The following is a 69,330-nucleotide window of genomic DNA, read 5'->3' as shown; positions in this document are numbered from 1 at the left end:
CTCTGGTTAGATGAGACTAAAATTGAGCTTTTTGGCCATCAAGGGAAACATTGTCTGGCGCAAACACAACACCACCTATCACCCCAAGAACACTATCCCCACAGTGAAGCATGGTGGTGGCAGCATCATGCTGTGGGGGTGCTTTTCATCTGCAGGTACTGGGAAACTGGTCAGAATTGAAGGAATGATGGATGGCACTAAATACAGGGAAATTCTTGAGGAAACCTGTGTCAGTAGTCCAGAGATTTGAGACTGGGATGGGGGTTCACCTTCCAGCAGGACAATGACCCTACACATATTGCTAAAACAACACTTGAGTGGTTTAAGATGAAACGTTTAAAAATCTTGAAATGGCCTAGTCAAAGCCCAGACCTCAATCCAATTGAGAATCTGTGGTATGATTTAAAGACTGCTGTACACCAACGGATCCCCTCCAACTTGAAGGAGCTGGAGCAGTTTTTTTTTTGGAGGGGGGGGTGAACTTGCATGTTCAAGTTCAGTTTTTTTGTCTTATTTCTTGTTTGTTTCACAAGAAAAAATATTTTCATCTTCAAAGTGGTAGGCATGTTGTGTAAATCTAATGATACAAACCCCAAAATAAATTTTAATTCCAGGTTTGTAAGGCAACAAAATAGAAAAATGCCAAGGAGGTGAATAATTTCACAAGCCGCTGTAGGAAGTGAAACAGACATGTCACACAAGTAGGTGTTCTAGGAGAGCAGGTAGCCTACAGTGGGTGGGCCAGGGAGGAAACCTGACTTGTTGGGCTGGCCAGAGCAAACAGGAAGTTGGCAAATACATCAGGTTGAACTGTGAGTATTGGAGCAAGAAGGGAGAGGTGTAAACAGGGAGATAGAGTACTTAGGAAAATAAGCGTGTGTCTGCATGTTATGACACAGGGAGGCCCTCACAATGAGCTGATAAAGCACATTTTCTCAGGAGACAGATCAATGTGAGAGCTATGCATATCAGCACTTACGCACAGGGAATTAATAAGACACTGGAATAATTGAAACCATTGGGCTAATTCCTGTGATACATTGTGTCTTGCTTTACAGCCACTAGATAAACACCTTTTGACAAAGTGAGATGGTATTTTTTTAAATATGTCAACTGGAGGGAATGGTGTTTTCTATTTTAATTGCTAAACATAATTGATGTATGTACTTGTTCTGCTAGGCTAGCTACATGATCAGTTTTGCTCGGACTCCAGACACCTTCACCTCTCAGTTCTGTGTCATTTTGTCAACTTGAGCCATCTACTGTTCTTTTGTGGAACTTTTTCGAACAAATTATTTTTTTTATTCCAAAAAGCATGCTAAAGGTTTTCGAAACATACACAACATAACGCCCACAAATGATATCTACAATACCGCTCGCTCTGTTTTGAGCAACATACAGGCGAGCAAACAACAAAGACAGTACAGTATGAAGATAGGCAGAAACTGCTTCTCCAATATATACCTGATCACGCTTGTAGGCGATGTCATGGCGACGTTGGCTAGCTGGTGCCGCGTCCAAGTGCTTGTCGGGACTCGGAAACTCGGAAATGTCCAACCTCCTAACTTGTTATAGTTATACACGTGCAGCGTTCAACGAATGTTGGAAATATCGGAGTTTCCTAGTTCCAAATAGCACGTGACCGCGGCAACTGCTCATGCGCAAAAACACGTAATCGGGTGTAACGGTTGCCTCGCGCCAAGCTGCGCATGTGCAATAACTAAAAACGTGTCAGTTTGTCACTTTCACGAGGTTGGAGTAATAACATGTTCAAATACTTAGTACATTGTCTCGAATCTAGGTTGTGCCTTAAGATTTCGATAAAATTAACAACCAAGGAAGAATTTGTCACTTCTCAAACACCAAACCCCGGCCTAGTCTGCTTCGCAAGCGTTCCGGAAGTCTCGCGATGTTGCGTGCGTCTCTGGGTTTAGAAACTCTGTGACAACAACAAATGAAATACTGTCATCTGTTGCCATGACAATGTTCTTAATACGGAGGCTCACCCGGATGGTTTATGGAGCTAAAACGCGAAAGTCAAGCTTGCTAACAGGAGGCCAGGGTTTGTTGACGTGAGCTAAAAACTAAAATCTTAAGTTTGAAGGTGAAAGTCTCGATTGCTAGTGTGCTAACTGCAGAGTATCGGTTAGACAAACCAAAATGAGTCTGGATAAAGCAAAGCTATGCGATTCGTTACTAAATTGGGTAAGTTTTACAAAGTTAAATATGATTGCCAAGTTGGGTAACTGGGATATCTTGCTAGCCAGACTGAGTCGTCATCCAAAGCGACCTCTCGCTAGCAGTGAAATGTGGCGAAATGAAATTATTTACAATTAAATGTAGCTAGGCATTTTATCGTTAATAGTGCCTTGAACCATTTCAAATAAAAAAAGAACATCATTAACTAGCTGTCACTGTCAAATAAAGCTAACTAGCTAGCTAAATTATTTTGATGGTCTACTGTCGACATCAGAAATGTACTTGTTGGACAAGCTCAAGTTTCCAGCCAGCAACTGAGTTAGCCACCATCTTATGCAATCAGTACAAAGGTCTAGCCAAGCCCCAGGAAGCCAGTGTCACTCTCCTAGCTAGCCTCTGAGTACCATTGAGATGGCTGAGTTTTTCAACGATGTACCATGGAACAACAATATAGGTTGTTTAGGCTATATTAAAATTGTCTAGAAATGTGGAATGATCTCTTAACTTGCATTACAAACAACTTGCCAGCTAAGTAGCTAGCTGAGGTCTATCATTTAGTGGTTAGCAAACACTTTAGCTGTACAGTACATAAGTAGAATGGCTTTCCAGCACTTCTAGACGGTACAATCAATCAAATGTATTTTTTTAAAGCTCGTTTTTTATCAATAGTTGTCACAAAGTGCTTAATAGATACCCATCCTAAAACAGCAAGCAATTTGCCCAACGTGTTGGCAGTAGCATTTGCATGGTTCCTCTTCTCGATCAGTTGATTTCTAATTGATTGTCATGTGAAGTAGAATAAATGACACACTAACACATTTTCTTCTCATTTCTCATGTCCAACCCTTCCAGCTACAGACATTTCAGGTGCCCTCATGCACCAGTAAGCAGGACCTGACGAGCGGAGTGGCTATTGCACACGTTCTACACAGGATGTAAGGGCACAACATTTTTTTGTGTGTTTTGAAGTTGGTGGTGGGTTAACTGGGAGATTTATGCCGCCTTCACATGCTAGTCGGAACTAGGAAACTCAGAAATGTCCGACTTGCTGATTCGATGAACGTGGCACGTGTATAACTGTAACCAGTTAGCACGTTGGACATTTCTGAATTTCCTAGTTCTGACTAGCATGTCAACGTGGCAAAAGGTCCTTACTTGCAGATCCCATTACCCTGTCACATTGGCAATTGGCAATAGTAAGAGATTTGTGGAGTCGTTCAATCCCAGTCATTTGCAATTCACAGACTGATTTGCTTATCAGTTGCACACTGACATTTTGTTTTGGGCCTTTAACTACTTTGAATAGAGCCTGATTAGAGCAAATTCAATCATCTATTCAAAAGCCTTTTTGTAAAGTTAGAGGGTGGGCTGTTAGTCTGTTTTTATTTATATTCATACGCTTGATAAGGAATAGGTCTGTATTTCTGGATCTGGCAGATTGTGCCCAGGTGGGATTTTGTGCAAGGGCCTGTCCATTTTAGGGTACTGTCTGTCCAAGCCAAATTACCTTCATACCTCATCTGCTGTAGTATTTGTGTGCCTTTCTGTCCACTCGCACATGCAGAAATGTATCTATTTTTGTGTCGAACTGGAAACATGCATTGCTTTTATCTAAAGGTTAGTTGAATTGGGTAATGGCAATTCTATGTCTGTTTTTTATATGATAACTCAAGCAAGTTTCCAATGATTGATTGCTTGTTGTGACATTCATTGAGTGTCACATATTAGAGTTTCCAGTTTAGAAATACTCTGCCCTGTGGCTTCCTGTGTATTGTATGTCCCTAGAATATGTCTTGTTAAGTGTTTCATCTCATTAACAGAGACCCCTCCTGGTTTAATGAGGCATGGCTGAGCAGGATCAAGGAGGAGAGTGAGGCCAACTGGCGCCTCAAGGTGCAGTATGAGACAGAAGGATATGACACAGTGCCTCTAGGTTGTCACCTAGGCAACCTAGAGTGACCACTGGCCTCACTGTTTATAGATAGTGTATTTTCACCAAGGCAAAGATGCCTGTATTCTCCAGCTCAGATTTATTTAATTTTCCTCCAGGTCAGCAACCTGAAGAAGATTCTTCAAAGCATGCTTGAGTATTACCATGATGTGAGTAAAGGCTTTTCTTCATTAAAGATCAAAAGGAAGGAAGGGATGGATGGTATATGCATGTTTCCTGCATTTCTTTTAAGAGCTCAATCTCCTCTAGTTGTTCCTCAGTGGTTGTACATGTCTTAGTCCATTTGAAATGTCATTGCTCAATACATACAGTTGAAGTCGGAAGTTTACATACACTTAGGTTGGAGCCATTAACTTGTTTTTCAACCACTCCACACATTTATTGTTAAACAAACTATAGATTTGGCAAGTCGGTTAGGACATCTACTCATTTTTCCAATAATTATTTACAGACAGATTATCTCACTTTTAATTCACTGTATCGCAATTTCAGTGGGTCAGAAGTTTACATGCACTAAGTTGACTGTGCCTTTAAACAGCTTGGAAAATTCCAGAAAATTATGTCATGGCTTTAGAAGCTTCTGATAGTCTAATTGACGTAATTTGAGTCCATTGGAGGTGTACCCGTGGATGTATTTCAAGACCTGCCTTCAAACTCAGTGCCTCTTTCAAACATCATGGGAAAATAAAAAGAAATCAGCCACAATTGTACACCTCCACAAGTCTGGTTCATCCTTGGGAGCCATTTCCAAACACCTGAAGGTACCACGTGTAGTATTGTTTGTACAGATGAACAAGTATAAACACCATGGGACCACACAGCCGTCATACCCCTCAGGAAGGAGACAAGTTCTGTCTCCTAGAGATGAATGTACTTTGGCGCGAGAAGTGCAAATCAATCCCAGAACAACACAAATATTACTGTTTGGCCATAATGACCATCGTTATGTTTGGAGAAAAAAGGGGGAGGCTTGCAAGCCGAAGAACACCATCCCAACCGTGAAGCATGGGGGTGGCAGCATCATGTTGTGGGGGTGCTTTGCTGCAGGAGGGACTGGTGCACTTCACAAAATAGATGGCATCATGAGGCAGGAAAATGATGTGGATATATTGAAGCAACATCTCAAGACAGTCAGGAAGTTAAAGCTTGGTCGCAAATGGGTCTTCCAAATGGACAATGACCCCAAGCATGATTCCAAAGTTGTGGCAAAATGGCTTAAGGACAACAAAGTCAAGGTTTTTGAGTGGCCAACACAAAGCCCCGACCTCAATCCTATAGAATATTTGTGGGCAGAACTGAAAAAGTGTGTGGGCAGAACTGAAAAAGTGTGTGTGCAAGGAGGCCTACAAACCTGACTCAGTTATACCAGCTCTGTCAATAGGAATAGGCCAAAATTCACCCAACTTATTGTAGGAAGCTCGTGGAAGGCTACCCCAAACTTTTACCCATGTTAAACAATTTAAAGGCAATGCTACCAAATACTAATGGAGTGTATGTAAACTTCTGACCCACTGGGAATGTGATGAAAGGTATAAAAGCTTAAATAAATAATTCTCTACTATTGTTCTGACATTTCACATTCTTAAAATAAAGTGATGATCTTAACTGACCCAAGACAGGGACTTTTTACTGGGATTAAATGTCAAGAATTGTGAAACTGAGTTTAAATGAACTTGGCTAAAGTGTATGTAAAATTCTGACTTCAACTTTGTATTTTCTCACAATCCCCCGTTGTCTCCATCCCTCCATGAACAGGTGCTTGGCCACCAGGTAGCAGACGAGCACCTGCCAGACATCAATCTGATTGGGGAGTTTGGAGATGTGACTGAACTTGGGAAGCTGGTGCAGTTGGTGCTTGGCTGTGCTGTCAGCTGTGAGAAGAAGCAAGGTGAGCTAGCTGGGCTAGAGGAGGTCATGCTGGGTAACAGGAAATCACCTATGGAGAAAATGCAGGATTAATGCAATGACCTGATTATCATGAGTTGATAAACTGAGCATTCACTGGTTCATTCCTACAAAGCCTAAACCATGTACTGTATACAGATTATGATAAAACAGGGTTTTAAAAGACAATGTGATCTTCAGATGAACAAGCTAGTGGGTTTGATGTGAATGCAGGAGAAACTCTTGCACTGTGTGTAAAGCAGTGTGCTTGAAGTGTCTGAGTGTGGCTGTCAGATGTGGATGTGATATTCAATGGACGACGACTCCATGTTTTTTTCATAGAGCACATCCAGCAGATAATGACCCTGGAGGAGTCTGTCCAGCATGTTGTCATGACAGCCATACAGGAGGTGAGATCAGTATTTTGGATTTTATCCTCTTTGTCCTCTTGTGAGATTGCACCTACAAGCACAATTCTTTGCTGCCTGAAACCTTTATCTATTTAACACCAATATACACTATAAAACAGGCAATAGCTGACTTGTCCTGATTACCTCTATATTGACAATGGGTTTCGCCGTGCGATCTGTCTTTCTGGAGTTTGAACCAGCAATTGAATCTGTTGTTGTGGTGTAGCTCCTGGCTAAAGAGACAACTGTTCCAGGAAGTCCTGAGACCTACGGGGACTTTGACTACCAGGTGGGACCCGCTCTCTTCTTACTCTGCTTCTCTGAATAGTTTTGAACTTTCACTCCCCTGCAAGTTGTTTTTATCGCTATTCTTCAATTGCTGTCTCATTTACTTGTCTTTCATGGTATCTCTCTCGTTCGCTACCTCCCACTGTGCTGTCTATAACCTCCCTTGTGCCTCTCTCTGTGTCTGCAGTCCAGGAAGTATTATTTTCTCAGTGAGGAGGTGGAGGCGAAGGAGGATCTGGGCCAGCGCTGTCGGGACCTGGAGCACCAGGTGGGCAGAGGGGACTGTTTGTTAGTTAGCATGTTGAGTGTGTATCTGCAGCTCTTTGCCATGAGTGAAGTGACCCTATTTATTCGCTTGGCTGAGGATTGTTGTCCAGTCTGACTGATTCCCCCTGATGGTTTGTTGTGTAAATGGTACATAGAGAGTGATAGAGGACTCTTCTTTGTATCTGTCCCATTATGGCTTCTGTGAGTGCACGGGCAGCGCCATTGAGGCCATCTCCATCTTGATCATTGTAGGCTGGTGGGAGGTGCTATAGGAGGACAGGCTCATTGTAATGGCTGTTATGGAATTAAAGGAACAGCGTCAAACATGTGGTTTCCATAAGTTTGATACCGTTCTATTTATTCCATTACAACGAACCTGTCCTCCTATAGCACCTCCCACCAGCCTCCACTCATTTTGAAGTAGTACATTTTCTTCTATTACTTCTGAGTTGGTAAACAAATTGAAAGGGTGCATACTGCCACCTGGAGTGTGTTGTATACAGGTATAAAGCCAAGGTTGGCAATGTACTGCCACCTGCAATTATGGAATGTTTGCTCACAAATAATTTATTGGCTGATCCTTCCTGATGTCCTGGATGGAATTTTGTGATATTTCCTTAACCTATAAGAAGCCCCACCCAGTTGACTACTTCAAAATGGTAAACGTTTTCAATGGCGCTGCACATGCTAAAATGGGCTTTTGGGTACTAGAAATCCTCTATTATTCTCTATGAAACAGTGCTAACTGTGCTGCTAATGCTGCCTCTGATTAGGCAATGTCATTGGGTACAGAGACTTAGATCATTGATCCCCAATAATTACATTGTATAGTATTTAGGATTAGAAGGAAATTACCACTGTTATGTATTCAGGATATTTCTTAGTATGTAAACATTCAACACATTAAGAAATTCTCAGTAGTTTATGTAGTTCTTTACTTTCTCCCTGGTATGATGCTAAAGCAAGCCATTTGTCCTTAAAGTTCAGTGTAGAGTTTTGCTGTGCTCAAACTGGAAAGATGTCCAACCGGTAAGTAATAGACGCCCCCTTTTAATATTGGCATGCCTGCTTGCCTAACCCACAAACATATTCAGGGTGGACGTACCCTAAACCACCAACCAACATTCTTGTCCATGATAACCCCAAGGATAGTTCATCTTTCATCAAGCCTCACTAGCTTCGATCCTTAATCAACATCCCTTTCTGAGCTCACTCTCCAGTCTCCCCACTTTGTAACTGTTAGTCAGACTGACTCAGACACCTGTTTTTCTATTCCCCTCCTTGAGGGGTAATGCTAACAACTGCTCCATTGAGAAAGTGGCCCACCCGACTGAGAGCATAGCAGACCAGCTGACTAACTGCTTTGATGTTTGTGCATGTGAAGTTACCACCAACCCTCATGGAAAAACATTGCATGTTTTGCAAGCAATGTACAGTGTCTGTTGCTGGATATGTGAGTGTGGCTCTTTTTTCTTTAGCACTTGTGGAGTGTCTTATTTGTGTTCAACATTTTCATGAGTAAATGTGTTTTTTGGCGGTGTTCTGCGTTTTGAAGTGTGTGTCCTTTTTCTGTGCTCAGCACTTTCTATGACTCAATGTGTAACTGTTTGTTCATTTGTCTCTAGGTCTCCTCCCTCTCTAGCCTTTGTTACATGTCACTCTGTCTGGTTCTCTCTCTGCCTCTCCACCCCTGACTCTGTCTGTGTGTGTGTGTTTGGGCCTCAGTTGGCAGCCGTCCTGGAGGAGAAGTCATCCCTGCAGGTGGAGACACAGTCCCTGAGGGAGAAGCTCAGCCTCAGTAACCCACAGGATGCTTCTACCACCATCACTGGCAAGAAGCTGCTGCTGCTGCAGAGCCAGATGGAGCAGCTACAGGAGGAGAACTACAGGTCAGAGTCATATCCTCAACACAGACTTCCAAACTAAATGCATTCTACTCTGTGTCTACTCTTTTGATACAATTAATTTATAATTTTCTGTTTTCCCCCTGTTTGTGACACAGACTAGAGAACAGCCGAGATGACATGCGTGTGCGAGGGGAGATTCTGGAGCGTGACGTTTTGGACCTCACTCACCGTAACGATGAACTGACCAGCCTCGCCCAGGAGGCCCAGACTCTCAAAGATGAGATGGACATCCTCCGGTGAGCCCAGGGGGAGAGCAGCCTCTCAGCAGTCTGTGGCCTCCTATCCTTCTCTCCTTTCTTTCTTGCCCCGTCCTCAAAACGCTTCCCCATCTCACCCTCTCCCCTCCCTCAGGCATTCGTCTGACCGGGTGAGCCGGCTGGAGGCACTGGTGGAGACATACAAGCGTAAGCTGGAGGACCTGGGGGACCTGCGCAGACAGGTGCGTCTGCTGGAGGAGCGCAACACTGTCTACATGCAGCGCACATGTGAGCTGGAGGAGGAGCTACGCAGGGCCAACTCAGTCCGCACCCAGCTGGACACCTACAAGAGACAGGTGGGCAGAGAGGGCTAGAGAATTGGGAGGGTTAACAAAGTTGTGGAGATGGATGTGTGTATGACACATGATGGTATGAACTCTCTTCAGACCCTGAATGTGTTTGCCTCCCTGCTGTCAGGTCCATGAGCTTCACACCAAGCATTCGTCAGAGGCACTGAAGGCTGAGAAGTGGCAGTTTGAGTACAAGAACCTTCAAGACAAGTATGACGCCCTGCTTAAGGAGAAAGAGGTGAGAGAGGATGGCTGGAGACAACTCCTCTCCAGACTAAGATGTATTACTTAAAAGGGCATGATGTCAAAGTAGATGTGTATTTAAAATCTCTGAAATTCTTAGGCAGTCACTTTGAACACTTCTAGTAGGATCAGATTGAGTGCAGTCTAATCCCCACGTTATCCCAATGTGTTTTCCAGCGTTTGATCTCAGAGCGAGACACACTGCGGGAAACCAATGATGAGCTCAGGTGTGCACAGGTCCAACAGAAGGGCCTCAGTCAACCAGGTGAGTCCAATGGATACAACTAACATCTCAGTTTTTCTAAATGACAAGATGGTAGAGGGGGGTTGTTTGACTTTTTGTGGCAGTTGATAAGATGACTGTTAAAACAAATGTGATATATTTTCCCCTGACCTCTTGGCGCTCTCTCTCCCCTTCAGGTGGATTATGTGAGGACTCTGGCACAGTGGGAAACCTGGCCTCTGAGATGATGCCCACAGAGTTCAAGTATGTATGTGTGTGAAAGCTCACTCTGTTAGATAACACCTATCAATAGACATACAGTGGTGTCAGAATTCAATTGCTCATTTTCAACTGTAGGCTTGGGCGGTACCGGGGTATTTAGAAATTGTTTTGTTTTTTTCAACTACAATTCAGTTGAGCCAGTCACATGGTATATTTGTTTACTAAGAGCATGTGACGTCCACTGTCGAGCAGTGCAAGAGCTGATCAAGTTGCACTTGAAATTCACTACTAATGTTTGCCAGCTAAATAAGTGAACTATCTTAATGCCAAATACATTTTCTCCAGCTATGCATTTGGTTTGCTAACTTGCTAGCTATAGGTGGCTAGCTTGCAAGATCAAGCTTCTTGGTTACAGCAGAGACAATCAATCCCCTCCTATATTAAGTGTGAGTAGCCTTTTGAGATAGTTCTATAACTTTATGAGCTGGGTTCTGTCTTTGCTTTTCGTTTATGTTCGCTTGCGCTTGTTAGCATTCAGCTAACGTCCGCTATGGGAATTCGCTAATACTTTGTTAGCATTTGTAAGTGTTTGAACAGAAATCATGCCCTTTGTGTGCACTGCCGTAAACCCGGTGTGGTTCAGGAATGATATGGAAATCTGAATCCGCCCAAACATAAGTGTTCAGCTGTGATAAATGGCAAAGGTCTTATTCCTCAGCCACACTATTTTTAGAACCAGAATGTGCCATTGGCTCCATGAATAGAATGGCTCCCAGTCAGATGGCACCGCTGTTAAATTGGCTGAGGTGGCGTTGAATACTTCTGTTGGTGCATAGTGTACAGACCTGTGCCTCTCTGCCCCACTTCCCTGCCTTCTCTCTTTGACCTCATCCCTTCTGCTTCCTCCACAGGGAGACGGTGGTGCGTCTGCAGAGTGAGAACAAGATGCTGTGTGTCCAGGAGGAGAGCTACAGACAGAGACTCGTGGAGGTACAGGGTCAGCTGGAGGAGTCTCAACGCAGCCAGAACACCCTGGAGACACAAAACAGGTGTGTGTGTGTGTAGGCATGTGTAAAATAAAAGGTATGTTCTATACGAATACCACTGCAGTGTTTTTAGTTATGCACATTGTGATTTGATTGTATGTATCAAGGTCAGTCAGTGACGATCTTAGTCACAGTATATATTGCCAGAGTTTCTGTTTGAGTTTCACATTTGGCTAAACGGAGGAGTGATCTAGCTAAATGTCAGCTCACCCTCTGGTCTGTGTGAGTTGTTGTGTGGGCCGGAGCGGAGGATGGACAGCAATGAGCCAGATTGTCCCCCGGCTGTCCGTACAGAGTGTGTGCGTGTGTGTGTGTGTGTGTGTGTGTGTGTGTGTGTGTGTGGGCGGTTTATCTGAGTGGATCGTGTGTGTGGCGATGGGTCCAGAGTGTGGGAGGCAGGCAGCCATCTTCAGCAGCAGGAGGAGAGCATCCTGAGCTGTGGAATATGGCTGAAGTGGCTCAGTCTTTCCCTAATGAACCACAACACACAGAGAGGGGAGTGGGTGGGCGGGACACCGCTAGAATGGACTAATGCAGAGGCTGATGTGACATTGTATGCATCGCCAGCCTCTCCCACTCACTCATCAAAACCAGCTTAATCAAATTTCCTCATTCTTTCTTCCTTTCCCCTTCTCTCCCTCTTACTTTTCTTATTTGTTCCGTCTCTCTCCTCCTTCCAGGTTGAACCAGCAGCAGATCTCTGAGCTGCGGTCCCAGGTGGAGGATCTCCAGAAGGCTCTACAGGAGCAGGGCAGCAAGGCAGAGGATGTGAGTGGAGAGACCCTCCTCATTCACCCCTCCTCCTCTAACATCCTCTTACTCCTGTTACCTTGTCCATACCAATCACTGAGTGGACCCAGTCTTCTCCAATCAGAGACAGTATACTGAAAATGTATAGGAATCAAGAATGGAAAGAACCAATCTCTCTTAATCGGTTGACCATCTTAGTTCAAATGTTTGTTAGTAGTCATTATAACTGGAAAGAGACCTAGACCTCAGTATAGTCCTTGAGGACTCTCCCCTCCGTTGACTGCCTGCTTGTGACTGCTCTCTGAGATTTTGAGTGCGAACTTTAACCCTTGTTTGCTGTGTTGATTCACCATTAACGCCTACCCCTCTGTCTCTCCGCCTGCCCCCACCGACCGACATTCGGCCAATCAGGCCATTGTAAGTACGGCCCATCCCTGCCTGGGCTCTGATTTGACTTTGACTTCTTCAGTTGTATATTATGCTTATTATTTGTGTCTCTGTCTGACAGAAGTCTGTTTCTCAGTAGTTTGAGTGTTGACCGACTTTCTTCCTCCCTGTTCAGTCCTCCCTGCTGAAGAAGAAGCTTGAGGAGCACCTGTGAGTACTATTATCACTGATGCTTGCACACTGCACCTGTGAAGGGAGTATTATTACCGCTCTGTAGATTCTTGCACGTCCGGCTCCTCCATGCTTTTCCTCTGTCCTCGTCCCAGGGAGAAGCTCCATGAGGCCCACTCAGACCTGCAGAAGAAGAGAGAGGTCATTGATGACCTGGAGCCCAAAGCGGACGGCAACAGTAAGCAGCCTCTTATTTCCTGCCCTTGGGAGCAGTGCTATCAAATAGTATCAATCTAAGAGAGCTTTTAAGCTCTGAAAATGCCGTTAATATTTCCTCTTCAACCTCCCTCCTGTCAGTGGCGAAGAAGATCGATGAGCTGCAGGAGATCCTGAAGAAGAAGGATGAGGACATGAAGCTGATGGAGGAACGCTACAAGCGCTATGTGGAGAAGGCCAGGACGGTCAGTCAACACTGCCTGACACTAAACTCATCCATACAGCGTCACAGTGTTTGGCCGCCGCCTTAAATCTGAGTTGCAGATATAGTCAAAGATTGTCATGCACATCGTGACATAGTTGAGAATTTCCGCACCAAGTATGTTTGTGTTCATTGTGCAGGTGATCAAGACTCTGGACCCCAAGCAGCCGCCTCTGACTGTGTCTCCTGATGTTCAGGCCCTCAAGAACCAGTTGACTGAGAGAGACCGGAAGATCCAGCACCTGGAGGTAAGAGCCACTCTACATTGACTGACGAGATGCAGATGAGTGGTGCATTTCTGACCCTCCATATGCATAAACAACTCCTCTGTGTGCAGCATGACTATGAGAAGAGCAGGTCCAGACATGACCAGGAGGAGAAACTCATCATAAGTGCTTGGTACAATATGGTGAGTAAGCAAACCTCTCCGTATTTGCCTAATCTACATAGTATTAGAGCAGTTGGCATGATGGGTGCTGCAATGACTTGTATAATGGTCTTGTTTTTTTTGTTAGTAAGACATTTACCTGTCTTATGGCTCTATTTCTCTCTCTCCCTCCCCAGGGTATGGCCCTGCATCAGAAGGTGGTGGGAGAGCGGTCGGGTCCGTCCAACCAGGCCCAGTCCTTTTTGGCCCAGCAGAGGCAGTCCACTCACGCCAGGAGAGGTCTTGCAGCCCGCCACCAGCCCAGATAAGACACATCAACTCTGGGGGAGGATGTGGAGATGAGGCAAAACATTATCGATATCTTAGTGTTCACTACTTCCGTACCCCTACTCTCACTGCTCTGATGCCTTTACTTCTCCTCTTGGTGTTTTGTGAAGATTGCTGCTGCTGCCCTCTGCTGGGCATCTCTGTTACAGGATTTTCTGGAGCGTCGGTGATGCAGAGCTACTTACTGCACCTTCAAGTGCATTCAAAGCTGCCAAGACTCACTTAAACAAAGATGAGAGAAATGGGTCTAAATGAGAGCTGGAATGAAGTAGATAGAAAGAAGCTGAGTGACTAGTCCTTTGACATGGAATTCTTAGACAATGTTTCCCATTCAGTCCCTCCATTTCTTTCAAGCCCTCTTTTTAGCTATAATGTTTTTGATGTTTTCTTAAGGTTTAGATTAGGACATTATGAGAATCAATGCTTTGGAATGATGACCGAGATGGAAAGGGATGATTTCTGCTCTCAATAGGGCAGGGGTCTTTACCTTCCCCCTACTACTACTATATATTTTCACCCTTTATTATCCAGCCCACTGCCAGGCTAAATAGATATTATCCTCTTACTCTTACATGGAAACAATAAGAGACACCTATGGGTTGAGATCATGGTGAATTTGTGTGATTTTTCTATTCATTTGTGCCCAAGTCATTTGGAGATTCTGGCTTGTGCTGTGTTTCTGAGACTTTTAAATGTACATGGTGAGAGAAACTGGTGAAGCGCTAGAACGGGTGTCATCCGGATCCAGATATTTTGCGGGGGGGGGGCTAACTCGACACACTTTTACAATGACGAAAATCAAGTTTGAAACTAGAAATGCCAATGGACCTACATTCATACAGTTTATTGACTGTGTCCAGCTCACTAATAATAATTTTGATGGCGAGGAAATGTTGTTGAAGACTGAATGTGGCCCCCGGGGCAAAATGAGTTTGGCACCCCTCATCTCGAAGAGCTCAATGTCTTTGATATGAGAGGAACACATGAGTTTGGCACCCCTCATCTCGAAGATCACAGAGATTTCTGTGAATGTGTTTTAGACTTTTCTTTCAAGCTGTATCATCTATTTGTTTTCTCCTTTGTTATGAGTTGTTTTGTTATAGTTTGAAGAGCAGGAAGAATAGCTTTCTAACCTCAGAGTTTTATGTAGTTGTGTTGGTCTGTATAATAATGTTCAGCAAGGGTACACAGTGTAAAGAAAAGCACTCCCTCCCTTTTGATAATGGTTCATTTCCTTGTGAAAGACTAGAAAAATGTCCCGGACTCTACTTTTGTATCAAATTCCTGTTAGGAGTATGGTGTTCACATGTAATGGCAGGCGCTCCGAAAGACTAGCAGATATGGGGTCCTCTTCTGTCAGGACCGTTTGACTGGTAGTATTCACACAGACTATTGAACAAGCTTTTGTTTCAAGCTGTAATATGGGAATTTACTTTATGAATGATTGGTTAGACTTCCTGATGGACTACATTTTTGTTCTTTTTCACTTGAATTTATCCCCAGGGTGTTTTAAGAGTTATGATTGGTTGCACACACCACTTTAGACTGATCTGAATGTAGGAAACGCTGGTGCTTGTGAGAACCAGAGTGTGGGGGTATTGATTCACAGTTAATTGATGTGGGGGGGGGGGACTGGAACTGGCCACACTGGAGGTTGTTACTGTGTAATGCTGGAGGGAAGTAAGGTTTCAAGATGGCAATCTATGTAGCTTTTCTCTCATTCTCAGCAGAAGCAATCAACTATAGATGCTTCTGTTCGCTGACACTGGAACTTACCTAGCTAATGAACATTGTGTACTCTTTTTGTCATATTTACAACTGAATTTATGTACATTTTTACCTATAATTTTCTCAAGATGAACCTGTGAAGGACAACACTATTGTTGAACACTACATCTATCTGATTACTTTGACAGTATCTGTGTAAACATGGAACTTCTCTTTGGTAGCCAAACTGCTCTCTGTGACTTGTACCTAACCCTCTTAAGTGTGTAACTATCTGTGCAATGTTATTTACCAGGCTATGAAACCACAACTGTGTGTACATTTAACTTCACTTAGTGTTTTACTCCTTTAAGTAGATGTGTTTATTTGGTATTGAATCAGGAAGTCAGGCTTTTAATTTCAAAGTAGTAAATCAACATTCCAACTGAACTGCTATGTCCTAGCACAGATATGGCCTGTACAATTCAACCTGTCCTTTTTGTGACTGGAAATCCCTCAAATGTATTGTCAATGTACTGTCCAATTGCAGTATAACTTGTTTACACTGTCCATTAGCAATATATTACAATTGACATTTACCATCACAAATTGAACATGCAGTTAAAGGACTTAAACTCTACTGAACAAAAATATAAATCGAACATGTGAAGTGTTGGTTTTATGAGCTGAAATAAAATATCCCATAAATGGTCTCTACACACAAAAAGCATATCTCTCATGTTGTGCACAAATTTGTTTGCATTTTTGTTAGTAAATATTTCTTCTTTGCCAAGACAATCCATATACCTGACAGGTGTGGCATTACAAATGTGCACCTTGTCCTGGGGACAAGAAAAGGCAACTAAAATGTACAGTTTTGTGACAACACAATGCCATTGCTGTCTCAAGTTTTGAGGGAGCGCGCAATTTGGCATGCTTACTGCAGGAATGTCCTACAGAGCTTTTGCCAGAGAATTGAATATTCATTTTTCGACCAATGTTGTTTTAGACAATTTGGCATTATGTTCAACAGGCCTCACAACCGGTGTCATGTAGGTCAGCGGTTTACTGATGTCAATGTTGTGAACAGAGTTCCCTGTGGTGGGGTTATGGTATGGGCAGGCATAAGCTATGGACCATGAACATAATTACATTTTATCGATGGCAATTTGAATGCACAGAGATACCGTGACGAGATCCTGAGGCCCATTGTCGTGCCATTCATCCACTGCCATCACCTCATGTTTCAGCATGATAATGCACAGCCCCATGTTGCAAGGATCTGTACACAATTCCTGGAAGCTGAACATGTCCCAGTTCTTCCATGGCCTGCATACTCACCAAACATGTAACCCATTGAGCATGTTTGGATGCTCTGGATCGATGTGTACGACAGTGTGTTCCAGTTCCCGCCAATATCCAGCAACGTCACACATGTCCATTAGCAATATACAGTACGAGTTAAACAGTGTTTCCTCTCCCTCACACTTAGGTGGTCATTTCATTCCGTCCATTTCTTGATGGTAAATCCCTATTCAAATATATTTGCAATGGACACTGGACACTGCAATGGACACAATGGACACTGTCCAATTGCAGTATATTGAAACTGGCAATATATGTGTAATGGACATATCACAATGGGCATTTACCATCACTAATTGGACATGCTGTTACATTGCTGAAACGCAGACTCGTTGAACTCAGGACGGCCTAGCAGTGCTCGTGATTCCTCTCCCTCGCTTGTTGGTGTTGATTTTAGCCTGTCAATTTGGTGATGGTAAATCACTGCTTAAATATATTGGAAATGAACAGTGTCTGTTAGACATATGATATGACAGTACCAACATTTGCAGTATGAAATGTTGGCACTGGCAATATACACTACATGACAAACTGGACGCCTGCTCGTCAAACATCTCATTACAAAATCATGGGCATTAATATGGACTTGGTCCCCCTTTTGCTATAACAGCCTCTACTCTTCTAGGAAGGCTTTCCACTAGATGTTGGAACATTTGCTGCATGGCTTCCGTTCAGCCACGAGCATTAGTGAGGTTGGGCGATTCGTTGTGAAACAGAGAAGACTGTCTATCCTGCTGAGTTTTGATGCAGTCTTGCTTCGATAAAGTCAAGTTAGGATGTGTCAGTTATTCTGTGAGCGCTTTTGTCCCAAAACCATTGCGGTGTTTTAGATGCCAAGTTTATCGTCATGTTGCAGCAGTGTGTAGGAAGGAGACGTGAGAAGTGTGCAGAAGGGCATGAGACAAAGGAATATGTAGTATTGGTGGAAAAAGCTGTGTGTCTAAATTCGCCTGCAGGCTGCCAGTTGGGGAACCCTGCTGTAGACTTGTCATTTCTTCAAACAGTCGATCTTTATTTGATATCGATTAATTATTGCAATAATTGAACAATTTTAAAGGGAGAGATAGGGACACCCCATCCTCTCCTAAAGGGGAAAATAAAAATGTAAATCTCAATCTGTCCAAACAATTCAAAATTTGAATTCTTATTTTTCTTTCCAATTAACTTCCCATTTCCTTTTTTCCCACTTTCTTTATTACTTTCACTGGTCTACATATCTGTTTACTTGAACTCAGAAGCCCTCTCAATCACCATCACCCAGTACATTTCTCTTCCACTCAAATACTTGTTCCCCTCTACAGTCTCTTCGTCTAACGTTACTTTACCAGGTGAACAAAGTGTTAAATTATAGACAAAACAAAACACGATAACTTCTGTTAACAGGGAGGCCACTGTCCTCCCTCCACTCTTATAATCATTTGTGTTTTTATCCACTCCAACATTTACTGTATATACTATAACCAATCTCTGTTGGATATTCACAATTCGCTTCAGACCCATTAAATGTCTATTATTTTAAGATGAACATGTAATGCGCCGAATTTATAAACTACATCGGCCAGTTTCAGAAGTGAAAATATAAACTTTGGAGGAGCTTACTTTATAAAGTAGCTCTCGAGACTAGATTTCTTTAATATAATAATATAATAATATATGCCATTTAGCTGACGCTTTTATCCAAAGCGACTTACAGTCATGTGTGCATACATTCTACGTATGGGTGGTCCCGGGAATCGAACCCACTACCCTGGCGTTACAAGCGCCATGCTCTACCAACTGAGCCACAGAAGGACCACTTTTCTGATTATAACTTTCACTATAACATGCCTGGCACTATCCACCAGTCTCCTGTAGATAGCGCTCTCTGTCCATAATAGGTCTGGCACCTGAGATGGGTAGACAGGAAATCGGACACTTTCCATTTTGCCTACTCACAAATTGGTTTAGAACGTCAAACTTTGGAATATCAACAAAAACTAAATCGGGACTACAATACATTATAGCCTTAAATTTAAAAACAAATCTCTACATGTTCAACATTTCAATGGTTCTATTTGACAGGGCATAGGTTTTGTTTCAAAATGTATTACCAGGACGGAGGGCATCCCATAAGTATTTATAGTTTTATTGGTTAGGGGTAAATCAATTCCCCGTACTTTTACCAAAAGTGGACATACGCCAATATTTTTCTGAGACTATTTCCCAGACCCTGTGTAGACAGTCATGTCATCTTTTAAACTTCTCTATCGAATGATCCATTTTTGTAATTTTGTTTAACCTTTATTTAATTAGGCAAGTCAGTTAATAACTAATTATTATTTACAATGAAGGCCTACCAAAAGGCAAAAATCCTCCTGCAGGGACGGGGCTTGGATTATAAAAAATTCTAATAAATAGAAATATAGGACAAAACACACATCAAGACAAGAGAGACACCACAACACAACACTACATAAAGAGAGACCGAAGACAACAACATAGCAAGAGCAGCAACATATGGCAACACAGCATGGTAGCAACACAACATGGTAGTAGCACAAAACATGGTACAAACATGAATTGGGCACAGACAACAGCACAAAGGACAAGAAGGTAGAGAAACAATACATCACACATATCAGCCATAACTATCAGTAAGAGTGTCCATGATTGAGTCTTTGAATGAAGAGATTGAGATAAAACTGTCCAGTTTGAGTGTTTGTTGCAGCTCGTTCCTGTCGCTAGCTGCAGCGAACTGAAAATACGAGCGATCCATGGATGTGTGTGCTTTGGGGACCTTTAACAGTATGTAACTGGCAGAACGGGTGTTGTATGTGGAGGATGAGGGCTGCAGTAGATATCTCAGATGGGGGGAGTGAGGCCTAAGAGGGTTTTATGAATAAGCATCAACCAGTGGGTCTTGCGACTGGAATACAGAGATGACTAGTTTACAGAGGAGTATAGAGTGCAGTGATGTGTCCCATAAGGAGCATTGGTGGCAAATCTGATGGCCGAATGGTAAAGCACATCCAGCCGCTGGAGAGCACCCTTACCTGCCGATCTATAAATGATGTCTCCGTAATCTAGCATGGGTAGGATGGTCATCTGAATCAGGGTTAGTTTGGCAGCTGGGGTGAAAGAGGAGAGATTACGACAGAGGAAACCAAGTCTAGATTTAACTTTAACCTGCATCTTTGATATGTGCTGAGAGAAGGACAGTGTAACCATAGTCCCAAGTACTTGTATGAGGTGACTACCTCAAGCTCTAAACCCTCAGAGGTGGTAATCATACATGTGGAGTGAGTGGCATTCTTCTTACCAAACCACATGACTTTGTTTTGGAAGTGTTCAGAACAAGGTTAAGGGTAGAGAAAGCATGTTGGACACTAAAAAAGCTTTGTTGTAGAGCATTTAACACAAAATCTGGGGAGAGGTCAGTTGAGTATTAGACTGTATCATCTGCATATAAATGGATGAGAGAGCTTCCTACTGCCTGAGCTATGTTGTTTATATAAATTGAGAAGTGCATGGAGTCTAGGATTGAGCCTTGGGGTACTCCCTTGGTGACAGGCAGTGGCAGAGACAGCAGATGTTCTGACTTTATACAGTCCATAAAGCGACCAACTCAGGATACTTTTTTCACCCCTTACGTAAGTCTATGTTTGGGTGTGCAAGTTAGTATATTATTATTATTATATGTCACGTTCTGACCTTAGTTCTTTTGATATGTCGTTGTTTTAGTATGGTCAGGGCATGAGTTGGGTGGATTGTCTAGGTTAGTTTTTCTATGATTTCCTATTTCTGTGTTTGGCCTGGTATGGTTCTCAATCAGAGGCAGCTGTCAATTGTTGTCCCTGATTGAGAACCATATATAGGGAGCCTGTTTTCTATTGTGTTTCGTGGGTGATTGTTTCCTGTTGTGTGTCTGCACCAGCCAGAACTGTTTTCGGTCGTTTCTCTTTGTTATTCTTGTTATTTCCGTGTTTATTTGAATAAATATGGACACATACCACGCTGCACCTTGGTCCTCACCATCTTCCACCAACAACGGCCGTTACATTATATCCATTATTACTTAAACAAATCTCCAGTAATCGATTATACACACATACAATCTCTCTTTTTTTTCATATCTTCACAGAATCCATATATAACATTATAAATCTTAGTTACTCACATCAACACCACTCCATGTGCATTTCCCAATGACTCTCCACTGCTCCAAAGCCTATTGCAACCATACTTCCACCAGAACTGCCCGGCTAGTCATTGGAATAATGCGCCACATGTATCTTGTGATATTACTATGATGGGCAGTGATGGACGGAACCCCTAGATAATCATTTATATCCAAATGTATTTTCCAAATTTCAATAAACTTATTATGCAAATGTCAAGCTCTTATTTTTACAAAATTAGAATTTTCTCATATCACATTCGTACTGTTCGAAAAAAAACACTCACCAATTAGTTGTTTTGTATAATATTTTTGTTATAACCTGCAAGAATATTGTCTAGTTTCTATCTCGAGATTAGTTCCTGGGAAACCGTAACTCATACATTTACATCTTACTATTATTACTTACCCATGACATTACCTCTTTAAATACTTATGTTACACACTACTGATTTCACTAGTGATGGACTGTTCCCCTTCAGGACCACATACCCAAGGCTTTTAATCAGTCACTAGGTTCACTAGTCATAGAGTTCTCATGGAACTTCCACACCCTAGTCTTTCACCTAGGCCTAATTTCGCTAGTCACAAATCTCTAAAAGAACATGTCCATCCTAGGCTTTTAGTTAGTTCCCACTAGTGTCACTGGTCATAACAGTCCTTATTCAAAGGACATCACATCCCAGGCTTTTAACCAGTACCTACCAAATCAAATTTTATTTGTCACATACACATGGTTAGCAGATGTTAATGCGAGTGTAGCGAAATGCTTGTGCTTCTAGTTCCGACAATGCAGTAATAACCAACGAGTAATCTAGCTAACAATTCCAAAACTACTACCTTATACACACAAGTGTAAAGGGATAAAGAATATGTACATAAAGATATATGAATGAGTGATGGTACAGAGCGGCATAGGCAAGATGCAGTAGATGGTATCGAGTACAGTATATACATATGAGATGAGTATGTAAACAAAGTGGCATAGTTTAAAGTGGCTTAATACATGTATTACATAAAGATGCAGTAGATGATATAGAGTACAGTATATAGGGAATACATATGAGATAAATAATGTAGGGTATGTAAACATTATATTAAGTAGCATTGTTTAAAGTGGCTAGTGATATATTTTACATCAATTCCCATTATTAAAGTGGCTGGAGTTGAGTCAGTGTGTTGGCAGCAGCCACTCAATGTTAGTGGTGGCTGTTTAACAGTCTGATGGCCTTGAGATAGAAGCTGTTTTTCAGTCTCTCGGTCCCAGCTTTGATGCACCTGTACTGATTTCGCCTTCTGGATGATAGCGGGGTGAACAGGCATTGGCTCGGGTGGTTGTTGTCCTTGATGATCTTTATGGCCTTCCTGTGACATCGGGTGGTGTAGGTGTCCTGGAGGGCAGGTAGTTTGCCCCCGGTGATGTGTTGTGCAGACCTCACTACCCTCTGGAGAGCCTTACGGTTGTGGGCGGAGCAGTTGCCGTACCAGGCGGTGATACAGCCCGACAGGATGCTCTCGATTGTGCATCTGTAGAAGTTTGTGAGTGCTTTTGGTGACAAGCCGAATTTCTTCAGCCTCCTGAGGTTGAAGAGGCGCTGCTGCGCCTTCTTCACGATGCTGTCTGTGTGGGTGTACCAATTCAGTTTGTCTGTGATGTGTACGCCGAGGAACTTACCTTACTACCCTCTCCACTACTGTTCCATCGATGTGGATAGGGGGGTGTTCCCTCTGCTGTTTCCTGAAGTCCACAATCATCTCCTTAGTTTTGTTGATGTTGAGTGTGAGGTTATTTTCCCGACACCATACTCCGAGGGCCCTCACCTCCTCCCTGTAGGCCGTCTCGTCATTGTTGGTAATCAAGCCTACCACTGTTGTGTCGTCCGCAGACTTGATGATTGAGTTGGAGGCGTGCGTTGCCACGCAGTCGTGGGTGAACAGGGAGTACAGGAGAGGGCTCAGAACGCACCCTTGTGGGGCCCCAGTGTTGATGATCAGCGGGGTGGAGATGTTGTTACCTACCCTCACCACCTGGGGGCGGCCCGTCAGGAAGTCCAGTACCCAGTTGCACAGGGCGGGGTCGAGACCCAGGGTCTCGAGCTTGATGACGAGTTTGGAGGGTACTATGGTGTTAAATGCTGAGCTGTAGTCGATGAACAGCATTCTCACATAGGTATTCCTCTTGTCCAGATGGGTTAGGGCAGTGTGCAGTGTGGTTGAGATTGCATCGTCTGTGGACCTATTTGGGCGGTAAGCAAATTGGAGTGGGTCTAGGGTGTCAGGTAGGGTGGAGGTGTCATTGTTGTCCTTTTTACAGAACCCCACCACCTAGTCTTTTGATCTGGTAGAGACCCCATGGGACTTACTTAATCATTGTTTCCAAGAAACTTCAGTCTCACCGTTTATTTAACTATGTTCGAGATCCCGTATTTACCCACCAACTCTCTCCTCTTGGATCTTAGGCAGGTCCCAGCTGAGTGTGGGCTTCCCTGAGTCTCCTAATTTAGGTGACTCCTGTGCACAGTTTAACCCAGGTCCTCAGGAGCCAGTCAGCAGGTGAAGGTTGGGATCCCATCCTCATCGCCAAGAATGAGACGCAGATCTGAAAGAAAGACGAATGAGGTCAGTGGCGGTAATGCACCTAATTTTTTAAAAGTTGCCAATCGCTATATAAAGTCAAGAGAAGAAAAAGCCTGGAAGGAGGAGAGGTGACTAGAAACGATTCAGTTGACTGTTTTAAGTGTGGATTAATTGGCGGAGTAAAGGACCTTGTGCATTTCAGGTAAAATAACAACTCGATGTTTATATCCCAGGAAAAATTAGCTAGCAACAGCAAGCTAGCTAAATATGACAAATTAGCTAGCAAGTGCAAGCTAGCTAGCTAAATTGCCATTAATGTCTAATGCTTTCAGAGTTTGTTTTGATATTTTAATCTGCGTGTCGAGATCGCGTTTGCTGTGGTGGGGACAAAATACATTTTGGCATGATGGCAAAAAAAATTGCGCAAGCAATTGTCTGGTCTGGTCAGCATGTTAGACAGTGCTACAGGGAGACAGGATGGACAGCTGATCATCCTTGCAGTGGCAGACCACATGTAACAACACCTGCACAGGATCGGTACATCCGAACATCACACCTGCGGGACAGGTACAGGATGGCAACAACAACTGCCCGAGTTACACCAGGAATGCACAATCCCTCCATCAGTGCTCAGACACTCCGCAATAGGCAGAGAGAGGCTGGACTGAGGGCTTGTAAGCCTGTTGTAAGGCAGGGCCTCACCAAGCATCACCGGCAACAACGTTGCCTATGGGCACAAACCCATCGTCGCTGGACCAGACAGAACTGGCAAAAAGTGCTCTTCCCTGACGTGTTGCGGTTTTGTCTCACCAGGGGTGATGGTTGGATTCGCGCTTATTGTCGAAGGGATGAGCGTTACACCGAGGCCTGTACTCTGGAGCGGGATCGATTTGGAGGTGGAGGGTCCGTCATGGTCTGGGGCAATGTGTCACAGCATCATCGGACTGAGCTTTTTGTCATTGCAGGCAGTTTAACGCTGTGCGTTACAGGGAAGACATCCTCCTCCCTCATGTGGTACTCTTCCTGCAGGCTCATCCTGACATGACCCTCCAGCATGACAATGCCACCAGCCATACTGCTCGTTCTGTGCGTGATTTCCTGCAAGACAGGAATGCCAGTGTTCTGCCATGGCCAGTGAAGAGCCCAGATCTCAATCCCATTGAGCATGTCTGGGACCTGTTGGATTGTAGGGTGAGGGCTAGGGCCATTCCCCCCAGAAATATCAGGGAACCTGCCTTGGTGGAAGAGTGGGGTAACATCTCACAGCAAGTACTGGCAAATCTGGTGCAGTCCATAAGGAAGAGATGCACTGCAGTCCTTAATGCAGCTGGTGGCGGCACCAGATACTGACTGTTACGATTTCCCTATAAATAATCTTATTTACATGATACATCTGAAATCAGGCTACCTGATGTGATTTTGATAAATGCACAAAATCGCCAATTACAATAAATGCTCTACTACAGTGACCATATTATTTTGGGGAAGCCTATTTGATTTTATGTTCAGACATTCACTCTGGAAATTCCTTTGGTTTCTACTGAGTTTGGTAAATCGGCATTCTTGTACTGTTCCACAAATAAATCTTAAAATTGTTCTTAAATTTTATGTTTTGGTCTCTCTAGGGCAGGTATTCACACTTTGTTTTCTTCCCTAACTGTTTTTTTCTTCACATTTTCAAACAGTACATTTATATTTTCCAACGGGGCTATACATTTGGGTGACGTTTTTTCTTTCTTTTTTCGCCTGAGTAGCCTCGTCTCACTACCAAAAATAAAATGAAACCTTCTAGTGTTCAGCGAAATAACAATACAATGTCAAGCCTCGTCAAATCATTAACATCCAATCACATTAACCGTTGCTCTCTCGCGGGAATTCCAATAACGGTCCGTATGCAGCCAAACGTAGCTGCTGCTCATTCCATTTGCTCGAAAATTGATAAATGTTTTTTTTTAAGCCCATAGAGACACATACCAGCTCTACTGGTAGTACTGCTACTACCAGCAGTACTCCACCTGCATTTGTCAACGAAACAAGTTGTTCTGCTTCTACGAGCACATCCAATGCTAGCATCAGTAATTCTACATTTGTTGTTAGCCCAGCAAGCATGGACACTGACAGTTGTGAATCTGATGCAGCCGAAAAGCTACTGCCCCCTTACCCGGGAAAGCACTGAGACAGGGACTTTGGACCATCGAAGAGGCGCAAATATGATGAAAGCTACATTGATTTGGGGTTCACTTATATTGGGAGTAGTGCCTTTCCTCAGCCACAGTGTGTTATATGTGCAAAAGGACTATCTCACAACTGGAAACCTTCACTCTTGCGCAGATATTTAGAAACAAAACATGCCAATTTGAAGAATAAGCCAATAGTTTTTTGAGGGGGAATTATAAGACTTTCGCGTTGTAAGACATATATATATAAAAGCAACAGATACCATTAATAAGAAAGGGCTAAAAGTGTCTTATATGGTGAGCTACTGAGTGGCTAGGACATGCAAGCCCCATACTATTGTGGAGTACTTCATTCTTCCTGCTGCCGCGGATATGGCTGGGACAATGCTGGGGGAAAAGGCCCAAAAAAAACTATACAGACAATGACTTCATCAAACAACACTGTTTCACAACGCATCAGTGACATGGCAGGAGATGTTTTGAAACAATTACTGCTTTGCATACAAGCCAGTGAATTCTATGCATTACAGCGGAATGAGTCAACAGATGTGGCTGGCACAGCTCCTGGTATATGGCCATTATGTTTATGGGGTGTCAATTAAGGAAGACATCCTCTTCTGAAACCACTGGAAACCAGGACAAATGTTTTAAGTACTGGACAGCTTTGTGACATCAAATGGACTTTGGAGGTCAAGATGTGTTGGTATCTGTACTGATGGCGCAAACGCCATGACAGGGAAACATAGTGGAGTGGTAACAAGTAGTTGCTCCCGACCCCACTTGTGTACACTGCAGCATCCACCGAGAGGCTCTTGCTGCCAAGAGAATGCCTGACAGCTTGAAAGAAGTTTTGGACATTAAAGTGAAAATGGTTAACTTTGTGAAAGCAAGGCCCCTGAACTCTCGTGTATTTTCTGCACTATGCAATGATATGGGCAGCGACCATGTAAGGCTTTTACAACATACAGAAAGAAGCTGGTTATCAAGGGGCAAAGTATTGACATGTTTTTTTTTGTTAATTGAGAGACGAGCTTAAAGTTTTCTTTACTGTCCATAAGTTTTACTTGTCTAACTGCTTGCATGATGATGAGTTTCTCACACGACTGGCCTATCTGGGTGATGTTTCTTCTCACCTGAATGATCTGAACCTAGGATTCAGCAACTATATTCAATGTGCGGGACAAAATTGAGGCTATGATTAAGAAGTTAGAGCTCTTTGTCTGCATTAACAAGGACAACACACAGGTTTTTACATCATTGTATGATTTTTTTGTGTGCAAATTAACTCAAGCTTACGGACAATGTCAAATGTGATATGGCGAAGCACCTGAGTGAGTTGCGTGTGTAATTATGCAGGTACTTTCCCGAAACGGATGACACAAACAACTGGATTCATTATCACTTTCATGCCCTGCCTCAAGTACACTTACCGATATCTGAACAAGAGAGCCTCATCGACATTGCAACAAGTGGTTCTGTGAAAATGTAATTTAATCAGAAACCACTGCCAGATTTCTGGATTGGGCTGCGCTCAGAGTATCCTGCCTGGGCAAAACGCGCTGTTAAGACACTGATGCCCTTTGAGACCACGTACCTATGTGAGAGTGGATTCTCGCCCGGCCCTCACTAGCATGAAAGCTAAATACAAGGCACAGACTGTGTGTGGAAAATGATTTTTGACTGAGACTCTCTCCAATACAACCCAACATTGCAGAGTTCTGTTCATCCTTTCAAGCACTCCATTCTCATTGACCTGTGGTGAGTTATTCACAATTTTCGATGAACAAATAAGGATTTATATGTAAGATGGTTAAACAAAGACCAAAATGATTGATTATTATTATTTGTGTTCTGGTCCTGGAAGAGTTCTTTGTTACTTCCCATGAGCCAGTTCGTGACAACAACAAAAAATCACACTCATTCTTATGTTTAATCAATGTATCGTATAGTGTGTTTGTGGCAGGCTTACAATGATGGCAAAAAACAACATTTTAGAGTGCGCTGACTCTGGTGCTAGGGGGTAAGCTGCTGTAGGTTGAATGTGTTTGAATGGGTACGGGACTATAAAAAGTTTGGGAACCACTGCTCTAGGGCAGTTCGGAAAGCTGACTGAGGACCTTATTACTGATGAATGTGTTGTTTTGGCCGTTTCTTTTTTTTATGTTTGTATTTTGATGTCTGGTAGTTTCCGAAATAAAGGTTAAATAAAAAGATAGGGCCAAGTAGTGGAATAGTAGGGAGGTTTTAATGGGTGAAGGGTTAGTTCGTAGGGCATTTGTTCTTCCCTTTATCCTCCCATTTTAATTTCACAAACTAATGAATTCACACTCCAGAACAGTAAGACACAGCCCACACGATGGGTGGCGGCATGCACCGCTAACGAATGTTTGGGGACCGCCATAATACCATAGAATATTGACGTGCTGACGTAAATGATATAAACCGAAATTCAACATGGCGGATAACAAGTGAAAGAAAACCACATCTGGACAAATGTATCCAATATATCAGTAATATACTTCACTTTGAGAGTCGTTTAGCTATATATAATATATTTTTTCAATGTGGTTGATTTGTGTTTTGCAATAGTTTAGTTACTCGTGACAAAATTGTTTGGTCATTAGCTAGTTTACATTTTTTGAATAGCTAGCAACTACAACGCTGACGGGGCTAACGGTAGCTAGCCTCCAACAACAAGTCTGCGTTTTTTTTCCGCTGCGAGGACGTGCTAGCTCGCTGGGAGACGGACAAGTGTCGCTCCGATTAATTTATGGATTTCCACGTTTTTAATTTGATGGCTTCGTATGCTAGCGCATTTGCTTCTAAGTTTTTTGCTTAGTTTGGGGGTTCGGGTGGAGTCTGTCACCGATAGCAAGTAGCTAGCCGGCTTTAGTTTGTGTTGATACAAAACGACCAGAGAGCACACCACTAGTTGCAGAAAGGACTAAAGGAACTGAGCCCTTCTACGTGAAAAAAAGCTAACATGGATCCGAAGCGTGGATACAACAGAAGACATCAAAACAGCAGCGATTCGAGCAGTAACAGCCCGGGGTCGCCAGCCAGTCCTGCACCGGGAGTCAGCAAAGCAGCAGCGGCCAATACATTTGCCAATGATGGAAGCTTTATGGAGATGTTCAAGAAAAAAATGGAGGAAGAAAAAAGGAAAAAAGAAATGGACCAAGGATGCGGTGATAAAAGTACTGCTGACGAAGGACAGTCGACACAGGAAAAGAAGACTCCGAGTGTGACCAGCTTTGTAAGGGGTTTGGCAGTTGTTAGCTAGAGATTGTAGCCAATGGCAATGTCTCAATCAACAAATGACAAACATTCGTTTTTTTTATCCACCACACACAGCTCACGTTAGTGAATAGTTACATCACAATAGAGGGATACATTCACACGTGAAGAGGTGCACTGCAGTGTCACCAACAAGTAACCTGAGATCCACATCAGGTCTAGACATTGGAAAGCATTCATTAGCTACTCAAGACTTCAGGAATGTTTCCCGTGATAACATAGGCATGTTCTGTGTTCTCTCGTCTTGTGTAGTCTCCATTGGCAGTCCACCCACAAGGGCTCGTATAACGGTTTCAGTCTTCTATCCCCTAACCCAGGTGGGGAAGCGCAGAGGTGGCTCTAAATTGGCCCTCAAGACTGGCATGGTTGCGAAGAAACAGAAAGTAGATCCTGAGGTTGAAGAAATATTTTTCCCAGATCGTTTTGTCATGACATCGTCTTCATGAAATACCACTTGTGTCCTCTAAGCCATTGTCTAATTATGTATTCTGTTTTCCAGATGGAGGGCAAGGGGGATGCCTGGACAAAATACATGGCAGAGGTGAAAAAGTATAAAGCCCACCAGTGTGGCGATGATGACAAAACCAGGCCCCTGGTCAAATAGACTCTGGAGGACCTTTAGAAAGAAAAACCAACAGGGATTAGGACAGCCATCAAACCTTCTGCATACTGCCAGACTCTTTACAGCTGTAGACGCGATCACCTATTTAATGTTTAATCTTGTTTTTCCTGTTTTCTTTTTGGGTTTAAATGAATGTCAGCTTGTGTGCTGTATGGGGCCATAGCATTTTGATGTGGAGTTAAAAAGGCTTTTGGGATTGTATTGGAGTACATTACTGGTCCTGCTTGATTATTTAAAGGTTATGCTGTCAGGATTGTAGCTCCTGGATTAAGTCGTGAGTAATTTTCTGAATTTGCGATATGACATTTGATGTCAGTTAAATTATAAGCACCGCCCATTGACCTGTATGTGTTGGCTTTGTCTGGACCCAGAACCCTAAAGAACCTTTGTGCTGTTTCAACCTCAGTCTGGTGGAGGCACAGAAAGTTGTGCAGCCTTGTGTTGATTCATTTGACCTTTTGAGCTGCTTTGAATAAGCAACTGTCAGGTAGCGGCTCCGGTTTGTTACCCATCAAATAAACTTTTGATTAATCAGACTCCAGGTAGCATGGTAAAGTGTTTCTTTGCAATGCTGACCATTTGTGGATTTTAAGAGCCAATATTGAGACTGGAGGGGGTTAGTTCAACCCACTCTGATATACTTTAACTTTTCACTATGTGGATGTTATTGGCTTGTTTTCCATTTTTATGGTGTGTAGAGCGAGTGAAGGCACAAGACAGGAGGGAACGGAAGTACCCATGCTGATGACCATAGAAAGTCACCAATATACCATTTTGTTTTAATCCTGCATAGTTCATGGCTTGTTTTATTGAATTTGGTGGAGTTATGTACAGAAAAAAAAATACAGCTCCAGTCACTAAATTCAACAACATTCGCATTTAGTATCATTTCTTACAGGTCTAGATAATTACATCGAAAAAGCACCACCAAATAGACACACTAACTCAGGTATCAGAGAGGGAGGGTTACAAATTTGCACATTGATGCTAAATAGTGCATTCACACACACAAACCAACAAGCAGACATTCATTCATTCTCCCTCCCTGACCACAGTGATAAAGGTCTGTTCTGTAAACATGACAAAAACAAACTTGTCATTAAGCCTTACAATTTACAATATTAAAACATTATCAAATTGCTGTTTTAAAAAAAAAGTAACAGCCGGAAGATTATCGAGAGGGTCCAATTCCCTATTTCAGGCCCATCCTGTGTTTGGGCAGCTTCTGTTAGTCATTCAAAGTCATCCTCGTTCCTGATTTATCCTGATAGCTGTCATATCATAGTGGATGTCCTCAGTGTTCCAAACAGGAGTGGTCAAAGAGACTTCCTCTTCACATCCCCTCCTTGAGTTTGATTGACATCTGGACAGGAAGAGTAGAGTTCTTGAAATATTGATAGGAAACAAAAACATATTTAAACATAACACAAATGACAACCACCGACATGACGAAAGCGACAGGCATGCACAGAGACTACGGAGGGTCAGGCAGGGAAGATGTCTTTTCTTCTTGGGGACATTTGAAGTGACAGCGGGCTGAGACGAGAGAGCAGGGTCACAGGGAAGGGCAGATTTTACCTGAGAAAGCGAGCTGTAAGTGAGGAGGCAGAGCAACCTGAGACCCTGACTGGAGACTCTTTAACAGATCTGAGGAGAGACAGGAGGACATGGGAGGGAGGAGACACACAGGAGAGTGTAGGTCAAGGGAATGGTGAGATAGGAAAGGCAGTGGAGACAAAACAAGAATAGGATGCAAGACAAGAAATGGGTTTAAAGGAAAAGAGATGAGCCAAGTCAAATAGTAAATGGATGTAAGATCACAGGAGATTAATGGAAGAATAACATTTTAAAGTAGAGACAGAGTGAGAAGGGGAGAAATGAGGGAAGAACCAAAGAAACAATATGGGAGAATGTCAGACAATGGAGAAACATTGCAGGCTTCCAGACACAGCATGGGGATTTAACACAATGGTCCAACAACATAAAATACACAAACAAACTATACACATACCCAGACATCAACATACACACAGACTAGACAAAAGCAACCCCATCTCGATCAGCTGTTCTACATTCAACTCCTGCTACGTTACAGCCTTATTCTAAAATGGATTAAATCTCCCCCTTATGATTAAGCAAATACAGGTTTTTAGAAATGTTTGCAAAACAAAAATGTCACATTTAAATAAGTATTCAGACCAGTTACTCAGTATTTTGTTGAAGCACCTTTGCCAGCGATTACAGCTTAGCTTTCTGGGGTATGACGCTACAGTAGGAGGTCCTGAGCGCTCTGGAGTAGGTTTTTATCAAGGATCTCTCTGTACTTTGCTCGGTTCATCTTTCCCTCGATCCTGACTAGTCTCCCAGTCCCAGCCGCTGAAAAACATCCCCACAGCACGATGCTGCCACGACCATGATTCCCCATAGGGATGGTATTGGCCAGGTGATAAGTGGTGCCTGGTTTTCTCCAGATGTGACGCTTGACATTCTGGCCAAAGAGTTCTTTAGGTGCCTTTTGGCATACTCCAAGTGGGCTGTCGTGCTTTTTACTGAGGAGTGGCTTCCGTCTGGGCACTCTATCATAAAGACCTGATTGGTGGAATGCTGCAGAAATGGTTGTCCTTCTGGAAGGTTCTCCCATATCCACAAAGCAACTCTGGAGCTCTATCAGTGACCATCGGGTTCTTGGTCACCTCCCGACCAAGGACCTTCTCCCCTGATTGCTCAGTCTGGCTGGGCAGCTGGCTCTAGGAAGGGTCTTGGTGGTTCCAAACTTATTACGTTTAAGAATGATGGAGGTCACTGTGTTCTTGGGGACCTTCAATGCTGCAGTCTTTTGGTAGCCTTCCCCAGATCTGTGCCTCAAAACAATTACAAACAATTCCTTCGACTTCATGGCTTGGTTTTGGCTCTGACATGCACCGTCAAATGTGGGACCTTATATAGACAGGTTGGTGCCTTTCCAAATCATTTCCAATCAATTGAATTTACCACAGGTGGGCTCCAATCAAGTTGTATAAACATCTAGGATAATTCCAGGGAAACAGGATGCACCTGAGATCAATTGAGTCTCATAGCAAAGGGCCTGAATACTTAAGTTTGTTTTTTATTTTTAATACATTTGCAAACATTTCTAAAAACCTGTTTTCATTATGGGGTATTGTGTGTAGATTAAGGCTGTAATGTAACAAAATGTGGGAAAATTAGGGAGTCAATACTTCCAAAAAGCACTGTACATTTTTCAGTTTTTTCTTGTTTATGTGGACTGGCTGTGTCACTCACTCTGGGTCAGGGAGAATGCTGAGCTGTTGCTGGTTGAGGAGCCGCTGGCCCCGGTGCTGGAGCCAGCTGTGCCCCCTAATGGGGGCAGGTTTAAGAGTGAAGGAAACTGGAAGGGCAGGGAGACGGGAACCAGCCCCCCCAACATCCCAAAGCCCAGTGGGAGAGATGGCGCAGAGCCAAGAAGACTGCTGCTGGCTGAGGACACCTGGAGAACAAAGGCATATAATTAAGCAATAAGGCCAGAGGTAGTGTGGTATATGGCCAATATATCACGGCTACGGGCTGTTCTTATGCACGACGCAACGCGGAGTGCCTGGATACAGCCCTTAGCCGTGGTATATTGGCGATACAGCATAACCCCCTGGAGGTGACTTATAGCTATTATAAACTGGTTACCAATGTAATTAGAGCAGTAAAAATAAATGTTTATAATTATTCTCGTGGTATACAGTCTGATACACCACGGTTTTCAGCATTCAGGGCTCGAACCACTCCAAAATTTGAATTAGAAATATAGACCCAGACCAACAGACAACATATACAAAACATAAGAGATAAAATACATAAATACACAGACAACACAACCACACAGTAGACAAACTAATTTTGAACATTTGCTGCACCATGACCGTGTCCCACCCAGCTACCATCTCTTACTTACCTGTGGCAACTGAGAAGAGACAGACTGTGTGGAGACAGATTTAATAGGCTTAGCCCCCTGAATGGTTCCACCTGCCAGCCTTTGTCGCTGATTGGCCGAGGTTGTGGTAGGGGAGGAACTGGATCCCAAATGCTTGCTGATGGATGAGGTGTTGGTAAGGCTGGTGTTGGCGCTGCTGCTGATGATCTGAGAGGGGGTCTTCTGCCCTCCTTGAGGGGTGTAGCTGCCCTGGACCAGTTTGGCTGGCCCTCCCGGAGCACCTGAGAAAGGTGGGCGGAACCCTGCTGGGCTTTTGGAGGAGTACTGATGCATACTGGAAGCTGCCTGAGGCCTGGTATTGGGGGAGGGTGAGAAGGTGGTGGGCGTTAAGGGGTTGGGGAGGCGAGGGGTGAGTTTGATGATGGGCGAGGTGCTGCTGTGGGAGGAATTGGTGAGAGTGGCCTGCATGGGGGTGATGAAGTTGGACTGCTGCTGAGCTTGGGCTCCTGAGAGAGAGTGGGAGGAGGAGGGAGAGGGGGAGGGGAGAGAGGTGTCACCGCTGTTGGCTTTAGTATTATTGCTGCCAAAGCCCTTCTGATTGGGGGGTGGCCGCGGCTTAGGCTGGGAGTGAGAGCCGGGAGCGTTGGCTTTACTCAGGGCCGTCCCAGCAAGCCTCTGAGTGCTCAGCACTGGTTGTCTGTGAGCCTGAGCACCTCCACCCTTCATCGACCCCAACCCCTCGCTCCTCGCTGAGGACAGAGAAGGGGAGATGGTGGGAGGCCGAGAGAGAGAGGAAGGGGAGGAGGAGGTAGAGACGTAGAGAGGTGTGTTGGAGCTGGGTGTGTTGATGGTGCTCTTCTTGTGCTTCTGGAGGAGAGGTGAGGCGTGGAGGGAGGACGGGGCAGTCTTGGGCCTATCAGGGGAGGGGGGACTGTCCCCTTGGACCAGACCCTTGGCAGCATTGCTGAGGAGGGCCAGGGCCTGGGAGATGGAGTCCAGGGCGGGGGCGGTCAGCTCTTCATCCAGGGAGTCCAGCAGACAGATGGTCTCAGCGGGGGACTGGGAGGGCCGGTAGGCCACTGGGGCAGCAGGGGAAGGGGTCGCACCAACTGAGGGGGTGGATCTCTGGACCCAACTACCCTCCTGGATCACCAAACAACATAGGAGATAGAAAGAGCAAACAATTAGTGTGATCTAAATCTATTCAAACAACAATGGTATTGAAATGACAAGCATGCACGTAATGCATCAGACTGCAAAACAACAACCTTGGGTTTAGACTTGGGAGTAGGAACCATCTTTTTCTTGGCTCTGGATAACAGTGAAATCAGAAGGAAAAATAGTGCATAATTAAGAACACCAGTGTTAACTTATTTTAAAAATCACTATATGTAAATAAAGTATATCAAACTCACGGATTGCCAGTAAGGTGACAATGAACCATGAGGCTCTCTTTGAATAGTATCCTGAGGAGGAGAGAAACGTGGAGAGATTTTCATTTATTTACCTTTATTTAACTAGGCAAGTCAGTCAAATTCTTATTTACAATGACGGCCTACCAGGGAACAGTGGGTTAACTGCCTCGTTCAGGGGCAGAACGACAGATTTTTACCTGGTCAGCTCATGGATTTAATTCAGCAACCTTTTGGTTACTGGCCCAAAGATCTAACCACTAGGCTACCTGCCGCCCCATGTGGTGTGGGGAAATGCAAACTAGGTTAAATGGTCAAATTGTATACTTTTATGCAAACGCACACACTGACCTGCTCTGCATCCAGCCCTTGGGCCACAGTGGTTTCACCTCAGTCTCCATGAAGGCCTTGAGATAGTCCTCTGGAGACTGGGAGGTCTGGCCCTCCAGCTCATAGCAGCCCAGCTTCACCCTCACCAGGTTACACAGCAACATCCTATAGACCAACACGTTCCACCAACTATGCATTACAATTTCAGCTCTGTTGGCAAATGATTCGTTCTTTTTGGACAACTCTTTTTACTGACTCGAGAGTCATGACTCGCTTTTCTTGGTGACTAGTTCATTTTAGTCATTCGTTTGACTTGCTGGCTGCATTTAATTCTAAAGCAGGATTAATACACACTCCTTCTGTCACTCCGGAGATGTGCTCCGACCAACAACTGTTTGTCATATGAGTGCAGGTAAAATAGATCATGCTGCAGGCAGCATAGAAAATAAAAAAGATGTTTAGAACTAATAAACGATTGCATGGTGCAAGAATGAATGCTATGATGGACACAGCTTTGTAGAACCAAAAGATACACAGCTTCTGCTCAACCAACTTGAATCATTGTGAACTGCAAACGATATTGTGCTTATCACCCTCACACCACTCAAGCAATGCATTCCGCCAAGAGACGTTCACAATCGTGTCCGGTTGCGGCCACAACTAGACTGTTTCAAATGTACCAAGAAATAATCGTAGTTGTATGCCTAGCAATCAACAAATATACATTTTTTAAAACACCATTTTACAAGTCTGTCACAAACGACATCTCCAATAAGCCCCTTACGGTGAACGACCTATGAACGAGAGGCCTGTAGAATTATGACTATTTCTAGTTTTTAGTTATCGTTCACCGGGGTCCTGCATGCTCTGGGCATTACTGACTCAAATGAACAAAATGAGTCCAAAGATTAATTCATTTGACTGAATGAGTCGAAAAGATCGGAGTCAGTATAAAGAGCCGAACGTCCCATCACTACACTAAACCAAATACCTGTATAACATAATTGTATGATGTTAAATTCACAAATGAGAGCTCACCTGAGCTTCTCATCCCAGACAAACTTCTTGCGAGGTCCCATCACTCTCTTCCCAGGCTTCTCCTCATCCTCCTCTTCTGATCCGTTCTTTTCCCCCTCTTCTGAATGCTGTCTGTAAATACACAACCCAGAGAGAATATTGGACGAGTGGAAAAATAGACAGCAAGGGACAAAAGGAGAGGAAATAAGAGGTGAACAGAATGCAGGAGAAGAAAGGAGAAGGCCTTACTTGGCCACTTTGGCAATGCAGTCCATGTTGTATCTGGCAATCTGCTCTGGCATCACGCTGCACACTGCCAGCTTCAGCTTCAGTAGCGGGGCACGCAGACGGTCATCCTGGATGACAGAAGATGGAAAAGGTTACAATCACGCACACCAGATAACACTCACGCCACACACTCCGTTAACAAACAATCTACAATTATATAGAAGACAACAGGCATATTATGTGCACACATAAAATGTCAATCATTTTAGTGCATACACACACACCTGGATATTGAGGCTGAGTTTCATTAGGCGTTTGAGCAGAGCCTCCTTGTTGCAGGGCACAAAGGCCTCGAGATGGGAGTAGACTGAAGAGCGCACTGCTGCCGGCTGCTCCTGGACCTGCAACTCAATACTGACCAACACACAGAGGAAGAGGGTTAGACATTGAGATCAACACTGACTAACACATGCAGAGAGATGGTCAGGGGAGGAAAGACGGTTTGTTCTGTTGTAAAGAGCTCAGAGCAGAGACTCACTCCAGTAGGATGTTGTTCATGTCCAGCGTGAAGAACTTTTTCCTGCCCTCTTGATCAAACTGATGAGAAGCCTGTTCGTTGGAGAATAATTCAATTTCAGAAATTCTCTAAAACAAACTATATTATGCTCAAATGGACACTGAAATGTAATGCAAATCAATCAATCACCTGACGTTTCACGCCTCTAAGCCTCACATTGTCGTCTAAGCCTTTCTTTTTGACTCCCTTTGTTACAGTACCTCTCGCTCTTGGCCTCCTCTCCTCCCTGCCTCCACTACCTTTCTCTCCTCTTCCTGATATTCCCCTCTTGCCCTTTCCCTTCACCGTTCTGTCAGAGAGAGTTGGCACTTGTTTTCCCCTTATCATCTCCTTCAAAGAACATCACTGATCTCTCGTTGCCACAGCAACCTCTACTTCTCACTCCTACTTGTGGCCCTGAGAGAATGCATGTGTTACTCAATGCACTCCATGTAATGTGCTTGAACGTTTTCAACGAGCAGTGAGGGCCTTTAGACCCTACAAATCAAATAAAGAAACTTACTTAAGACCTAAAATATCTCTAAATATGAAATATATCTGCAGCTGGATTTGATTGAAGATGTCAGTCACTTACCACTCTGAGGTCCTCAATGCGCTTACTGAGAGGGGCAGGCAGTCCATTAGGCAGAGGAGGAGGGGGCAGGAGACCTCCTTGTGCCCCCTGGACCCTACCCTGGACTCTACCCGGAGCACCGTTCTCCCCCTGCGCAGGGCTGGAGGGCTGAGGAGAGTCCAGCAGCCCAAAGTCCAAGTCGCCCATCATGTCCTGCAGCACGTCGTTGCTATTGGCTGAGCCCAGCAGTGACATCATGGCAGGGTCGTTGGCCAGGTCAGCCATACTGATGTCGTTGGGTTTAGGGTGGGCGTTGAGCAGGGCACGGTTGGCGTTGTGCTGGCTACGGGGCAGGCCGGGGTTCTTCTTGCGGTTCTCCTCCTTCTCCCGCGTGAAGCGGCGGAGCATGGCGGCCAGATTCAGAGAGTCCTTCATCAACTTCTTCCGCTTCTTCTTCTCTGGCCGGTGGACATTAAGGCCAGATGCTCTGGAAGATAACATAGGACCGTTGCGTTGCTACATGGAGCTTGTTACAAGCCATAGACATATAGCATAACTACGAAGCACGGCTCAAGTCAAAGTCAGGCAATAAGTTCATACATCATATGAGCTTATACATCAGTTAACTTCAGAAGTGGCACAACAGATGTAGAACATTGCTCACCCTTGCTTTGGCATCCTGATCTTCCTGGGCTTTTTCTCATCCATGTTACTGCCATCTTGCTTTTTCATTCGCTTCTTTATCACACACTCCTCACCATCTTTCAACTTCTAGACAGGAGGAACAAAAACTAAGCTTGTCACATGATATAGAAATAGCGTTTAACACTGAATAACATTTGTTCATATATTGAAAAGGTGTGTGTGTGTAACCCACCTTGAAGTCCTCTCCCTCTGACTCGGAGGCTGCTCTGAACTGCAGGGTGCCAGTGTTGATGTAGAACCCTCCCAGCTTAGTGTTGAGGGAGGCTGGCACCAGCTCATCATACTGAGGGGAAGAAAGTAGCTAAGGGATAATCAACAAGGGGCTATGTATTCTCTGGAAAATAATAAACAACATGGAAGGTGTGTTCGACGACACGCTAGTGGAGTGTAACTAACCTTCCATGGAGTTGCATTATTTTCCGAGTTGATTTTCCCTTTTATACCATGGCTATAATTTAACAAATTTACAGTTAGAAATTCATTCAACATCCACTGAAGTAGCTAGCAAGTTTACTAGATATAGTAGCTACAGTAGTTGCCTTGGTAACCAAACAAACAACTTGCTATTATGAAAATGAAATTCAACAATGCCAATAATGTTCTCAACTCAACTTATGCTTTCAAATGCAGCTCAAACATAGAACATGTAAGAATGAACTGTAGCTATTGAATTATACCGTGCTGATATACCATGCATTATAGGGAAATAATGCCCATCAAGCCAATCAGGAAAGACTATTCAACAATGCCATGGTATAACAAGTTACAAACAGCAGAGAAACTAATAAGCAAGTATGGGGGAGAGGAATGCAATGTGTTAATGAAAAATGATCTATGATACAAGAGATAGGGGTAAAATGCAAATATGTTAAAGCATATGTTGATGCTTGTTTACATGAGTCTGTTCACAAAGGAAGGATTCTGCAGTATATGAGCAGACAGTGGGTACATACAGCCTCAGAGTTATCAATGAATGGGTCAGTCTCATCGTAGCCAAAACCAATGTCGATGAGATCTTGCACCCTGTCCTTCCTCTTCTTTTTCCCTGTATTGGCCTGTGACTAGAGGAAACAAACAATTAGAGTTGACTGGGTGAAAATATACAATGCAAATTAAACAAATTCAATCTATTTGATCTACAGTGGGGCAAACAAGTATTTAGTCAGCCACTAATTGTGCAAGTTCTCCCACTTAAAAAGATGAGAGAAGCATGTAATTTTCATCATAGGTACACTTCAACTGTGACAGACAAAATGAGAAGAAAAAAAAATCCAGAAAATCATTGTAGGATTTTTTATGCATTTATTTGCAAATTATGGTGGAAAATAAGTATTTGGTCAATAACAAATGTTTATCTCAATATATACCCTTTGTTGGCAATGACAGAGGTCAAACGTTTTCTGTACGTCTTCACAAGGTTTTCACACACTGTTGGTGGTATTTTGGCCCATTCCTCCATGCAGATCTCCTCTAGAGCAGTGATGTTTTGGGACTGTTGCTGGGCAACATGGACTTTCAACTCAAGATTTTCTATGGGGTTGAGATCTGGAGACTGGCTAGGCCACTCCAGGACCTTGAAATGCTTCTTACGAAGCCACTCCTTCGTTGCCCCGGGCGGTGTGTTTGGGATCATTGTCATGCAATGATCAGTTACTTCCATTACTCAGTTACTTCCGGCGCCGACAGAGATGGCCGCCTCGCTTCGCGTTCCTAGGAAACTATGCAGTTTTTTGTTTTTTTACGTGTTATTTCTTACATTAGTACCCCAGGTCATCTTAGGTTTCATTACATACAGTCGAGAAGAACTACTGAATATAAGATCAGCGTCAACTCACCATCAGTACGACCAAGAATATGTTTTCCGCGACGCGGATCCTGTGTTCTGCCTTACAAACAGGACAACGGAATGGATCGCATGCAGCGACCCAAGAAAACGACTCCGACCCAGCCACGTGTCATCTTCAATGCCCTTGCTAATGAAAGGAGGTTTTCACTCAAAATCTCACGATACATGGTCCCATTCATTCTTTCCTTTACACGGATCAGTCATCCTGGTCCCTTTGCAGAAAAACAGCCCCAAAGCATGATGTTTCCACCCCCACGCTTCACAGTAGGTATGGTGTTCTTTGGAGGCAACTCAGCATTCTTTGTCCTCCAAACACAACGAGTTGAGTTTTTACCAAAATGTTCTATTTTGGTTTCATCTGACCATATGACATTTCCCCAATCTTCTTCTGGATCATCCAAATGCTCTCTAGCAAACTTCAGACGGGCCTGGACATGTACTGGCTTAAGCAGGGGGACACGTCTGGCACTGCAGAATTTGAGTCCCTGGCGGCGTATTGCGTTACTGATGGTAGGCTTTGTTACTTTGGTCCCAGCTCTCTGCAGGTCATTCACTAGGTGTGGTTCTGGTGGGTGTGGTTCTGGGATTTTTGCTCACTGTTCTTGTGATCATTTTGACCCCACGGGGTGAGATCTTGCGTGGAGCCCCAGATCGAGGGAGATTATCAGTGAGTTGGTCTTGTATATCTTCCATTTCCTAATAATTGCTCCCACAGTTGATTTCTTCAAACCAAGCTGCTTACCTATTGCAGATTCAGTCTTCCCAGCCTGGTGCAGGTGTACAATTTTGTTTCTGGTGTCCTTTGACAGCTCTTTGGTCTTGGCCATAGTGGAGTTTGGAGTGTGACTGTTTGAGGTTGTGGACAGGTGTCTTTTATACTGATTACAAGTTCAAACAGGTGCCATTAATACAGGTAACGAGTGGAGGACAAAGGAGCCTCTTAAAGAAGAAGTTACAGGTCTGTGAGAGCCAGAAATCTTGCTTGTTTGTAGGTGACCAAATACTTATTTTCCACCATAATTTGCAAATAAATTCATTAAAAATCCTACCATGTGATTTTCTGGATTTTTTTTTCTCAATTTGTCTGTCATAGTTGAAGTGTACCTATGATGAAAATTACAGGCCTCTCTCATCTTTTTAAGTGAGAGAACTTGCACAATTGGTGGCTGACTAAATACTTTTTTGCCCCACTGTATGTGTAGACCTATTTGTTTCCACCACAGAGTAAAGGGACCTACATATTTGCTCTCAAATTTCTTGGCAAGTGCCTCTATTTCTCTTCTCTCCTTCTCGGCATTTGCAAAGGGGTCGTTGGGGTCGAGGGCTGTCGTCAGGCCTTTAGGAGGTCCTGGAGCAGGAGACTTCTTCACCTTCAAGAGACAATCAGGCATGTCAGGAAATGAGAGTCGGTAAAACGGGTTCAACTGAGGATTCTTAGTAGCTTAAAATGTAATCTTAAAAGTTGTACCTCCAGCAAGATGGGAAATAGATGTGTCATTACCATATTATATGATTTATATAACGGTAATATAAACATTCATATGAAAATTAGAAAAACGTTATAGCATACATGAAGTTGGCATGCTTACATCATATCTAAGAATACTGTAGCTACAGTTGGCCAACATCGCTCTTGTTGACAACAGCACCATAGCCTCGAGAGCTTACACTTCAAGCTGCCTACGCGTTCACCGGCCCAGCCTGTTGTGTTATCACTTGTAGCCTTGACTGATTTCACGTCTTTACCTGAGTAGATTGAACAAGTTCACTGTAGTTGAATTCAGCAGATCCCCGTTCGCTGGGTTCGGGCAAGGAGAGGTTCAAGCGCACTGTTACACGTTTTGTTTCCGCTGAATCCCCGTCACCGGATTTCACGACACCGAATGGACTAGCACCAGTACCACCTCCTGGCCTGGTTGCTGCACTTCCACCCCCTCCATCTTCCCCCAAACTGATTTCGGCCTCATCTTCCCGGCGGCGTTTCTTGGATTCCGAAAGCGGTGCATTGTTGTTAAAAGAAGAGATTGTGACAAACGGTACTTTTCTCGGTTCGGCCATTTGATGCTGACGGTCACAGAGTGCCTCTGTACGAACACACAAGGGAGGACGAGACTTCACTGAACTAACGTTACTGTAGCTTGCTATCTAAAATTGGGAATGTTCGACAACTAACGTTAGTTTACCATCTAGCTATATCAGGTAATAAAATGCCGTAAACCACACAGTGGTATGTTCTGCACCTCCCAGGTTGGCTCCGGGGCCTTTGAAACACGAGGAAGAGTAGTTTTAGTTGTTTCCATTAAAATGTTCGGTAGTTACCGCAAGGAGGCATCTGAAGTAGCCATCTTGACCATTATTATCATTATTCAGTGAGAGTAGTATCTGGGCGTGCGTATGAAAAACGGAAACAGAACAGTCAGGGAGCAGTCTTTGACCAATCATAGGGCGAGAACGCCCTTCAAGAACCGCCCATTTTGCATACTAGCGCGAATATGGGGAATCGATTGTTCCCCGACTCTGGCACGCGGGATGTTTAGACGAGGTTCCTTGAACACTTATCTGGACTGAACGCACCGAAACACAGGACTACCGTTCATTAGAAAATATGCATTGAAACCAACAAATTCTAATGTTTTATATTTCTGTATGCATGATAAAGGACTGGTCTTTTTTTCTTCATAAAACGTTATGTCAAGGCCAGAGATAGTAAAAACACAGGTGTGGTATAAGATTTAAATATTTATTCACATAGGAAAGTATGTACAGAATAAATGTGCATAAACACGACACCAATACAATGTACTAGCAAAATAACAAACAGGAAAGAGATTAATAAATAATGAACAAACTGGCACTTATGGTGAATTTTTGCATTTGACTGTCAGTTTGCCCAAAGGACCCTTTTCTTCATATAGGTTATGCATTTTTATGTAAGGAATCATAACATCACAGAGAAACCCTGTTGTCCTTGGCCCATTTCTTCAGAATCCTGATGATGTATTCCACCTGAGGATTCCCAGTGTTCCTCAGCAAGGGCAGCACTTCCCTCAAAGCCTCCCTGAAAAATACACACAATTGAGCACATTATGGTAACATAAAAACTCACACTGTTCGACTTCAACAATGCAACATACAGCCCATCATGTCAAAAGAAATGTGTTCGGTCACTGAGCGGAGGACAGATTATTTCAACGCTATACAAAGTGGTGACATTCATGATCCTACATCAATCCAATAGATTGTTAAGGTAGACATGGTACCTACCTGGGTTCTCTGCTTGCCAAAATTAGCTGAAAGATACCCACACAGGCTCCCCTTTTGCCCTCCCAGTACTCAGGGTTGGGGTCCAATCTCTCCAAGATATCAAATGCCTTTGCTGAGTAGTAGAACTGGCCCATCTGTAGATGAGCGAGAGAAGTGTTACACATGGTGCAAATCAGTGGTGTAAAGAGCTTAAGTAAAATGACTATTTAAGTAGTTTTTTGGGGTATCTGTACTTTACTATTTATATTTGACTACTTTTACTTTACTACATTCCTAAAGAAAAGTATGTATTTTTTACTCCATACATTTTCTCTGACACCTAAAAGTACTCATTACATTTTGAATTAATTTACTTATCAAGAGAACATCCCTGGTCATGCCTACTGCCTCTGATCTGGTGACTCAATAAACACATACTTCGTTTGTAAATGATCTCTGAATGTTGGAGTGTGCCCCTGGCTATCTGTAAATTTAAAAAATCTTGAAAAAGTGTCCGTCTGCTTTGCTTTAATATAAGGAATTTGAAATTCTTTATACTTATACTTTTACTTTTCATACGCAAGTCTTTTTTTTTTAGAAATTACATTTACTTTTAATACTTAAGTATATTTAAAAACAAATACTTCTAGACTTTTACTCAAGTAGTATTTTACTGGGTGACTTTCACTTTTACTTTAGTTATTTTCTATTAAGGCATCTTTACTTTTACTCAAGTATGAGAATTGTGTACTTTTTCCACCACTGGCGCAAGTGCTCTCAGAAATAAATAACTTCTGTCCTGATGGAGAAATTAAACATTTAGGAAGTTGAGTGATTTTGGAATTAATAAAGGAGAGTAACCTTGTAGCAATCGTTGGCAATGAGCTGCAGGAGGCTGAAGGACTCTGCTGAGGTCTCCATCTTCATGTAGAGCTCCCAGGCCAGACGGGCCTTCTGGTTCATAATGTCTAAATAGGACAACAGGGTTCATTAACAACAATAGAACAACCACAGTGTTATACCAGCAAATGTTTACATCGTTTAATGAGAAGGAGAACATACAGCAGCGTGCCAGCCAGCTCAGGTACACATAGTCACTCTTGTTCCTGTCATTCTGAATCAACAGGAAGATCTGGGAGACAAAGAGAAAGCACACACTTTTAACAGACAATAAAACATACATTTGTATCAGTGAAAAAGTTTTTAAAATGACATCATAATAACCCCAAAAGTACATGTCAAGCTTTTACCTCTTCTGCCTCCCTGTAGTTGCCAACAGCAGCTTTGGCCTGTGCATAGTTGAAGTTGAAGGCGTCATCATTGTAGAAGTAACTCTGTGAGCAATGAGTTCAGAGTATTTAGAATCCATCGAAGAATGATAATTATAGGACATCAATATTCTATGTGGACACAAATGTGTGTCATGGTATTACGCTGTGCTTACCTTGACAGAGTTGAGGTAGATGAGCACATCTTCAAACTGCCTGAGTAGAAAGAAACAAGAAGCCATGCACTGTCTGCCAGGGATGGTGTCTAAGACACAGGGAAAGGAATTGTTAAAGTAAGCACCAGTGTAAAAACGTATTTACCATTGAATTAGTGCAGAACAAAAATGTTACTCTAGTCAGTATTTTAAATATCTGGAGGAGCGCTCACCACATTCGCTAGCTGAGCCACCAACCAGCTGGAAAAACTGCTGAGCAATCTTCAGATGATCTGTCTGTAATGGAAAAATAACATAATATCACACAAACAAAATCAGGCGGGTATCAAGGCAGAACTATAGATATACTGTACATTAATCTATAGTTATATATACACTGAACAAAAAATATAAAACACAACCATTTCAAAGATTTTACTGCGTTACAGTTCATATAAGGAAATCAGTCAATTGAAATAAATACAGATATGCACCTGTGTCACAGGTATCTTCAAACAAGTTTGGGGCATGGATCAGAAAACCAGTCATTATCTGGTGTGACCACTATTTGCCTCATGCAGCTCAACACATCTTGTTCGCATAGAGTTGATCAGGCTGTTGATTGTGGCCTGTGGAATGTTATCTCACTCATCTTCAATGGCTGTGTGAAGTTGCTGGATATTGGTGGGAACTGGAACATGCTGCCGTACACATCAACCCAGAGCATCCCAAACATGCTCAATGGGTGACATGTCTGGTGACTATGCAGGCCATGGAAGAACTGGGACATTTTCAGCTTCTAGGGATTGTGCACAGATACTTGCGACATGGGGCCGAGCATTATCACGCTGAAACATGAAGTGATGGCGGCTGATGAATGGTACAACAATGGGCCTCAGAGTCTCGTCACGTTAACTCTGTGCATTCAAATTACCATCAATAATATGCAATTGTGTTCGTCGTCCGTAGCTTATGCCTGTCCTTACCATAACCCCACCGCCACCATGGGGCACTCTGTTCACAACATTGACATCAGCAAACAATTCGCCCTCATAACACCGTACACGTGGTCTGCAGATGTGAGGTCAGTTGGACGTACTGGCAAATTCTCTAAAAAAAAGGTTGGCGGTGGATTATGATAGAGAAATAAACATTCAATTCTCTGGCAACAACTGCAGTCAATATGCCAACTGCACATATTAGAATGGCCTTTTATTGTCCCCAGCCCAAAGTGCACCTGTGTCATTGAGCATGCTGTTTAAATTAATCAGCTTCTTGATATGCTACACCTGTCAGGTAGATGGATTATCTTGGCAAAGGAGAAATGTTCACTAAGATGTAAACACATTTGTGCACAGAAGGCTCATGAAACAACACTTTACATGTTGCGCTTATATTTTTGTTCAGTGTAGTATCTAAATGTATCTCTGGTACTCACCGATCCCATCTCCTGTCCGAGTGCAGCATTCACAACCCCCTTCAAGATGTACTCCTGAAAAAAAGGCAGGGAGAGGTTACAGCACATATGCACTTACCATACACCACAATCCATTGAGTTTATGGCTGCACTAACCCTGGCAAAGAGAGGAGGATAGGGAAAGAGGGGGAGATGGCGAGAGAGAGCTGGCTGCACACACACACTTACTGTACGCTGATGTACATTAAGACTAACACTGCCCTGAACCTGAGAGAGAAAGAGAGAGAGAGAGAGAGAGAGAAAGGGGAGGTTAATACACAAACGCCTACCACAAATGTCTACCCTGCAAACGCAGAACTACACCCCAAACTACACTATCCTTGTAGAAGGAGGAAGAGGAAAAGGGAGAGCAGGGAAGAGAGGGTAAGATTACTGGACCCTAAAATAGCTGAGGGACAGGAGACGAATGATAGGCGGGATGAAAAAATAAGGGAGGGAGTGAAATCTGGAAATGGTGAATGGAAATAGAGGAATGAACCTGTGGTGTGGTGGGTTCTAAGTCTTTGATGAGCTGGTAGGACTCCTGGACATCATCTGAGAGCGTAGAAAAATAAAATTACTATCCATATATTAACAGTAAAAAAAACACACTTAGTTATCAATCAGTTATCATTACATTGGCTAGTCAGTAATACAAGTGGCAGCCCACCTTGTCTGAGGTAGTAGATGACCAGATTGAGACGAGCCTCAGTAATGACATCAATCAGTGCAGGCAGCACTTGCAGGGCCCCCTCCCCACTACGAAACACCACCTGAACACCAGAGAAAGAATCAAAAAGGGTCATTTGCTTGCATGCTGCTACACACGTGAGTTGCAAAACTGCTATGTTCCCTAGACTGATATTCCCTAGAATGTTCCCTAGACTCATGACTCTCACCAGGTTGTGTCGGATTAACTCCTTGGCAAACTCAAAGGAGCTGGAGGAGATATCTATCAGGTTTTCCAGCTCAGTCTGAGAGAAGGAAAATGTGATTTTAGTTGTGTAATACTACAATGTTGTACACTTTGGAGTCACTGACTGAAGCCTTAGAAACATTAACAAAGCAACATTCAGACAAACAAGGTTTAATTTTGAGAATGATTTGCTCAGGACTCTCTTGTCAAGTTGCGTTACCTCTGCTGCTTTTCCGTTGTAGAGCCTGAAGTGATTGCAGGCCTTGAGGTTGAGAGCGATGGTGGAGTCTGGGACGCTCTGTAGGTAAACAGCCAGCACCTCCTGGGACACATCGTAGTAGTCCAGCTTGTAGTAGCACAGAGCCACATACACATTCAGGGCCAGGAAGTCTCTGCAGCAGACACAGTATGAACAGAGCATGAGCTCCGCCGACTCACAGTAGGTACAATGAATCTCTCTTTCCCACCCTCTCACCTGCATAAGCAGTCACTAGCCTCCTCTCCAGTCTCCGTTATCTTCTCTCTGTCTCAACACAGGGAAACTATCACTCTCCCTCCCTCTCTAACTCCCCCTCTCCTCATCTCATAGTCTGTGCCGCTACTCCTATATGTATCAGGATTACATTTGGAGTGTTTCCCGGTGTCTCTGTCACTCTGTGGTGCATTCTGTTGCCTGTCACCTGTTCTGCAGCAGGATGCGTTTGTAGATGTCGATGGCCTCCTGGTAGTGGGAGCGCATGTAGTGGATGGAGGCCAGGCTGAGCTGGTCCTCTGTCACATCCTCCAACTCCTGGTGGAAACCCATCAGCTGCTTCTCATCATTGAACTGGGGGAAAAAAAGAAATAGACCAGAAATAAGGGCATAATAGAACTAATTATGTTATATAAGTTGTTTGGTACCATAGCACTGAATGAATGAGCTAGAGATAAGGGTGAAAGCTGACCTTGTGAGCCAAATGGAACAGTACTCGATTCTGCAGCTGGCATTTAGGGGCTGAAAAAGGAAGCACGTAAGGTCACCTTTTGTAATAAAGCAACAAAATGTGAGAATGGGAAACAGGGTGGATGAGGTACCCTTGCGTGAAGCCTCCTCTGCTTCTTTGTAAAGCCCCAGGAAGAAGAGAGTACAGGCCAGGTAGACCCACACATCCGGGCGGCAGTCTGGTTTGTCTGTCAGGGCCTTGTATTCCTGAAGAAGGAATAGACACATAGGTTTTTAGTTCATAGTTCAAATACTTTCACACATCCAAACCAACGTTACTGAATTCAATAAAGGTTTTCAAACCTCCATGGCTCTCTTGTAGTCACCAAGGTGGAAAGCACAGTAGGCCAACCACAGGTCTGCATCCTCCCCTCGCTTGCCAACATTGCGCTGAAACTGAGCAAATTTAACCATATTGATAGGATGAGCATCATATTTCGCAGACAGTAATGTAAGCACCGCATTGTTCAAAGATATAGCACTATAAACCTATATGTCACACTTCAGAAGGCATGCAGCCAGAATGGCATTTACCTCCAACAATGTAATGGCCCCCAGATAGTCTCTTTGAATTAGGAAGTCCTCCACAAGCAGTGGCTTCTTTTCTTTTGTCTTCTTATTTACTGGGATCTCCCCACCAACAGCTGCTGGCTTTACTCTGGACAGAATCTGAGAGAATGAATATGAAAATTATATATAACTCCACAGCCGGTGCTGTCCACAACAGAGCCAGCCATAATTACTAAGGGCCCATCCAACTAGTTTACTTGTCTCAAACCTGTGGCTGGGTTGCAACCTGGTCTCAAAGCATTTCGTATTATTCTCTATGTAAATCCCTGACACTCCCATTTATCATGATATGTTTGTTATGTTTCGTATAAAATGTATTAATTTAAGGTTGTCCATCACCCATTTCGTATGAAATGTTACGAATTTGCTAAACATACATCATGTAACCATACAACCTAAGTAACCATACCAAACATATTATACTAATTTCAGTATCCCGGATTTAAGTGTACTGTTACGTATGTTACGGTTTAGTCTATGAGACCAGGCTGGCGTGCTAGGTAACGTTAGATTTCTGCAACAACAACAAAAAATATAATCATCCAGCACGGAAATGTTTACAGACTTCTTCGTGTGGTAGCTAACCTAACGTCACTACTAACTACTAAGCAAAGGTTCAATAGCTAGCTAACAGTACGTTCATGTTAGCGAACGTTACGTTAGCGTAGCTGCATTCAGTAAAGCAAAAACTTACCATGGCCAGTGGAGTTAGTCGTCACGAAAGCGCAGTAACAGCGCTCAGATAATCAGACAAGATACATGTTTGTCTAATCAAGAAATATGTGCTAACCCAGCTAGCTAGTGTAACAGATAGCTGTTGACAAACATGGGAGTTCTTGTCGCCAAGCAACGTCCCCACCAGTCTTTTCCCCTCCCTAGCATACTGGTTCATCACTGTGTTAAGAGCTGGAGTTGTAGAAAGTGAATTATAGACGCATGGCGAGTATGCCAAAAAACATTAAGGTTTTATACTGCTAACACTATTACACACGCTTGTCTTATAAATGGACATAAAGTCTCACATCCATTCACCATCACAGCAGATGAGGAATAGCAGATTCCTCAGTGGTTGAAAATTGTACCACTTCTCCCAATATGATGTAACAGGGTTATTCTGCAGCTACGGGCACTATGTCCTCGGGGTAATTTTGGGGGATTTTATTAATACATGTGTTTAAAAAATCTGGTGTGATTGTAGTGTGAACTTAACATATAAAGAATAAAAACATCTCTATCAACTATTTTAGCTACTTTTCAGATGCATTTTATACCTACATTTCACTATTTTACCCTTGTCCCTGAACAATACTTTTGTGCTTCTACTATGTTTTTCTATGAGAAAACACGAATAATTACATATTATAAACTGGGTGGGTCAAGCCCTGAATGCTGATTGGCTGACAGCAGTGGTATATAAGACCCTATACCACAGGTATGACAAAACCTTCATTTTTACTGCTCTAATTACGTTGGTAATCAGTTTATAATAGCAATAAGGTACCTCGGGGGTTTGTGGTATATGGCCAATATACCACGGCTAAGGGCTGTGTCCAGGCACTCCAAGATGCGATGTCCTAAGAACAGCCCTTAGCGGTGGTATATTGGCCATATACCACACCCCCCCATGCCTTATTGCTTAATTATATAATGTTATCTGGTAGAGAGAGTCAATTAAATAAAATCTGTATCAATATTTATTGTGAGTATGCCCTTTATATTTACACAAAATCAGTGGTTTAAAGTACTTGAGGAAAAATACTTCCAAGTACTACTTAAGTAATTTTGGGGGGTATCTGTACTTTACTATTTATATTTTTGACAACTTTTAATTTTACTTCACTAAAGAAAACAATGTACTTTTTACTCCATACATTTTCCCTGACACCCAAAAGTACTCGTTACATTGCGAATGCTTAGCAGGAAATGAAAACTAAATGCTTAGTTTTTAAATCACGTCTTAGTGTTGGAGTTGTACTTTTTACTTGAGTCATATTACTATGAGTCATTTAAAAAAAACTTTTACTCAAGTATAATAATTGGGTACTTTTTCTACCACTGCACAAAATACACCTGTCCTTTGGTAGTGGTGCCATTTCCGCCACTGAGGGCAAACTTCCTCATAAATCAAGTTTGGCCAAGAGAATGTTAATTTAGTTACCATGGAAGCATATTGAAACACTGAAGCATTTATTATCAGTCATTTCCAAACAGGCCATAATTTATTTAATTTGTGGTAAAATTAGGATTTTTAGTATTTATTTTGTGCTTAGTGTAAACTATATGCTAGATAATACTAGCCAAAGCATGCTAAGCAGTCTGTCATTTTTCTCCAAAAACTTTAGAAGTGTCATTTCCATCCCAGTCATTTCCATCACAAACTTACAATGGCTTGCGAAAGTATTCACCCACCTTGGCATTTTTCCTATTTTGTTGCCTTACAACCTGGAATTAAAAATAAGTTTGTATCATTTGATTTACACAACATGCCTACCACTTTAAAGATGCTAAATATTTGTTTGTGAAAAAAACAAGAAATAAGACAAAAACAGAAAACTTGAGCATGCATCACTATTCACCCTCCCCCAAAGTTAATACTTTGTAGAGACCACCTTTTGCAGAAATTACAGCTGCAAGTCACTTGGGGTGTCTCAATAAGCTTGGCACATCTAGCCACTGGGAATGATGCCCATTCTTCAAGGCAAAACAGGTCCAGCTCCTTCAAGTTGGATGGGTTCCGCTGGTGTACAGCTATCTTTAAATCATACCACAGATTCTCAATTGGATTGAGGTCTGGGCTTTGACTTGGCCATTCCAAGACATTTCAATGTTTCACCTTAAACCACTTGAGTGTTGCTTTAGCTGTATGCTTAGCGTCATTGTTCTGCTGGAAGGTGAACCTCTGAAACAGGTTTCCCCTCAAGAATTTCCCTGTATTTAGCACCATCCATCATTCCTTCAATTCTGACCAGTTTCCCAGTCCCTGCCGATGAAAAACATCCCGACAGCATGATACTACCACCACGCTTCACTGTGGTGATGGTGTTCTCGGGGTGATGAGAGGTGTTGGGTTTGCGCCAGACATAGCATTTCCTTGATTGCTAATATGTTTCAGTTTCCCCACATGCCTTTTGGCGAACACCAAACGTTTGCTTATTTTTCTTAAGCAATGTCTTTTCTGGCCACTCATCCGTAAATCCTAGTTCTGTGGAGCGTACGGCTTAAAGTTGTCCTATGGTCAGATACTCCAATCTCCTCTGTGGAGCTTTGCAGCTCCTTTAGGGTTATCTTTAGTCCCTTTGTTGCCTCTGATTAATACCCTTCTTGCCTGGTCTGTAAGTTTTGGTGGTCTCTTGGCAGGTTTGTGGTGCCATATTCTTTCCATTTTTTTTAAATAATGGATTTAAATGGTGCTCCATGGGATGTTGAAAGTTCTGGATATTTTTTTAACCCAACCATGATCTGTACTTCACAACTTTGTCCCTTAGCTGTTTGCAGAGCTCCTTGGTCTTCATGGTGCCCCTTACTGGTTTTGCAGACTCTGGGGCATAGATAGAGTCCACCTGTGTGCAAATTAACCAATTATGTGACTTCTGAAGGTAATTGGTTGCACCAGATCTTATTTAGGGGCCTCATAGCAAAGGGGGTAAATATATGCACGCACAAATTCTCTTTACTTTTTTAAAATGGACTTTGATTTCACAAATTTGGACTATTTGGTGTATGTCCATTACATGAAATCCAAATAAAAATCCATTTAAATTACAGGTTATAATGTAACCATTTAGGAAAAAACACCAAGGGGGATGAATACTTTAAGGCACTGTAACTGGTGGAAATGAACATGGTAGTTTCATTTACTTTAGGCTTTAAATCATGTTTCAAATTTAATCTAGAAAATGCTCCAAGGTGTGCAAAAGTTGAAAACTTGCATTCCTTTGTTTTTTAGGAAGATGCCACATGACAGCCATAGAAACAAAATTAAAAGATCCTATACAATACCAGGAACATCTGCAAAAATACAGGGAGATGCTGAAAAAAAAAAGGGAAATCTGAGCTTAAAACAAAGCGGCAAGAGAACGCAATGGAAATGCAACCAACAGAACAGCAGATGTTCAAGACAAGTTGCAATGGAGACCTGCCTATAAGGCAACAACAACACCTTAGTCACCAGATGACTTGCAGCTAGAGGGCAATATACATGCCCCATACTTACCTGCCCCTGATGCACACCCCGATACCTCATCTGCAACAGGAATGAGAGGTCAAATACTTGCTAGAAGGAAAAATTTGGAAGAGGTCACTCAGATTTTAGAATGACAAATGTCAAACTTGATAAAGCTTTACTGAAAGCTGAGAAATAACTATTTTTTTTTTATGATCAACTGAGCAAGAAAATAGACAAGAACCCCAAAGACAAAACCGCAAATATGGGAACTCTGAAGAACTTGAAGGATTTTGTTTCAAAATGCCATTATTGCAGAGTTAAAGCAAAAGTATCAAAACATGTGCAGTGCCAAGGACAAACAAGTGGCTTCAAAATGCTCGGAGGCAACATCCTGAAAAAGTATGGCCTGGTCTGCAAACAAAGAATTTGGATTTTCAGCAAAAGCAATGAGGGCAAATGAACAGGCCAACAAGTTAATACTCCAGGAAAAAGCAATGTAACAGAATTAGAACAGCCACAGAAGAGAAAAATCACTGGATTCTGTGAACGGGACAACAGTAGAGCAACATGGAAAGAGGAAGGCAAACCAGCAGAAGTGCTTCTTGAACGGCACAATTCAGAACCTTCCCTTTTAAGAGGGAATATTCAGAGATTAAGATGTCCTATGAATTCTGCAAAATACTTCCTTTTGGGTTGTCATGTCAACAGTCCATGATAGGGACACATGCCTCTGGAAAAACCCAGACCTCCAGTTCATGGTGAAAAACTACAATAGTGATCCACTGCAGCTTGTTTTTGTGCTGTGAGAACCTGAAGAGCGCATGTGGAGTGCTACCTTTGCCAACCAAAAGAGCTTAAAACATATGCATTTGATGCTGGTGAGAAGACATGGTGGTTCGAGTGGAAAAACAAAGCTGGAGAGAAAAAAGAGAAGACAAAGGGAAACATGGAGGTCCCTGTACATTTGACAGTCAAATAAAAGGTGGCACACTAGACTACTGGAGGACTTCTCCAAAGGATTGAAAAGAGAAGTTGGGGGTAACACGTGTACAACATTTGACACCAATACTCCAGAGAATGTAAAGACAAAACTGCAGAAAGATTTTGTGCATATTGACTGGAGAACTACCTGTGTAATTTCAATGAAATCCAGCCAATTCACATCAGTGATTCTGCATCAACCTCTGCAATCTAAGCCCATCTTTCAAAAACACTTTCCTACTTCCTTGAGCACTGGCTACTTTTAGAGTCTAACTTGTCTTATGTTTAACGGTTGATTTTTTAAAATCGTATATACACGTCATCTCCACCTCACCCATATGATGTACATTGAGTACGATTTGTTTTAGATCGGGAAATGAAAGTTCAAATGTTTTGGCGGAAATATCATTTTTCATTTATGTTTTCAGCTAACACAAGGTGTTGAATTTATTATGGATAAATGAATAAACAATATCCCCATTTTAAATAGAATTGTATCTAGGTAAACTTATACTCTGTTTAATAGACAATATGAGTTCATAAGAAAAAATTGTGTGACAGGACAAAGAGTAATAAAATGTTAATGAAAACCATTCCAACTGGGCAGGAACAAATGAGTTGTGGACTGTATAAACACAAGGTCGTTAGCCTATGGTTGACCCAACTGAGACTTAGCTCTGGGGGTTTTAGATAAGGCAGTGAGTGCATTCCTAGGGTTTCTGTTAATTAAAACTGTCAGTTCAGTGGTGATCGATAATGTTGAGGGGTCAAAAGTTATCTGGGAGTGTGTTAGTAAGTCAGAATTAACTTTTCACCTTACTTTGTCCTGTCGAGAAGAGGGGGTTCTGTTAAGGCAGTGAAATGACTTCATGATCTGTATTGATGCATGTGTTTGAGTGGTAGCGCGCTCCGAGAATAAATTATATTACCTATTATTTAAAGACTGGTCTGCATCTATTTTATGCAAACAAGAAATCTTACAAATTCTCATAAAATAGATTAAGGGCTTTCAATTGATGAAAGCACATCGTCATCATTAAATTACACTAACACAATGTCATACATTCAGGCATCATGTGGAGTTATGAAAACCTTAAAAACCACTTAATACATATAAGTTCATGTACAGATGTAGTGTTCAATTATATTATTTAATTTGAAACTAAAATTGATGTCTAATGACATGATGGAAATTACATTTGTCTACAGCTGTCTGAGAAAAAGATACATTCCTGAATAGTACAATCACAGCCATTATGAGATATTATTTCTAGACAAATCATAGACAACTGGTAAAATGGTGTTTCAGTAAGTTTTAATTTCTGAAAGCTTGCAGGGCAGAATAACCCAACAGTTTAATTAAAGAGCTGTACCCCTTTTGTCAGCATTAAGAGGGCTCAACATAAGTCAACAGTCTAATTAAATGTTAGTAAGTTCTTTCAATGTGAAATGTAAGCATAACAGTTATGTTAATATTCATGTAGTATTACCGTTGTCACTTGCCTACTACACTGTAGTGTTTAAATTGTCAGGGGTCAGTTTGTACAACAAAATAGCAACTTATTGTACTGTTAAACATCAGGCCACTATTACTTAGGACCAAGCAGCAGTCTCCCCACCCCATTCAGAGGCCTGGGCAGTAGGGGCAGCTGACCAATCCTCAGTGGCTGGCTGGGCACTCCAGTCATCTGCAAGAGAAAAGACATTGAAGAGGTGCAAATACATGACCAACAATCATACATTTCAGTTTATTTGAGTAGGTTAAACAATCAACCCGACTGATGACAATTATGGTCCATCAATTAGAGGCTGATGTTAAGTGCATCAGTCAAGAAACTAAAACCAAGTCTCAGCATAGTGGAACCAGAAACCACACCTTCACTTTCCATACCTGCAGAGAACTGCTAGATGGGGACAGAGGGCACAGCCATTCCCTCAGACCAGTCAGCCACCTCAGGCTGGGTGAACTCAGCTGCTGGAGCAGTCCACTCTCTGGAACTCCTTTCCAACAGCTTTCTCAGACTCAGCCTGTTCCTCCTTCTCAATCTGACAGGTAAAACAATGAGCGGCAGGCTGACAAGGCGAACAGAACATGCAAGATCCATTACTGTTGAGAAGGTAAGCTTGTCCTACCAGTAAATTTGGTGTATAATGGTTTAAGTAGGTGTCTAAAAGGCCTGCTTCTTACCTCCTCAGGGTCCCTGTAGAATTAGAGATAAGGCATGACCTCCCATGGGTGCTCCCTGGAGACGGTGCCCCTCATCCTCAGCACCTCCCTGGACAGCATCCACCACATCAGACCCAGAGTGGTGACCCTGGAGCACAGATCAGACCATGACCAACTACACCAATGAGACTAGAACACCTGTCTTTTACAGAAACATGTAGCAAGGCCTATACCAAGTTCCCCCTCCCTCTTACACACGGATGGAGCAAGGGGAGAAAGGAGGCACTGCGTTTCTGTAGCACACATCCTACACCCAGCACCGCACTGACAGGACTGCGCCGGGCTCTAACGGTGTGCAAGACAAACAACCAGTAAACTCACGTAGGTGTTAAGTGTACGAGGGCAAAGCAGTCTAACCTTGTTGCAGGGGATGGCGATGTCGACATACAGAGTGAGGAGTCAGTGTTGCACAGGGCAATGGTGGGGATGTTGACTTAAGAGGCTTCAGTCAGGAGCTGGTGGTCAGCACGAAGGTCCGTTACGATTAGGAGGCGGAGCTCCCTGAAGGCAGCCTGGATCTGATTAGTGAAGGTTCCGGGGGTGAAACGACCGTGGCACCAGTGGCCGAGGCAAACTTCAGCACAGCTCACTACAAAAATGTATATGAAAGGCTATTAGCGACCTAGCTCCAGACAGCATGTGTAACACCCATCACTGCCCTTGGAATCTAAAGGCAAGTGGCACTAGACTGCATGCAGAACTGATGTGGCTCAGGCCACTATCAAACGAAAATCATTGTTCGGAAGCCCTACCGATGTTACATCAAGAGCGTTGCATCACTGCCTGGTACAGTAACTGCTCGGCCTTCGACGGCAAAGCACTACAGAGTGTAGTGCGGAAGGCCCAGTACATCATTGGAACCAAGCTTCCTGCCATCCAAGACCTCTATACCAGGTGGTGTCAGAGGAAGACTCTAAAACTTGTCAAAGACCCCACCCACCCCAGGCAGACTGCTCTCTACTACTGCATGGCAAGTGGTACCGGAGCACCAAGTCTAGGACAAAAAGGCTTCAGCTTTTTACCCCCAAGCCATAAAACTCCTGAACAGGTGACACCCCCCCTTTTACACTGCGGCTACTCTGTTTATCATATATGCATAGTCACTAACCATACCAACATACTATCTCAATTACCACGACTAACCGGCGCCACTGCACATTGGCTACCCGGACTATCTGCATTATGTCCCGCCACCCGACAACCCCACTTTTACACAGTTTGTCATAAACTATATTGAAGTCTCATGTTAAAAAGGAACCACCAACTTTCATATGTTCCCATGTTCTGAGCAAGGACCTCAATCAAACATTAGCTTTTTTACATGGCACATATTGCACTTTTACTTCAACACTTTTGTTTTTGCATTATTTAACATATGAGGTTAAATTTATTTAAATTTAAGTTAAAATAAAATAAGTGTTCATTCAGTATTGTTGTAATTGTAATTACAAATTTTAAAAAATATATATTTCTTTTAAAATCGGTCGATTAATCAGTACCGGCTTTTTTGGTCCTCCAATAATCGGTAACGGCGTTGAAAAATCATAATCGGCCGACCTCTAATCCTGACATGACCCTCCAGCATGACAATGCTACCAGCCATACTGCTCGTTCTGTGTGTGATTTCCTGCAAGTCAGCAATGTCAGTGTTCTGCCATGGCCAGCGAAGAGCCCGGATCTCAATCCAATTGAGCACGTCTGGGACCTGTTGGATCTGAGGTTGAGGGCCCAGAAATGTCCGGGAACTTGCAGGTGCCTTTGTGAAGACTGGGGTAACATCTCACAGCAAGAACTGGCAAATCTGGTGCAGTCCATGAGGAGGAGATTCACTGCAGTACTTAATGTAGCTGGTGGCCACACCAGATACTGGCTTACTTTTGACCCCTCCCCCATTTTCAGGGACACATTATTCAATTTCTGTTTGTCACATGTCTGTGGAACTTGTTCAGTTTATGTCTGAGTTGTTGAATCTTGTTATGTTCATACAAATATTTACACATTAAGTTTGATGAAAATAAACAGATGACAGAGGACATTTATATTTTTGCTGAGTTAATATGCTGTCACTTTACCCATACCTACATGTACATACTACCTCAATTACACCGACTAACCTGTGTCTGTATATAGCCTCTACTGTTATTATTCAGTTTTTTAAAATTTCCTTAACCTATCTATTGTTCACCTATTTTTTTATAACTTAAATTGTACGGTTGGTTTGGGCCTCGAAGTAAGCATTTCACTTTAAGGTACACCGGTTGTATGACAAATTTATTTGATTTGTTAACAAAAACCTGGGCCCAATCCCTCCAGCAAACGTTCGACACCTGCACACCGACGTCGGTGCAAGGCTTTGTGTGCACACATGCAGTCACATCTATACAGAAACATGTCTAATTGATGGGTCAACACACACGGCAAGTATCCAGTAACACTCATTATTCACCGTGTCCACTACGCTGCCAGCTGAAGCTGTACCTGTCCAGTGTTCCCGGAGGAGATGACGCAGACGTCAGCTGGGTTCTCCACGGCAACAATGGCAGGGGCTGCCAGCAGTAGCTTCTCCCAGGTATTCCTCATGTTGATGATGTACACACCTGAGGACAAGGGGCAGTCAGTACACCCAGATCTGTGTCCAGTTTACCCTGCCCAAATGTGCTCCATCTAGTGAGAGAAAGAATCAATAACCAACTCTAGTTCTGTGAGCTGAAGGGGACAGAAACATTTTTGTTACAGCCCAGCATTGAAACAGACATCCATTTCAACTATTCATCAAGACCTTGAATATCAATCAAATGTATGAAGGGCTTTATAAATACATCAGCCAATGTCACAAAGTGCTAAACAGAAACCCAGAACAAAGAAATCAAATCAGGCATGCTTGGTGCCAGAACAGCAGCCTGCATTAACTGTACCCCTCCTCAACCTGGGTGGGTTGACCACTGGCTTATAACACTACAAGTAGTTTTGTTCCACTGAGTGTTTTGGGCGTTAAGTAAGGACTGCCAAAAACTCACCATCACTCTTCCTCTTGTAGGTGTAGTGCTCCATCTGAAAGTCCATGTTAGTTCCTCCCAGATGGGTTCCTGCAGCCAGGAACTTCAGCACATCCTCCTTCATTTGATGGACATCAGATTTCCGGACATCTTGACCACTTTCCCTGCCTTGAGTACGAAAAAAAAGAAAATCGACTAAGAGTCAAAAGTGCATATATTTTTATTTATTTTAAGTATTCAACAATTACTCCAGGCCCAGATATTGTAGTTGATAGGGCCATCTACGCGTTGCGCTTAAGCGCGAGGGGCCTATTGCCTAGAATTAAATGGCCTGGCTAGTGTACTCGGCAGGACACCGTGCGTTAAACAGCATGTCAGGCATGTCTACTCGACATGTTAGTTAGCTTTCAAGTCATATAAAGCCTTCAAATCCAAACGTCTAGATGGACTAATGTGAGACATTCTACACATAGTCACGGATTACTTCGTCTATTTAAGTGACGTTTGACATAAAAAAAAACGTGAAATGTAACTTACAACGCACCACGAAACGACGCGAAACCTGTAACACGCGGCGTCAAAGAGGAAGACAAGAGGAAATTACGCCACATATATACTCAAGTTTCAAAGCACATGATTGGTTGTTTCGCTGACTGGAACTATAACCGTCTACTTGGATATTTCATTCCCTAGATGGCGCAAACACTCCAGCGCACCAGCAACACAGAGCAGTAGCGTATGTTTTGGATGAAACCGGTAACTAGAGGTCGGACGAGGAGCCCATATTAAGACAATGCGATGGAAAGACCATATTAAGACAATGGGGAGACGTTGACTTCTCGGTTAGAGTGGCCTGTGTTGCAACTTTATTTGCTAGAGATACGGAGTTCCTGGTGAAGGTATCACAATATGTACATAGTGATTTTGCAAAATGTTTTAAAATGCATTTTTTTTAATAAGAGAAGGTACATTGCAAAAATGCCAACTTGTCTCGGATACAAAGATGGAATGGGTGCTAGACAAGATGGCTTGGACCTCTTGGGTTGGGTGCTGGAAAAAAATCATTGCAATGTTTTGACCAATGTCAAGGTCATGGGGTAATTACAGGTGGAGGGTATGCCATGTTATTGCGGGAAGTGGGGTTATGTGACTGAGTGAATAAATATAACAAACTTTTATGACTTGTTGAATAGGCCACTTTAAACAATTATAATTAAGTTCATATGTAGACTGGGGTGTTCTCAAAGTCCTTCCAGTGGCTCAATCTTAATATATTTGCATGCATCTATTTATTTGATTTGATTTAACCTGTATTTAACCAGGAAAGCCCACTGAGACCCATAGTCTTTTTTTCAATGAAAACCTGGCCAAGAAGGCAGCAACAATCAATACATTACATAATTAAAACATACAACAATACAATACAACGTGATCAAGTCAAAAAAAAAAATAGTATTTACACTCCTCTGTAACAGTCTCTCCCATCAATATTTTTAAATCATTCAGTGGCACTAACAAATCTAGATGAAGCATGGATTGTAGACTATTCCAATGTGTCTGGTGCCCAAGAAAAGGCAGTCTTGCCTAATACTGTGTATTCCCCACAGAAAGATTACACACATTCATCATCTACGACCTCAATAAACTCCTAATCTGTGTCAAACTCACTTCATATGTCAGTGTTCCCTATCTAATTTTGAAAGCAAAGGCCACTGTGACACATGCTATCACTGCAGTCCTTGAGGTTTCCAATGAGAATAGCTGAGTGGGTTCGAACTGAGTGTCATGTCATTAAGATAAAAAAAATAACCACAAAGTTGCGCAAGTTTCCAATAGGTTAACAGTGTTTGTTTTACATAATGTGTTAGACATGTAATGCACAAACAATTAAATATGACTCATACTTAACTAATAACATGGTTTAATTGTACAACAAGGTTTCTAGATTTAAAAAAATAATCAAATACAGACATAGTCAAGAAGCAAACTGGTTTAGATCAGTATAGCCTAATGCCTTACTTTTGATTGACTCTTGCCTTTCACTCTCCTTATCATTAACTATCCCTTTGATGTCACAACCCTGCCCCCTTCTCCCAGTCTTATGTCTGACAGCTCTGTGATAAGCATATTATCATCATGCACTGCTATGACTGTTGGTAGGTATAATGGCTGTGTATAAGGTGAAATGAAAATAAAAACCAACCTTCGGCATTGCCGTACTAATGCTGGAACTGAGAATGACCCATGTGCTAGAAACATCCACTGCTCTCAAGTACTGTGTGGGATTTTCATATTACCTCTTTGAATAACGAGGGCAATGTTGGATTGTAGGTGTAGTTATTAATGCTCTGAGACCAACTGTCATGTGATTTATGGGCCATATAAGTAGGGCATTGCTGGAACATGTGTCTGGACTAAGCCGAGCTGCCTGCGTGTCAGCCTGTCTCTCTCACAGTGACCCCCTACCCACCGCCTCAGCCAGGATTCAGTATGTCATTTCATTTCCTTCTGAGGACACATGGGTTGCAGTGGTGGAAAAGTTCCCCAAGGCACTAATGTCATGTCACTTTCTGTTGTTTCACAGTGTGGAGAAAGGGAAGAGAAAAGGGACAAGAGGTGTAAAGGGATGCATGACAGACACAAAGCAAATGCCTTATATAATGAATATTAGCAGACTCATGTTGTATTCTTATATAATTTTATACATTTTCTTTAAAAAAAAATGTAAAATGTTCTCAACACAACAGCATAATTATTCACCATTACAATAAACAGTAATAAATTATATCAAATATGAAAACATTAACAATTATAATATCATTTTAAGGCAAATCAACTGTACAGCTCAAATGGACAGCAAGCAAAGCTTATATGTTACAACATCTCTACCAGAATAATATCTTAGAACAGTGGCATTAGTTTGGCACAAAGGGAAGGCAGACAGACTCACTGCGGCATGAGACACTCCAGGGTTTTAGATTAAGGAAGTGGTTAAAGTGCATTTCCAGCTAAGGATCAGTATGTTAAGCAATTATTGTTCTTTACCTTCAATTTAAAGACAAGCAGATACAAGTTGTGCTAAAGTCAAGGGAAAACAGGTACAGTTGAAGTCAGATGTTTACATACACTTCAGCCAAATACATTCAAACTCAGTTTTTCACAATTCCTGACATTTAATCCCAGTAAAAATTCCCTGTCTTCGGTCAGTTAGGATCACCACTTTATTTTAATAATGTGAAATGTCAGAATAATAGTAGAGAGGATGATTTATTCAGCGTTTATTTCTTTCATCACATTCCTAGTGGGTCAGAAGTTTACATACACTCAATTAGTATTTGGTAGCATTTCCTTTAAATTGTTTAACTTGGGTCAAATGCTTGGGTAGCCTTCCACATGTTTCCCACAATAAGTTGGGTGAATTTTGGCCCATTCCTCCTGACAGAGCTGGTGTAACTGAGTCAGGTTTACTGAGTCAGGTTTGTAGGCCTCCTTGCTCACACATGCTTTTTCAGTTCTACCCACAAATGTTCTATAGGATTGAGGTCAGGGCTTTGTGATGGCCACTCCAAAACCTTGACTTTGTCCTTAAGCCATTTTGCCACAACTTTGGATGTATGTTTGGGGTCATTGTCCATTTGGAAGACCCATTTGCGACCAAGCTTTAACTTCCTGACTGATATCTTGAGATGCTGCTTCAATATATCCACAGAATTTTCCTGCCTCATGATGCCATCTATTTTGTGAAGTGAACCAGTCCCTCCTGCAGCAAAGCACCCCCACAACATGATGCTTACCACCTCCGTGCTTCACGGTTGGGATGTTGTTCTTCGGCTTGCAAGCCTCCCCCTTTTTCCTCCAAACATGACGATGGTCATTATGGCCAAACAGTTATATTTTTGTTTCATGAAAAAATGTACAATCTTTGTCCCCATGTGCAGCTGCAAACCATAGTCAGGCTTTTTATGGCGGTTTTGGAGCAGTGGCTTCTTCCTTGCTGAGAGCCTTTCAGGTTATGTCGATATAGGACTCATTTTACTGTGGATATAGATACTTTTAGACCCGTTTCCTCCAGCATCTTCTCAAGGTCCTTTGCTGTTGTTCTGGGATTGATTTGCACATTTCGCACCAAAGTACGTTCATCTCTAGGAGACAGAACGCATCTCCTTCCTGAGGGGTATGACGGCTGCGTGGTCCCATGGTATTTATACTTGTGTACTATTGTTTGTACAGATGAAAGTGGTACCTTCAGGCGTTTGGAAATTACTCCCAATGATGAACCAGACTTGTGGTCTACAATTTATTTTTCAGAGGTCTTGGCTGATTTCTTTTGATTTTCCCATGATGTCAAGCAAAGAGGCACCGAGTTTGAAGGTAGGCCTTGAAATACATCCACAGGTACACCTCCAATTGACTCAAATTATGTCAATTAGCCTATCAGAAGCTTCTAAAGCCATGACATAATTATCTGGAATTTTCCAAGCTGTTTAAAGGCACAGTCAAGTATGAAAACTTTGGCCCACTGGAATTGTGATACAGTGGATAAGTAAAATAATCTGTCTGTAAACAATTGTTGGAAAAAGTACTTGTTTCATGCACAAAGTAGATGTCCTAACCGACTTTCCAAAACTATAGTTTGTAAACAAGAAATGTGTGGAGTGGTTGAAAAACAAGTTTTAATGACTCCAACCTAAGTGTATGTAAACTTCCGACTTCAACTGTACCTGACATTGTAGAATTCTACAGTGGGATATATATCTAAAGCCTGGAGTAGCTTAAACAGTCAAGTTTGGCTGGGAGTCCAGTGGCTAGTTAAGGACCAACAATATTATATGACTTATAGTGCAATATAGAATTTTGAAAGTAGCCCAGTAGAATAAATACATTAAAGTATTGTTTGGTGTAGCCTCACATACAATGAAGACAGACAAAATTGTGCAATGCAAAACTATTCAAATATACATACATTTTAATAAAACTACTAGTCCTCATCTTTCTGTCAAAGTATGGATACCAGTCCTTGAGGTATCATATCTTTGCAATGTGTTAATAATGTTATGGCAGAATAATGTATGTCAGTGAAGAAGTCCATTGGCACACTCACAACTAGGCAGTCTTAAGACACAAACACAGCAGTGCCTTCCAGGGCACTCCTCACTGTACTGGTTTGTCCTTGACTTTCACTTTCTTCCTCGGGCCACATTTCATTCTCTCCCTTCAGGACTTGTCATCCCTCTTTTTGTCATCCATCCTCAGGACTTGAGCCCCATGCGGGCCATCAGCTGTTCATACACCGTCCATGCCATGGCAGCAATCATGGTCCTCCTCAGAGAACGTGGCACCCCACCCCGGAAGAACCCTTGAAACCCGTGCTCCTGAGAGACGGAGAGAAAGAACGGCACATGTCAACTACTATTCATCAACCCATATGTTTTATTACATAGTGTGACACTGTGTGCAGGCTAGAGGTCAGTATATAAACACATACAGACAACAGTTTAGCCTGACCCACATACGAACAACGTCGTATATTATAACAGTGCTATTGCCCTAAGCATAGTAACAACGCCGTATTCAATAAGAGAGAGAGATAGTTACATTGTAAATGTATCGCACAGCGTCTGCAGTCCTCCTGTACAGATGTGGGCTGACTTGGACGTGGGTTTTGACCACGTCAGCTGGCTGGGTCACTAGGGAAGCCAGGACCCCGGCCAGAATCCCACAGCTGAAGTTAGCCAGGGCCGCGTAGGGAGACGTGCTTATCTCTAGGAGGAAGAAACAGAGAGACACTATAAATTCCACTCCACACCAAACAATTCACATTGAGACAGATACATCAACGTTATCAAATGTGGCTTCTAGTGTAACCAATACTACTGCTTCATGTTTATGTCACCGGCATCCCCATACTGACACTTCAAAGTGATCGCACACTAGTGAAACAAATACCAGTATTTAGCATTAGTGTGGTGTTCTGATACTGACCCTGTGGCAGAGTGTTCTTGCCCTGGCTGTAGAACATGACATAGAGGCCTGAGAAGGGAGCATCTCTGAGGAGGGTGGCGCTCAGCCCTGAGAACAGAGCTCTGGGTCCCTCTGTTTGACACACACTGCGCAAAGCCCCTGCCACGCTCACATAGTTATACCTGCCACTCTGAAACAACAACAGACACTACAGTAAACACCCACACATTAAACAGTACTCATGTAGTCACTGTAATCATACAGTATATAGAAAAGTATTTATCTTTTCCTTCCTGCCCCTCCCCCGTCTCTACCTGAACATACCTCAAAGCGAGTTTTAATGACAGTGACAGGCAGCATGCAGACCCCTGCCACAGTCCTGGCCCCAGCTCCCAGCAGCACAGACTCCATGGCCCCCGGGCCCTGCTCCAGGAAGTAGTGCTGCTTCAGAGAGTAGTAGGTGCTGAAGTAGATCCCTACGCCGGGGATGGTCCTCACAAATGACTGGAGGAGGAAGCAGAGCAGACATGCTGTCAGAGTCATATCCTGAACACACAGATTCAACACAATTGATGTGTTTCTGTTCATATTACTGATCATAAAGAGAGGCCAACTTACTGGTGAGACCCCCTTCCAAAGTCCTATGAGCTTCTCTGTCCGTACAACACTTAAGAACACAGTCACCATCCCCACTCTTGCTGAACTGAAAGAGCGTAAGAGAGAGAGAAAGCCGTATTAACACACTGTCCTATGAAACGACCCAGAAGTTACTTTGCAACTACGCTTAATTTCAAAACAGCTTGAGTTGGTACTAGTTGGTACTAGCATGCAGGCCATGTGGAACCAGCATGAGTTTTATGACTCTTTGGAATCTCAATGTTCAGATCTACAATCTACAATATTGCTTAGTCAATGAGGCGAGTCAATAGAGTAATGCAATGCTAGTTGGTCTCATGGTCTAGGACAAGACTGTAATCTAGAGCCAGAAAACTTACTACAAACGTAACCTCACCTGATTACTATGTGGAAGTGTGGACTATGCTGTAGAGGTGTTGACTGATCCAGCTGAAGGCTACTCAGCCAGCTGAAGGCTACTCACCCAGGCTGCATGTTGCTGTGAAGGGTCTGCAGGCGGGTCTTGACCAGGTCCAGAGGCTGGAAGAGCAGGGTGGAGCATGTTCCACTGAGAGAGCCACACATAAAGGCTTTGAGAGTCGGATGAGCCTGAAGGGAGAGACAAGCAGAGAGGGGACGAAGGGAGAGTGATAACATCGAACACACAACAGTCACGGTAGAGTGCTCTTCGGTGAGAGCCCAAAGCATGATGGGCCTTATGATTGTTTACGATGGAAAGCCTGGGAAATAGGACAAATGCACATACACTCGCTACAGTAATTCACATGACATAAATACCCACACAAGCAGTACAAACAAACATTCAGACTCAAGAATTGTGTGTAAATCAACATGGGACCACAAAGAGAACAGGCAAAAGGGCAAAGGACTCTCCATTGAAAAACTAAGATGCACCAACCCATAAACACGCACACTATTCCCCACCCTGCAAGTGTCACCCTACATCAGGTATTTGTTATAATGCATTATAAGTGGCATGCTTAGTTCTCTAAACAATCTGCCAACACAAAAATCAACAAAGAACTGGATGGCTGCAGATAAAAAGCATCATATACACCATACCCAGTCCCTCCAATTTTCACATGCTGTCATTACAGACAAAAAAATAAGACGCCACACACACAATATACAAAACAACACACACATCCCTCCTACAGTCCACATCCCTACCTTCCCCGGGCTACTTTTCAGTGGCTGATCCTGTTTTTCCTGCATTTGTCCGTTTCCTTCCCCTCTCCGGCTAAGCTATTATGAACTGTGGTGGGTTGTCAGGGCAAAAGCCTCCATCCCTCTCTTCACTTCTCTATAAGCTTTCCTCGGGTTCTCTTCACAAAGCAGCTTAATCCACTGGCCTATGTTTTCACTCTCTCTCACACACAACCTCTCAATGCTGCTTCTCCTACTCTACCCCTCATCTTTCGGCTTCCAGCGAATGCACATCTCTGTAAAATGCCATGCGTCATACATTGTAAATGTCAGTGTGTGTGTGTGTGTGTGTGTGAGCGCATGTTTTTGTATGTTCTGGCTTCCATAAAACAACTTATCACAGTTTACATTCTAGAGAGTATGTGCTTTGGGTATGTGCTGCTCTAGAACTAGTAATTGTGTATTTATTTCCTTATCACTGGGCATGAATTCCAGTACATTTCAATGTCTACAGCTCTGGTAAATTACTTGGTAGTTCCTGTACTGTGATGTGACATTGACAACCTGTACTCCTTCACTGGGACTTGAACCCCACACTTTCTAAACATGTCCCTGCTCCTCCCTTAATGAGGGTGCTATGGCAACAGCCCACCAACAGTGCTTGTTGACCAATGGCAGTGTTGGCACAGTGGAGGCTTGGCAAAGCCTTGCTCACTTGTTTGGCATGTCTATGAAGATTTAAGGTGGCACCCGGGAGTATGACCTACTTCAGGGCAGAGGACAATAGAGAACTTGTAAACACAGAAAACATTGAATATTCTAGAACAGCTTGAGAAAGTGCATAGTATGAAAGTGGCCTGAAACTTCCAGCAGGTTAAAGGAGGGGTAAGGACAACTGGGTTAATCAACGATGTCACAGGATGGTACTGTGATTAACATAGGGGCTGGATTGAGAACGTAGGCCTGGGTATCCTGATCCAAAATCACAGCCTGACATGAAATGCATGTCAAATCTTAACTGAGATATTAAATATTATAACCCAAGCCATTAGACCACTGAAACCACATCAATAAAACATACTCAGCTATTCACGGTACATGTACAACAGTCACTGAAGTTACTCTAGAATTATTGTCCTTCAGACTTTCACCATGGATCAAATACTAAATGAGCTATAAAAAAATCCCACTCACCAGAGACAGTTCCATGGTTATTTTTGAAAGTTGAGAATAAATTCCAATCCAATAATGTTGTCCTTGTATGATCAAAATCCTGTCTTTTCCTCTTTTTGAATCACTTTCTCAGTCCTTACTCTGCCCCTGTCCATTCAACTTTTCCAAACGCTCCTGCACAAGAGATTACAGAGAAGATGTCATGATTGGGCATTTCAGCTGCGCAACCCATTACATAACACAAACAGAATAACCTTTCAAAACTGATATAGAATGTTACAGGCTGTAACTTACAGCACTGGTGTTTTGCAATGTTGATAGTGTGTCCCTTACAGCAGATACTGGAGAGCTGCACTGCCTCTGACTGATCCACTGAGGGGTTGGGGCACTCACCACAGCACAAACCCAATGTAGGAATCATCTGACTCACACTATGGTTCCCATTTAAGACACACAGTTACTTATTAACTAATTAACTACACCCTGATCACGTTGCACATGTTTCTCATGCGTTTGTGTGTGCACATCTGTGTGTGTGTGTGTGTGTGTGTGTATGTCTCTGTGTGTGGGGGGCCCTGAAGCATCATGCTCTCAATACTTTGAGGCACAGGTGGCCAAAATAAGTTAGTGATTTTAAGTCCAGGACTGTTTTTAATAATGTGTCCAGACTCCAGACTCTTCAATCCTGATATACATTTTTATGGAATATGTTTTGTCATTTCAAGACATTACCTTAAAATGGGTAGACAGACAGACATCTCAATCGGAATACATCTGTGTGACTAATTTTGTGAGAGAGTCAAGTGACTCAGCACACATATACATTGAAACAGATTAATACAATTAATGACAACTGTTAATGTAACACAGACATCACTAAATCACTAGTTGTACACATTCAAATTTTTGCACGGGACTGGACAGAAGTGATTATGATCCGGGGTTATAGAACTGTTGCAGAATCAGGACAGTACAGGAAAGACCGACAGGAATGAATTTACACTCCCATGTCAACCTCGAATGTACATATCGACAAATATTCAAGGTAGTTAAACATATTTATGTTAATTTTAACAAATATGATTAACATTTATCACAGGTCTCACACTAGATCCTTTTCAATCATGATAAACAGAGGCCCATAGTAATCTTCTTTGGAACCATCTGCATCTCAGGATTCCCACGCAAGAATTTAGGAGTTAATGCCTCGTTCTCGTCGGGAACTAGGAAACGGACTTCGAAACATGAGCTCTGAGTTTCCAATTTGAAAGTAGCAGAA

General features: G+C 42.8%; 5 protein-coding genes and 1 pseudogene across 18 annotated transcripts; 2 read left to right on the top strand and 4 right to left on the bottom strand.

Annotated features, from left to right (window-relative positions):
• The first annotated feature begins 1,916 nt into the window (after positions 1-1,916).
• On the top strand, positions 1,917-20,753 carry LOC118365554 (protein Hook homolog 2-like). Of its 2 annotated transcripts, XM_035747866.2 has the most exons (22): positions 1,917-2,205; positions 3,052-3,134; positions 4,020-4,092; positions 4,249-4,299; positions 5,906-6,038; positions 6,377-6,444; positions 6,671-6,733; positions 6,920-7,000; positions 8,725-8,888; positions 9,002-9,142; positions 9,258-9,459; positions 9,581-9,691; positions 9,874-9,961; positions 10,117-10,183; positions 11,053-11,190; positions 11,868-11,955; positions 12,500-12,534; positions 12,651-12,733; positions 12,853-12,956; positions 13,114-13,221; positions 13,311-13,382; positions 13,538-20,753. In XM_035747866.2, exons 1-22 carry the CDS (start codon positions 2,161-2,163, stop codon positions 13,667-13,669), a joined length of 2,130 nt encoding a protein of 709 aa, XP_035603759.1. In that variant the 5' UTR covers positions 1,917-2,160; the 3' UTR covers positions 13,670-20,753. The 2 variants fall into 2 exon arrangements, 1 of the variants encoding a protein (XP_035603759.1); XR_008088681.1 differs by lacking the exons at positions 12,853-12,956; positions 13,114-13,221; positions 13,311-13,382; positions 13,538-20,753 and having other exon boundaries at positions 11,868-12,354.
• Positions 20,754-27,939: 7,186 nt separating this feature from the next.
• On the top strand, positions 27,940-30,122 carry LOC118365553 (telomerase RNA component interacting RNase-like). Its single transcript, XM_035747864.2, has 3 exons — positions 27,940-28,923; positions 29,282-29,359; positions 29,464-30,122. Exons 1-3 carry the CDS (start codon positions 28,651-28,653, stop codon positions 29,566-29,568), a joined length of 456 nt encoding a protein of 151 aa, XP_035603757.1. The 5' UTR covers positions 27,940-28,650; the 3' UTR covers positions 29,569-30,122.
• Positions 30,123-30,374: 252 nt separating this feature from the next.
• LOC118365550 (ubinuclein-2-like) lies at positions 30,375-42,589 on the bottom strand. 9 transcript variants are annotated; one of them, XM_052491281.1, is made up of 18 exons: positions 41,766-41,915; positions 41,415-41,546; positions 39,284-39,391; positions 38,727-38,778; positions 38,503-38,613; positions 38,290-38,396; positions 37,647-38,112; positions 37,034-37,104; positions 36,780-36,909; positions 36,517-36,623; positions 36,289-36,399; positions 35,272-35,415; positions 34,924-34,974; positions 34,774-34,819; positions 33,530-34,651; positions 32,869-33,073; positions 31,165-31,233; positions 30,375-30,970 (listed from the first exon to the last, which is right to left on the bottom strand). In XM_052491281.1, the coding sequence occupies exons 3-18, from the start codon at positions 39,316-39,318 to the stop codon at positions 30,903-30,905; spliced, it is 2,895 nt and encodes a 964-aa protein (XP_052347241.1). In that variant the 5' UTR covers positions 39,319-39,391; positions 41,415-41,546; positions 41,766-41,915; the 3' UTR covers positions 30,375-30,902. The 9 variants fall into 9 exon arrangements, with proteins under 9 accessions (XP_052347241.1, XP_052347242.1, XP_052347236.1 ...); XM_052491282.1 differs by having other exon boundaries at positions 38,290-38,393; XM_052491276.1 differs by lacking the exons at positions 38,727-38,778; positions 41,766-41,915 and adding an exon at positions 41,923-42,589 and having other exon boundaries at positions 38,290-38,393.
• Positions 42,590-42,902: 313 nt separating this feature from the next.
• LOC118365551 (intraflagellar transport protein 56-like) lies at positions 42,903-49,817 on the bottom strand. 4 transcript variants are annotated; one of them, XM_035747860.2, is made up of 20 exons: positions 49,461-49,817; positions 48,731-48,865; positions 48,500-48,592; positions 48,289-48,403; positions 48,159-48,208; positions 47,895-48,040; positions 47,690-47,737; positions 47,435-47,606; positions 47,198-47,272; positions 46,969-47,071; positions 46,798-46,853; positions 46,488-46,526; positions 46,281-46,334; positions 45,076-45,139; positions 44,864-44,952; positions 44,670-44,753; positions 44,482-44,551; positions 44,281-44,387; positions 43,441-43,574; positions 42,903-43,234 (listed from the first exon to the last, which is right to left on the bottom strand). In XM_035747860.2, exons 1-20 carry the CDS (start codon positions 49,461-49,463, stop codon positions 43,123-43,125), a joined length of 1,749 nt encoding a protein of 582 aa, XP_035603753.1. In that variant the 5' UTR covers positions 49,464-49,817; the 3' UTR covers positions 42,903-43,122. The 4 variants fall into 4 exon arrangements, with proteins under 4 accessions (XP_035603753.1, XP_035603754.1, XP_035603755.1 ...); XM_035747861.2 differs by lacking the exon at positions 46,488-46,526 and having other exon boundaries at positions 49,461-49,816; XM_035747862.2 differs by lacking the exon at positions 47,690-47,737 and having other exon boundaries at positions 49,461-49,816.
• Positions 49,818-55,210: 5,393 nt separating this feature from the next.
• LOC118365549 (40S ribosomal protein SA-like) lies at positions 55,211-59,801 on the bottom strand (annotated as a pseudogene).
• A 2,010-nt stretch (positions 59,802-61,811) lies between these two features.
• LOC118365548 (mitochondrial glycine transporter B-like) lies at positions 61,812-68,501 on the bottom strand. 2 transcript variants are annotated; one of them, XM_035747852.2, is made up of 8 exons: positions 68,346-68,501; positions 68,073-68,225; positions 66,196-66,320; positions 65,715-65,799; positions 65,421-65,600; positions 65,118-65,286; positions 64,731-64,897; positions 61,812-64,507 (listed from the first exon to the last, which is right to left on the bottom strand). In XM_035747852.2, exons 2-8 carry the CDS (start codon positions 68,085-68,087, stop codon positions 64,385-64,387), a joined length of 864 nt encoding a protein of 287 aa, XP_035603745.1. In that variant the 5' UTR covers positions 68,088-68,225; positions 68,346-68,501; the 3' UTR covers positions 61,812-64,384. The 2 variants fall into 2 exon arrangements, with proteins under 2 accessions (XP_035603745.1, XP_052347234.1); XM_052491274.1 differs by having other exon boundaries at positions 68,385-68,487.
• Between the last annotated feature and the right edge of the window lie 829 nt (positions 68,502-69,330).

The sequence above is a fragment of the Oncorhynchus keta genome, chromosome 32, assembly GCF_023373465.1.
Source record: "Oncorhynchus keta strain PuntledgeMale-10-30-2019 chromosome 32, Oket_V2, whole genome shotgun sequence".
NCBI lineage: Eukaryota > Metazoa > Chordata > Actinopteri > Salmoniformes > Salmonidae > Oncorhynchus > Oncorhynchus keta.
This window is presented reverse-complemented; position numbering and strand designations above follow the sequence as displayed.

What these genes read in the sequence shown, in the direction of transcription:
- LOC118365553 (XM_035747864.2), top strand. Translation starts at nt 28,651, where the DNA reads ATGGATCCGAAGCGTGGATACAACAGAAGACATCAAAACAGCAGCGAT. An exon ending in CTCCGAGTGTGACCAGCTTT is followed by an intron (nt 28,924 to 29,281) that starts GTAAGGGGTTTG and finishes CCCCTAACCCAG; the next exon opens with GTGGGGAAGCGCAGAGGTGG. An exon ending in AACAGAAAGTAGATCCTGAG is followed by an intron (nt 29,360 to 29,463) that starts GTTGAAGAAATA and finishes TCTGTTTTCCAG; the next exon opens with ATGGAGGGCAAGGGGGATGC.
- LOC118365550 (XM_052491275.1), bottom strand. Translation starts at nt 42,234, where the DNA reads ATGGCCGAACCGAGAAAAGTACCGTTTGTCACAATCTCTTCTTTTAAC. An exon ending in ATGAACAACATCCTACTGGA is followed by an intron (nt 36,910 to 37,033) that starts GTGAGTCTCTGC and finishes TGTGTTGGTCAG; the next exon opens with TATTGAGTTGCAGGTCCAGG. An exon ending in AAGGGCTGGATGCAGAGCAG is followed by an intron (nt 34,975 to 35,271) that starts GTCAGTGTGTGC and finishes TCTCCTCCTCAG; the next exon opens with GATACTATTCAAAGAGAGCC.
- LOC118365551 (XM_035747860.2), bottom strand. An exon ending in TTAATGTACATCAGCGTACA is followed by an intron (nt 46,335 to 46,487) that starts GTAAGTGTGTGT and finishes CCTTTTTTTCAG; the next exon opens with GAGTACATCTTGAAGGGGGT. An exon ending in ACTACAGGGAGGCAGAAGAG is followed by an intron (nt 44,552 to 44,669) that starts GTAAAAGCTTGA and finishes TTTGTCTCCCAG; the next exon opens with ATCTTCCTGTTGATTCAGAA.
- LOC118365548 (XM_035747852.2), bottom strand. An exon ending in CACAGCAACATGCAGCCTGG is followed by an intron (nt 65,800 to 66,195) that starts GTGAGTAGCCTT and finishes ACGCTCTTTCAG; the next exon opens with TTCAGCAAGAGTGGGGATGG. An exon ending in CAAGAACACTCTGCCACAGG is followed by an intron (nt 64,898 to 65,117) that starts GTCAGTATCAGA and finishes TCTTCCTCCTAG; the next exon opens with AGATAAGCACGTCTCCCTAC.
- LOC118365554 (XM_035747866.2), top strand. Translation starts at nt 2,161, where the DNA reads ATGAGTCTGGATAAAGCAAAGCTATGCGATTCGTTACTAAATTGG. An exon ending in GCACACGTTCTACACAGGAT is followed by an intron (nt 3,135 to 4,019) that starts GTAAGGGCACAA and finishes TCTCATTAACAG; the next exon opens with AGACCCCTCCTGGTTTAATG. An exon ending in CTACAGGAGGAGAACTACAG is followed by an intron (nt 8,889 to 9,001) that starts GTCAGAGTCATA and finishes TTTGTGACACAG; the next exon opens with ACTAGAGAACAGCCGAGATG.